A 72089-nucleotide genomic window follows, 5' to 3' on the forward strand; every position below is an offset into this window, starting at 1 on the left:
GCTCTTAAATAGTTGATGATTGATTGTTGGTTGATTAACGCTTTAATTATTACAGTAAAGGTTTCAAATAAAGTTAGAAGACTGTAGTCGGCCGGTTAATAGTAAAATCGACGAAAGTGAAACAGAAAAAAACAGTGGAGAAAATTACAACTGAAAATAATAAAAGTATATCTAGATATGGGGTGAGGATAATATTAAGCAGAAACTGACGGAGTAACATGTATTAAAAGTAGAAATGGTTTTTGATCAAGCAACTTAAATTCTAGCATTGTCAGAATATTAGTTAACACTCATCAAAAATATTATTAATGTTCAGGCTCAAAAAATTTTTTTTTTACGCCAGACGTCTAAAAGACGAACTAGTGCAGTTTGGAAGGCCCAATCAAATACGAAGTTGAAAAGTATTAGAACCAAAAATTTCGAAAAATTGACAAATTGTCACGGCCAAATACAGCTAAGCAATCTATGGTTGGGGTTAGAAAAACCTTAGTGTTTCAAATACAACTAGGCCAGATATAATCTACGGCTGTGCGCTATATTTTTTACATTAAAAGTATAAAAAATGTTCAACTGTCATCTAGTTGACCATGACTGTCAATCTTTTCTTTTATTTATTTACAAATATTTTTGAAATATGATTTTTTTTTTTTTAGGTTTTACAAAATTTATAAATGTGACAAGAATAATGCTGTAAACAAACTTTATGATTTATTATACGATCATTGCTCTTTTACTATCACATCTAACTGGAATATCTATTGATGAAGCTCTGTCTAAAAAGGAACAAAAATTATCATTGTGACCTAATTATGTGATTACAAAAGTGAGATTTTGCAACATTTTAGACAAAATATTTGCAAAAGCTGAAATACTTTTTATTTTACATTTTATTTATTTGTTTTAATTAAACTGTATAAATCAATTTGCAATACATACTTAATTTTGTGCAAAAGCTGTTAATTTGAAAATAAAGCGATAAGAAATAGATTTTTGTCATCTTAACAAAAAGATGATGGGGCTCTACAAGCATATTCATTTTGTTTATTATAGATGTGTAAAAACTTGTCATTTAATAATTGTCTAATTTTTGTGTAAACATGAAAATCTCAGGTATCAATGAAAAATCGAAAATGATGATTATGATAAAGTACCCACGTTTTTCTTAAACAATTAAAGTATGCCTAGGGGTACTTTGATCTTGCACCTCATTAAATCACGTGATAAGTTATTAACTAAATCAAGAAAATTATGGGATGTATCAACCAATCATTGACGTCATACTGCGCATGTTCGATTAAAGTTCCAAACCGCGACGCTGGGGGAAAGGACAGGGCATCCTAATTACCATACAAAAATCATATCAAAAACGCATGCCAGCGCAAAATATATGGTGAAATCAAAGAATCAGACTCTTAAGACTTTAATTTTTGTGTGACATGCCAGGTGGAAAGTTTGACGAAGAAGATAACATGGAAATGGAAGAGGAGGCCGGCGAAGGTAAAAACCAATCAGACATTGTTTAATTAGCCATCGATAACAATATAGGATTTCACCTACTGAAATGTGAAATAGTTTGTTATAGAATAGTTTAGACCATAGATTTATGATCCATTTAGCTATTGACATACTCTTCATTCAAAATTATTTTGTGTTTATACCATGTTTTAGCGTTTAAACACGACCAAACCACGAGTCTGGAATCCCCCTTTGTTCATTTGCATATTCGTGGTAAATACGGCCTATTTTGAGGGTATTCCCCAAGTTAAAAGCTTTTAGTACTTGGAATATGTTAAAACTGTTCATGAAAATACCAGTAAAATGTTCATTTTGTTATTTGGGAGAATTTTGTTATTCTTTTAATTTTCAAACGACGGGATAAATATCTGGATATATATCAATGGTGTCGGCTTATCACTGCGCATGACCAAAGTTATTTTAATTAATGAGGTCAAACTTGCAAAACTTGTTGTGATACACAACTAAAACACATGATTGATTATCAAAAATATGTTGACTTGTAAATATATTATTGTGATTAATTATTAAGATATGGAGGGAAGAGGACTTAAAAGAAGCTTTTTAGGAGAACATTCTGTCTATGAAAGATTTAAAAATAGAACAGCACATGGTCTATTTTCATTTTCACTTCTAGCTTGTGCAAGGCAACAACCAGTCTTTGTGGGATAAAGTGGGGGCTCTGGTGTTATGTTGTATGAAAATATGTTTTTGTAATGGAAACATCAAAATGATTATTTTTATGTCAACATTGATGAAAATTGGATAAACTATTTATACAGTGAGGTGGTGAAAATTTAAACAGGAATTTACTTTATGCTTATTTGGAATAATTGAAGTTAATCACCTGCTATTATGAAATTATGAAATTGTCTAATGACTTATTTCATATTTTTCCAGATTTGGGAACTTAATATTCTAAAGACTGCCAATTTTGTATTAATTTTTCAAAAAATCATAGATGGTAGTTAATTTTATGTAATTTCCATCTTTTAAAACTGACCAAAAATTAATTTCCATCTTTTAAAACCGACCATTCTCCATGGTTTATGAATCATTCTGTGAAACCTGGCCTTTTTCAACATCTATATCCTTTTTTTCTCAGCAAATTACGGAGTAGAATAGTTTTCCACAAAATCACAGTCCTTACCATTAAGATAACATTATTGGTGCTCAAACATTAAAAATAAGTACTTATATAACTCTAGAATTAGATTAATAGTAATTGAAGGTCTCTCGGATAGTTTAAAGTTTATAAAGGTCAAAGAAAAATCTTTCCATGAACAAATAGTCACTATTCAAATATACATGATTTTAATCAATTCTGGTGCTTATTTTAATGAAATTAGTAAGTGATGACAACAGCTGGTATCCACTATCCATATATTCGAAGGAATCCTCAGAAAATTCTTTTAACAACGTTAGTCTAACTGGAAAACATTTTTTTTTTTGTCATCCATGTAGGTCATTTATGAGGACAGTAATTTCTTTGAAACCTTTCTTTTTAACGATACATCCAATAGTTTTTTCCTTAGAGTAGTGATGGAATTTATTCTCTGTTTGTGGTTGGCAATGTCTCAGAACCTTTAACCCAAAATTGAATTTAAAAAAAAAAATAGAATTTCTCCAGTTTTCTGCCTTAACATTAAAGCTAAAATTAAAGTCTGCAGTTCAAATGTTTGTTTTATTATTTTGTACATGAATGAGTTAGCAGCTTTCTACATCTAACCCAAATAAATTATAAAAATTAAACATTGAATTTTATATGGTGCAATTCAAATTAATTCTCAGTCAAAATATATAAATCATAGCAGAAAAGATGAAAATGGGATTATATGTTGATTTCAGACTCCAAGAATTCAGCACTCTATCCACTGTCTAAATCACCAACTCCACCCCTCACCCCTGCGACAGAGTCAGTCCGTATGGGCATCACTTGTAAGTACTGGTTCCCTGCTTCAGCTTTATTTTGCATGTTTGGTTAGATGGAGCCCAGTACATGTTAGATGATCTTTTAGTTTTATTATGCCCCCGCCGTAGCGGAGGGGGCATTACAGTTTTTTGGGTAAGAAGCAACAAAAATGATGATGTGCATTGTTTTAATGTGTATGTACAGTGTTTGGTACAAATTAATGTATGATGTTCATGTACAAAAGTCTTACCACAATATATAAACCTGTAATTTCAGAAATGTGTCATGAAATTGATTATGGTGATTAACTAATTTTTGTTGCACTTATGCCTAAGAACTAAAGAGTGGATCAAAAAATTCGTTGTTTTTACCAAAAAAGTGCTGAAACCCAATATACAAGGTTCAGCATTTTATATAACTATTTTTCCAAAATAAAAAAAATTTGTCTTGGTGAAATTATAAAATTATCTGAATGTTGGACATGTCACACAACTTTTCATTTTGTCAGACAAAATATTGAAGATTTTTTACTTGCAAATTCAGTACCAGCTTTTCTATTAATGTTGGTGTGGGAGGGAAGCAAGGGAGTTTTAACAAATTATGTCCTACAATTTGCATATGTACACTCTTTCACTAAGTTTACAAACATCGAAAAGATACACAACCATAACTGACCCCAAACTGGTGTCTAAAAAATAAAACTGCCCTTTCTATCCTGTCATGTTCATTTAAATGGAATGACTCACACAGACTTGAGAATTAATTCATCAAGACAGGCAAAAACCTACATGTAAATATTACATGTTCATGTAGGTGGTTTTAAATTTGGATAAGGCCAAGATAAAATCTAATTTGGTGTTTAGAATTTCCCTACTAATTCTTTGATTTTTATGCCCTTAGGTTTATATTAAACTTTTGAAATTGAAAAGAGACTAAATTGCAGGTCTCCCATATACTCAAAGTGAACAAATTTAGAAGAGTTCCTGATGCACATACAGGCCCTACCTACCCTATTTTTCTCAAGGAGGAAACGCTTAGTACCCATACTTTTTGTTTTGCCTTGTAAAACGATATAACTGCTACCCAGCTAAATGCAGATGTTTGTCATGCATGTTCAATTTTGGCACAATTTCATGTATTGGTCCAAATGATAATAAATATTTCTAGCCTCTTGCAATAAAACATTGTGTCTGTAGATCTGATTTGTTTAAAAACTTTTTCAATTTTATGTTTTCAAAATCTTAAAACTGATGTTTTCTACAAATCTGATCCCACTACGCAATGGGGTAATTCATTCATGCATGACAGAACTTTGATATTCCCAATGCCATGTAAATCCCCCCACCCTCCCTAGTTTGTTCAATTAAAAAGAAAAAATACTCCAAATAAGCGACTTCGTCTGTCAAAGCAGGATATGTGGTGTAAATAAAAAATGGTAATTATTTGTAGTCTACTGTAAAGACTGAAACTGCTATTTCTATGATAATTTATTATCAAAGCTAAAACAATTCATGATGGGATATCAAACTAAGGGATTGTTTGGAGGCAGGAAACACACATATTAATTTTTTTGGCCTTATATCATGATCAATGATTGTGATTAAAAATGGAGTTTTGTATACATGTATATATACTCAGAAAACTTTTTGTAATGTTTACTCTATTTATTGTGATGGTGGTAGTCATTATTAAATGTATTTCTCTTGCTTGTGTCATGATGTGGTAGACAATTGCAATTTGTAACAGTTATGTGACCACTTAAGATGGTGAACTATCCATATTTCATTTTATGTTAGTACATGTATATACATGTTGTGGAAATGAGTGAATTTCCCAGACAAATGAAATTACCAGACTTGATTTTCAGGTTCTATGTATAATTTTGCTTCTAGACTTGAGTCCAACAAAGTTAAAAAAACTGCGACTCTTCACAAAAAATCTTACGATTAAAATTGATCGTAAGTTAAACTGAAATGTGTATGACTTACAAGTATTTTTAATCTTAAGATTTTTTGTGAAAACAGCCGCAGCTTATTTGACTTGCAAATTTATTGTACCCTCTTACAAATACATGTACAGCTATATTAGACATCTATGACAACACTTCTTGCACCCTAGACAATGCTAGACCACCTAGGCTTGCTAGACTATCTGTGTTTATTTTTATTTACAGTTTTTGATGTACAGGAAAGCTTCTGTTTACCTGTACTTTTTGTTAATTAATGTTTAGTATAATGTATGTGGTGTTGTGTGAATTTTTAATTTACAAAACTTCTTGTCTGAAATGATTGAAATCATAATTTGATTGAGAGGTTAATTCTGTACAAATTGTTTTAGGCTAGCTACATGTATATGAACATGTTTTACTGCATTTGTAACATTTTATTTGTAGACTTTTATCCATTGTTTGTTCATTTTTTTTTACTGTTTATTTATTTTTAGAATGTTTTACATTTTACTCATATATTTTCATCCTTATTTTGTATATGCATGTACAATATTTAAAATTTTGAAATTAATATATTTTACTCTGTGTATATAAAATAAGGTGATGTGGTATGATTGCCAATGAGAAACGGACAACTTTTTAAGTCCAAATATAGTGGATTTAACTATAGGTCACATACTGTCTTCAACAATGAGCAAATCCCATACCATATAGCAGTCTGCACCGTTAACCACTAGTCCGATGCCCCAGACTAGTAAAATTTTATTCTAACTAGTAAGTATTTGCAAAAGTTTGTTTAGACATATAAGAAATGTGTCGGAATATTGCTCTTCCGACTAGTGGCTGGAAAATATTTTGGTGCAGACTGTATAGTCAGCTATGAAAGTCAGAAAGGCCCCGAAATGACGAAATGTGAAACAATTCATGTAAAAGACTTAATGACAAAACAATATTAAATCTAACAAAGAACAAATATGCACTGAATTACAGTCCCCTGTGGCAGGGTTACTTTATTTGTCTGGTTTAAAACAACAGCAACATTTTTTTTTATTACAAATGTAGCTCACTTAACATGGTTAATGAATTTTGTACATTTATCAAAATTTCTGAAAAATTACAACTAAAGACATGAAAGAGGTTATCAAAATTTCTGAAAAACTACAACAAAAGAGGAGAACATATATAATGTAAATTCCAGAAAAATAGACCAACAATCCATTTAAAATTCTCAAAGAATGGAATGATGGATTCATGTAAAATTGGATAAATAATTAGGGAAGGAGCAGCAATGGATCATGAAAAATTTTCTTAGAATGGAATCAACAATGATATACATGTAGTCATATAAAATTTTGATTCATGCATTTTACATTAGTTTGTGCATAGCAATTCCTTAGTGGTTCATACATGTATGTTGAAAAGGGTCCAGGGATATTAGGTTTGTTCCATTAAAAAATGTTTTTGCGTGAACCAATTTTGCAGTGATATTAGAAGGACATAATAAAAACTTAACAGAAGAATAGCATGTACAAATCTGAATAGAAGACAGAATCACTGAGATTAAGAAGAATGCCACTCATTTAGAGTGTGTGGTATGTTTGACAATGAGACAACTTTCCACCAGAGACCAATTGGTGTAAAAGATGTCAACTATAGGTCACTTTACTGACTATGTTAGTTTGTTAATGGGGTTTTCAGGTATAAATAACTTGTGAAAGGAAAACCCCTGGGTATATCCATTGAAATCCTTGATAAAAGGGGCTAGCTTTGTCGGAATTGGTTTGATTTGTTACTGTTAGTTGATGTTTCTGAAAGATCATTACTCTACATAAAGAAAATTGAAAGAATTGCCTTTTTTTACAGATGAAAGTTTTGAAGATGAAGCCGCCTCAGAGAAGAAAATAAAAAAGAGGAAAAAGAAGGATGGAGAACGGCAGAAAAGAAAAAAGAAAAAGAAGAAACATGATGATGAAGTTGAAGTGGGTATTCTTTGTTTCTATGGTAACAAATTTTCAGAGTTACATTGTACAAGTTGATGTAATACATGTAGGCTATGACTCAAATTTATGGTCAAGTTTTTGTTTCGACAGTCTCTTCTAAATATATAATCTTATTTGAAATTTTCTAAATAGAATTTCATTAGAAATTTGGAACACAGGTGAAATTTTTTAAGACCAACAAAACTTAAACATTAAGATGACTGTACTGGTAATTAAAGAGAAGAACAATATTATAGCAATATCTCTCATTCATAACCGTTTTGGCATACACATGTTGTGAGAAATTACCATTTGAAACTTATTGAACTGTAAACAGTATGATAAAAAAAAGCATTGTCTGATTGCTGTATAAAAGAGTATATTTTGGATCACTTGCAGGATTATGGCAGATCTGATGATGAAGATTATGCATCTCCACCAAAGAAACAGAGAAAGCCAAAAACTCCATCAATCTGTGCTCCTGCTCAACAGGTAAACACCCCTCCCCCAAAAAAAATATTATGAGTTTGTTGTCGTAGAATTAAAGGATAGTAGTAGAGAATGTTTTGTAGTGTTTCTGTCACCTGCCAAAAAATATATCTTTTCCAAGTCAGGTTTCAAATTATACATATTGTTTTGCCACAAGTTTCCCATTTATGTAATCTTTCAGTGGAGATGATTGCAGTGGTTATGATCAAATCTTATCTGTAACTAAGCAGAAAAAACAACTTTTATAATACTGAAAAGGGTATGTCAAAGAAAATGTAAAAAAGAAATGGTTATAAATGTTAAATAAAAAAACTAAAAAAATACATTTGTTTGCTATTCATTATTTTGTTGTTGTTCTGTAACTATCTAATTGATGTACTGCTTTTATTTCCATTCACAGTTGAAATCTGTAATGAAAAAGATTGCTTTTAACAGCTTTATAGATTCCTGATTAAGAACAGTATATCATGTACATAGGCAAGGCAACCTTTTTGAAAAGTTCATACTTATTCATACGTTTCAGGCTAGCTTTTTAAAAATCTCATACTTCTTAATGCATTTCAAACAAGCTTTTGGAAAAGCTCATACTTTTTCATACTTTTCAGGCAAGCAAGACTCCATCAGAGAAGATAGCAGAAGAACTTGGCGTAAGCAACATAGAAATAGAATACTCAGATGATGATTTCACATCGCTCAACAATTACAAACTATTTAAAGAACACATCCAGCCTCTGATTCAAGAGGCTAACCCTAAAGTACCTATCGAACGTATGGTGTCCTTGATTGGAGCAAAGTGGAAGGAGTTTGCTAAACTGGTTACAGAACGTCACAAGAAAGGTGACTCGAGCACACTGAGCACACCTCCTTCTGCTAAGAAACCAGATGACACTGCAGCTAAGATTAAAAAAGAGGTTCAGGAAGATGCCAAAGACTCATCCTATGCTCAAGATCAAGGTTCGTAGAAAATCAGTATTTAGATGAATATGTATCTATCAATGCACCAGTTCTAGATGAGAGACTCCCTTGTTTTCTGTTCAAAATTTGAACTCTCCCTCTTTTGACCTGTGGCCTGTAATAGACGTCAAAATCAGCTCCTTTGATAAAAATCTTCACATTCCTTTTTAGTTGTTTTCATAGTATTCTTCCTTCCTCTATGTTATCATAGGGACTGAAATAATGAATTATATAGCAAAAACATTTCATCTTTTCACTGTTGGACTCGCTTAAAAAATCCTTAGTGAGAACCCTGAGTCAAAGATGTTTTAATTATTATTCACTAAAAAGTGTTGTGCAGACAAGGAAGAAAACTGTACATTGAAAGTCAGGACAAAAAAATTTAACTTGGCTTCCCATATGTCTATGCTTATGCCTACGTACAATAAGCACTATCCTCTAATTGAAGATAAACCTCTCTGAATGTTGATGTATCATAGTTTTATACATGTTTATCTAATTTGGTGGTTTTTTTTCAGATGAAGGGGAAGGCAGTGAGGAGGAAGAAGAAGAGAGAGATGAGGAGGAGGAGGAAGAAGTAGAAGAAAAACCAAGGAAAAAGGGCAGAAAGAAAACGGTGGCTCCAATTAAAATCAAAATTGAAAAGAAAAAAAAGAAGAAGAAGAAAACTAAATCTGTAAGCAACCTTTTAGTTATGTCATAAATGTTCAAAGGATAAAAAAGTATACTTGAATCAAAATTAGGAAAAAAAGAAGTTCTTTGGTTTGTCCTGTTGAAAAAAATGCCCCTGCCTGCCGTCAATTCCAAGGGTCTTGATTCTCTAACTAATATAAAAATAAAATAGTTATGGTCTGATCTAGCAGTAAGTCTTGACAAAAGTATGCAACACCCATTTTAATCCTCTATTTCTGCTATTTCATGTGGACTTGATAGTATTCCAATCATTGAATTTTAATGATTATCATATTGCATGTGAGTGAGACTTCATTGCTAAAGCAGCCAGGACAATTTAAAATTTTACCAAAACCACTGTATGTGTATGTCATTAGATTCAACAAAAACATACTACTGGCAAAATAAGTTATGATGTCTGCTTTTAATTGTGATTCTGTGTAAATGAGATGCTTTGATTTTACAATGCAACTAAAACATTCGGTTGATTTATCTTTTTGAAATATATTGTAATAGAAAAGAAAGGATAAGGGGGATCCATCCAGGACACAAAAAGCAAAGGAACAACACTTGTATTGCTGTTCTTCATCTCAAAGTCACTTATTGTACCCATTAAGCATGTTTTATAGATACTTGTATTAATTTTGTTTTCTTTAACAGGAAGATGAAGAAAACCAGTACAACACAAGTGATGAAGAATTTGATAGACAATTAGAGGAGGCAGCACGGTTAGAAGAGGAGGCCAAGGCAGAGGAGGCAGCATTACCGAAACGTAAATCTAAAACAAAGAAAGGCCGAGGTCGTAATGTCAGAAAGAAGACCAAGCTGACTAATAAATTCCCTAACAACGATCCCGATGCTGAGGGTTATGAGGTATGTTAATCTTAGACAAAGAAAGGTAGAGATTGTAATGCCAAAATATCTAAGTTGACTATAAAAAAACTTCCATTGATGATCTGTCCTGCTACTGGGCCTTAGTGCTATGTGTGTGTATATACATGTAATTAGATAAAATCGTATTGTTATTGTAATAAAAAGGAAGATGAAAGTCAGCATAAAACTTGGATGTTGAAAATTAGGACGGAAATACTGCACTTTTGAAAATAATCTCAATTAGTAAGTTGCTTTTTGGTCAGTTTAGAAGCCATTCAACTCTGGAATCAGTATATTTCAGATTTACCACTTAAAATTCTGGCTTGTTTGCCAGCATAGAGGCTAGATATTTAAGAAACTTTTACATTTCAGACTGACCATCAGGATTACTGTGAGGTGTGCCAGCAAGGAGGAGAGATAATTCTGTGTGATACCTGTCCCAGAGCCTATCACTTGGTTTGTCTAGAGCCTGAGTTAGAGGAGGCCCCGGAGGGAAAATGGAGCTGTCCAAGATGTGTAAGTAATGAATGTGACAATTGCACAAGTATTGCTATTAAGATTGACATTAACAATTAAAAGATAGGCGAGGGCTTCAGCTTGTATACATTATACTTAAAATGTTATTGGATGTTAAGAATAATGCAGAGTATTATGTATACAAGCTGAAACCCCGCCTATCTATGGATTGCAGATGTCAATCTTAATAACAATGCTTGAGCAAACTTTTATACAAACAAATCAGGCATGCCAACCAAAACCTTTAAACAACAAGCATTAGGAAAATAGCTCTAAATGGTTTCATATTTGTATCTTGTACCTAAAAGCATACAATATGATTATAATCATTAGATTGTGACAAATAGATTGTTATATAAAAATAAGGAGATGTTATCTGATTGGCAAAAGGACTACTATCCATCCAAGAACAAAGAACCTGGATCTAAGCAAATATATTCTACTTAACAGAGTGGTTTCGTAATGGATCCACAAAATCTGCAAAATATTTTACTTAATTTTCCTTTTTATGCCCCCGCCAAGACGGAGGGGGCATTAAGTTTTACCCTTGTCCGTCTGTCCATATGTGGGTATGTACTTCCATACGTCCCAAAATTAGTTTCCGTTCTCTAACTTAAGTTTGCCTCAACCAAATGTTATCAAACTTATACACAATGCTTATTACCACAAAACACAGATCAAGTTTGAATTTTGGTGGCATCACTTTCACCGTTCTAGAGTTATGCCCCTTTATAATAGGAAAAATTGCAAACTAATGGAAAAATTGCAAAATTTGTCATTTCCATTCTCTAACTTAAATTTGCCACAACCGAATGTAATGAAACATATACACAATGCTTAATACCACAATACCCAGATCAAGTATGAATTTTGGTGGCGTCACTTGTACTGTTCTAGAGTTATGCCCCTTTACAAATTTTTCATTTTTTTTTTTTTAGGAAGGAGAAGGAATCAAGGAACAGGAAGAAGATGAACACATGGAATTCTGTCGTGTGTGTAAAGATGGAGGAGAATTATTGTGTTGTGACCAGTGTCCATCAGCCTATCATCCACATTGTCTGAACCCACCACTTAAAACAATTCCAGATGGAGACTGGCATTGTCCAAGATGTTCAGTAAGTGAAGCTTTGAATACTACTGGTCATCAGGTTTGTACAAAATAATATAACACTGGCACTGCATTTCACTAACAAATGGTTTTTCGGAACGATGAATTATTGTCTCAACTAACTGCATGTGTAATTTATGTTTACAGCTATAACCACTGAAGGACACGTGTTTGAGTTCTTGAGATATTGACGTGTGTGAGATCTAGAGATGTTGACCGGTGTAATTTATTGTTTGAACCACTAAAATGTCATTGAAGTTCAAACCATACACTTTATAAATTTCATGTGTATATCAAACCGAAACATTTGAAATCCAGTGATGTAAAAATATATAGGAGCTATATGACCAGAAGGAACCTGAAAAAAATTCTCAAATTTATCTAAGGTCAGCTTTGTCTGATGGAGTTGAAACCTTGTTTTCTAAATAATTTCTTCATCTACTGGAAATTTATGTTTGCAGTTAGAACCACTGGTAGGTAGAGTTCAGAAGATATTGACGTGGAAATGGACAGATCCTCCAGCAGACGAAGGTAAAATGGATGAATTGGACCACACACACCCTCATCTACCAGCTGTTACAAAAAAGGTATGTAGGCTCATACTCACAGACTTGTCTACTTGTTCTGAAGAAGTTCATTTTGAGAATTTGACTGTTTCATAGCTCAATTCAAAATAACGATCTGTTAAATTTTTTAATTTCTGATGGAACACCCTTCTTAAAGTTGAATTGATAAATTAACATTTGATTAAGGATAAGCAAATTTATGTACTGAATAAATTGGCTACTTCGATTTTGTATTTTCTGAACTTTGAATTGCAGTAATTTGATTTTTTTTTTCTGGAGATTAAACGCCATATTGTGAATTTTGTGTATTTTTCAGAATCGTAAACCATTGAGAGAGTTCTTTGTCAAATGGCACAATATGTCTTACTGGCATAGTTGTTGGATAACAGAATTGGCTGTAAGTTAACACGTCATAGTATATAAAATATTATAGTCATAGTATACAAAATACTATGTCATAGTATACTAAAAAGTGTCATAATATACAAAAAAACTATGTCATAGTAAACAAAAAACTATGTCATAGTATACAAAAAATTATATCATAGTATACAAAAATGAAATATGTCATTGTAAACAAAAAATGAAATATGTCATGTATAAATATATATAGTATATAGTAATGGCTGTTTTGAAATATATTGGATGTTGAAATCAAATTTCTAAGGTAAAACTCATGTTAATCAACATGTAAAATAATCCCTGGGCAAAATGTTTCACCTGACCAATAGTTTCAGTACCTAAAAAACAGAAACAAGAATCCTAATTGAGGAGATCGCCGGTTTTCCTGCCAAAGATCAGTGTTTTTTTTTTTCTCCAGGTACTCTGCCTTCCTCCAACATAAAAACTAATGGTATAGCCTAGGTACCTAAAAGTGGCGCTTCACCCCAACATATAAATAAACCTAAATAACAACATAAAAACTAGTGGCCATGGTATAGCCTAGGTACCTGAAAGTGTCGCTTTACGCCAACAAATAGATAAACCTGAATAACAACATAAAAACTAGTGGCCATGGTATAGCCTAGGTACCTGAAAGTGTCGCTTCACACGAACAAATAGATAAAACCTGAATAACAACATAAAAATTAGTGGCAATGGTATAGCCTAGGTACTTGAAAGTGTCGCTTCACGCCAACAAATAGATAAACCTAAATAACAACATAAAAATTAGTGGCAATGGTATAGCCTAGGTACCTGAAAGCAGCGCTACACCCCAACAAATAGATAGACCTAAATAACAGGGTAAAATTCAAATTGAATCAACAAGCTTCAAGATAAATTTTTCCGCTTTTGTTGCAAGTTTAGGTGTAAACCTGTTACTCTTTCCTCGGTCTTCATCAATGTGTACTATGATGATAAAGCATAGACTTAAACTACTGTTAAATCAGAAATTATTTAGATGCTTTTATTAGTGTGAAAATTGTGACGTGATAGGTTTTGCAAAAAATTGAAATCACATTTTAAGCCCGGGGGGTTACTTCCTATATTTTTAGTGGTACGAGTGTGCCGCAAAACACGGTCACTTTTTCATGCCCTGCTGGTTAGAACAGGGTCCCTTTTTCATGTCCTGCTGGTTAGAACAGGGTCGCTTTTTCATGCCCTGCTGGTGAGAACAGGGTCTTTTTTTAAACAAAGTATTTGTCCAGAACAGGATCGCTTATTTAACTGTTTGAGATACCGTCTAGAACCCGGGTCTAGAACAGCATCTATTTTATACGGTCTAGAACAGGATCATTCCCGGTGCATATTTCTGAGCATGTCTCGAACAGGGTATACATTTTTTGAGCGTGTCTAGAACAGGGTATGTTTTCAATATTTCTGTTTAGAACAGGGTATGTTTTTCAATGTTTTCTGGTTAGAACAGGGTATGATTTGGCAAGTGCTGTCGGCACATTTATACCCGAAAGGATAGTCTCTAACCCCCTGGGATTTTAAGATATTAATAGCATCATTTGTATGCAGCATCGCTTGAAATCACATTAATTAATCTCAATTGTTCAACAAACTCAATAATAAATTCAGGAAAACATTTGTTTGATTTATTGTATTATGCTGCCAGGCTCAGTAAGATCTCTGTATTCCGTGATCTTATTAGTCGCCTACCGGCAAAGTCGAATGGGATTTTAGGTTTGCACTATGTCTGTCTGTCCATCCGTCAGTCCAGAAAAATCAATTTTCAACACTTTTATTCTTCGTGCTTGGAGATATTGATTTGATAATTGGTGTATTGTTTTAACATGACAAGTTACAGATCAAGTTCCAATTTTGTTCTAGTCTGACAATTTTTTGCAGAGTTATGGTTCTTAGACTTAGAAAATTCACTCAAATAATCAGTTTTCCACACTTTTTTCAGTCATGCTTGAAGATATTGACTTGATATTTGTTATAGAATTTATACCATGACAAGTTATAGATCAAGTTAGCATTTTGTTCCAGTACAATAAATTTTTAACCGGAAGGGGACTATGTATTGCCATGCAATCTCTCAGAATGCTTGATCTATTGTACATTGTCATTATATGCGAGATACTTCTTTTATTTTAGTTGGATGTATACCATCCTGCACTGTTCCGTTGTTACATCAGAAAGAACGATATGGACGAGCCTCCTCCTCTAGAAGATGGTAGCAGTTATGGACAGAAAGATTTTCACAAAGATAAACAGAAAAGAGGCACTGATGGAGAGAACTTGGAGGAAAAATATTACAAATATGGTGTTCGTCCTGAGTGGCTTCAAATAAACAGAGTTATCTCCCATAGGTAGGTACCACACTGATTGAGAGAACTCTTAGGAAAAAAATGTTAAACTAAAATGTAGAAGATCAGGGGGGTCAAATTAGGTTCAGAGGTGAAAGGTCCATGACTATTTTTATTAAAATATCAAAGGTCCTCCTTTGTATAAAATAAAGGTGAGGTGTTTAGAATTACTCTCGGGACCTCTTGAATTATTGCAAAGGAAGTAAAACCTTTCCTAGGAATCAGTTGGTGTTTCCCTGGCCATTTAAAAAAAGCGAACTGTCTCATTGAATAAATACACTAGCTATTGTTCTCATTGGAGTACATTTAATGGGAATTTCAAATTTCTTTTTTGTAAAACTAATCATTCTTTGAAGAATTTGGATTAAAAAAAATATACTATTGAGAAAATACATGTACCAATACTGAATAGTGACAAGAGTATGACATTTTTATGTTTCCTACCTTTGTCATATTTTACAGACATTCCAAAGATGTGAAATGGTATTTGATTAAATGGTGTGATCTCCCATATGACCAGTCAACGTGGGAAAAAGAGGATGCTGAAATTACTGATCTGAAAAAACATATTGATAATTATGAAGTGCTAAGGTAAGAAATGATTTTGTGGAATTTTACTTTATGATTTACTGGAAACATTTCAAGAAGTTTCTTTGGTGGTTGCATAGGTGACCTGGCTATACTGTTCTATTAGAAAAAGGAGGCATGTATTATCAAGTGATAAAGCCAGCCGTGGAAACCTCTGTTTTCAACATAAAACATCCCTATACTTCCCTCTTATATAATATTTTAACTCCACTGTGGTATGCATATATATATATAGAGGGTGTATAGTTTATGGAGTAGATTATTCTTCAATGTATTTTGATGGTGAGATTAGAAGAAAGACTCCTATATGAATATTAAAGCAGGTAGCAGATTGAAATAAGAAGGTCATTTTCAGGCAATAAAAACATTTCAATACATCTTTTCTAGAGAATGAAAAAAACAGAATTTGTTTTGAATTGGACATTTTTTATTTGAGTGAATTTTATATTTGCAGAGTCCTCACAAACTTTGGTGAAAAGAAAGGTCCAGGAAAAAAGAAGAGGAAAAACCTTCCTGCTGATGTTTTAGCCAAACTGCCACCTGCTGTACCGACTACAGATGTAAGTTGATTTGCAGAACCATATCTTTGGAGAACATTTATTTCACATATCACAATTACTGTAAATTTAGAAATCATTACCTGCATTTATTATTGTGATTTTAAGAATGAACAAAAATGTGAGTTTAATTATTGCGATTATCGGCAAAGCTAAGTACAGATATATGTAATAGGATACCAGGATGTGAATTATTATTATTGAGATACTCAAGTAGTAGAATTTTTCACATTAATAAAAACCTTGCAACAATTTCTGAATTTACAGAAGTCCTTTCTAGAGATCGTGGCAATTTATTTTCGTGATTTTTTATACAACTGCAAAATATTTTTGGGATCATATAATGGTAATATGTCAATGTTGTCTGCGTCGACGTCAGAAGACACATTGGTTTCTGGACAATAACTTTAGTTTAAGTGAATGGATCTCTATGAAATTTTTTAATAAGGTTCAATACCACAAAAGGAAGGTTGGGACTGATTTTGGGGATGATAGTCCCAACTGTTTAGGAATTGGGGGCCCAAAACAAGCAATTTTCTAATTTCAGGATAAAAACTTGTGTATAAGTATTTTGATTGCTCTGAAATTGTACCACAATGTTTAATACCACAAGTAGAAGGTTGGGATTCATTTTAGGGGTTATGGGGCCAACAGTTTAGGAATTTAAAAGGGCCAAAAAGGGGCCAAAAAACAAGCATTTTTGTAGTTTCCAGACAATAACTTGTGTGTAAGTGTATGGATCTCTCTGACATTGTACCACAAGGTTCCATGTAACAAAGGAAAGGCTGGGATTGAGTTTGGGGTTAATTGCCCCAAACATGTAGGAATTGGGGGCCAAAAAAGGCCCAAAAACAAGCATTTTTCTAGTTTCCAGACAATAACTTGTGTGTAAGTGTATGGATCTCATTGAAATTGTACTACAAGGTTCCATACTACAAAGGAAAGGCTGGGATTGAGTTTTGGGGTTATTGCTCTAAGGGGTGTTTCAAAAAGTTGGGGGGGGGGGGTGGGGGGGGATTTTTTTCCCTATTTTTTTAAGGGATTCATATTTTTTTTTCAAAATTTTTGAAAAGTTTCAAGAAGAAATCTTCAATTGCGCAGTATTGCACAATGGATTTATAAGATCTTTGACCACATTTATTTTGTGTCAGAAACCTATATTATGTCAAAAATTTGATCACAATCCAAATTCAGACAGTATCAAGCTTGAATACTGTGTCCAAATTTGCCCTAACTGTTCAGGGTTCGACCTCTGAGGTTGTATCAGGCTGCGCTCAGTGAAGCATTTTATTTTATTTTCCTCAAGTTTTTATATGAGGAAATTTGTGTACACTTTTTTCTACTTTCAAAAGTAAATTCTAAAATTAGTTGGTATACAGTTGAAGAGATAAAGGGACTGGCTTGGTGCGTGGGATATACACACAAAAAATTTCCCACACAGAAACTTCATGTTTAAATTTGAAATTCTTGTGAAATTTTTAATGGAAATTTCAGCCAAAATGAATTTATACCTGAACTTCATGTTCAAATTTTCAAAAACATTTAAATTGATATTGGTTGTATTTGATGTTTGAACTACATAAGGCAAGCTTTTGATCAAATATTCATGTAAATGCAATCTTATATGCACATAAATTTACATGTTATAGAATTTCATCGCCAAAAATTGTTTTTCAAATATTGTGTATAAGGTCATAACACAATTCTATCGAATAGAACTAAGCTGATTCAGACATGGGAGAAGAAATGTGAAAGAAAATGTTGAATTATTTATTAAATATTTCACTGATTTTATATCACTGAATACCTGATTCCTCCGAATTTTCTATTATTTTTGGGGATAACAATTTTCTTGTATTTTCGTTGGTGTAGATAAACTACAAGGTGGCAATACCACAAAATCAAATATGCTCTACAATACAATTTTTCATCAATCCATGAGTAGGGGTAATTGGAAATTTTTTTTTTTAACTTCTTTCACTAAATATTTGTTATTGCAGTTGAGAAAGAAATTTGATGTGCAGCCAGAATATATCACTTGTACAGGAGGAACCCTTCATCCATACCAGTTGGAAGGTCTTAACTGGTTGCGGTACTCCTGGTCTAATGGAACTGACACCATCCTAGCTGATGAAATGGGACTAGGCAAAACTATACAGACTATTGTCTTCCTGAGCTCTCTACATAAGGAGGTAAATATTCCTGTTTAACCCTCTCTCTTTTATACTTTTTGAAAACTATACAGCCTTTTCTTGTTTTGAGGTATATAAAGGGGATCACTCTGGTTTAGAAAGTCGTGTTTGGTTCAGAAATCATTAAAGCCTTGCAGTACCTATAGTTGATAAGTTGGGTTTTGTTAACACTAAGATTTTTATACCCCTGCCTCGGTGAAGAGGGCATTAAATTTTACCCTTGTACTTCTGTACATCTGTACGTCCCAAAATTAGTTTCTGTTCTCTTAACTTTTGTTTGCCTCAACCAAATGTTATGAAACTTGTATACAATGCTTATTACCACCAAACACAGATTAATTTAAATATTGGTGGTGTCACTTTCACTTTCACCATTATTGAGTTATATGTCCCTTTATAAATGGAAAAATTGGCAAATTTGCAGTTTCTACAATCTAACTTTATTTTGCCTCAACCTAATGTTATGAAACTTATACACAATGCTTATTACTACCACACTCAGATCAAGTTTGATTTTATGTGGCTTCACTTTCACCATTCAGAAGCTTCAGTGGGGGCATTCGTGTCCTCGAAAAACATTCTTCTATTTTTTTTTTGGCTTCATTGTAATGATCTCAATTTGAAGCGTCTCTTTATCCATTGATAATTTATCCAAAGTTATATCATTTTCTTGTATTTAAATTTTTCAGGGTCATTGTAAAGGACCATTCCTGATTGCGGCACCTTTATCCACCATTATAAACTGGGAGAGAGAGTTTGAATTCTGGGCTCCAGATATGTATGTAGTGACCTATATTGGTGACAAAGATTGCAGATCAGTCATAAGGTAAGTTTTGTTATAGTTTTCACATTAACTGTGGATTAATTATGATTCGTGGAATACTAATTTTGAATGATTTTATGTCTCAAGGTAAACCACAAATTTAAACACTCAAGGAATTACAAATTTTCTGTATGCTTGTATGCAGACTTTGGCAAAACCATGAAATCAAATATCCACAATAATGCAATGTTTTATTTTGATCTGTAAAAATTTGTATCCACCAAAATATCAATCCACATTATATTTATGCCAATTATTACATGGAACAGAATTATGATGACAAATATTGAGCATGTGGTAGTACTGCAAATTATTTATCCCAGTTTGAATGAATTTTTTAGATTGACTAAATTCAGAAATTATTGAGAGGTTTTTATCAATTAAATAATGTGTTTGTGTGAGTATTGCAAAAATAAGAACTCTTGTTCTGAAATCTGGTACATATATCTGTATGCAGATTTTCCTGAAATCGCAATAATTAATCTCACATTTTTGTCCATTCTTCAACAATTGCAATAACTTCTGAATTTACAGTATATGAAATCAGTGGGTTAATTTAGCATGAACATGTTACAAGATTTATAGATTTTCTGATTTGTCAAGTAAGAAGGCCACCCTTAATAAATTCTGTTTGATGTTGCATACCCATGCCTTGTCGAGTTTGGTAGGTAGGGATTTTTTTTTTTTTTGCCAAACAACATAAGTTACAATGTACATGTTTGAGACAAGAAAACAACATTAAAGCATGAAAAAAAAAATTACAAAAAAATTTTAAACGATTTGTGTAATAAAATTTTTCAGGTAGGCTGCTTTTTAAGTGGGTTGGAAGGCAACATCAAACAATTCTAATTTTATTTTAAGTCTTAAAGTTTTGGATTAAGGTGGTTAACAATGAAGTTGTGTTTGCATCAACCATAAACAAAGTGCACATTTTCATATGAGGGGGTATGGTTTTCACAATTGATATTCTTTTTGTCACATTATTTGTGCAAAAAGAATCTAGAACATTTATTTGAAAATGTATGGTCCCTTATTAAACATCAATGTCAATGCATTTTACTATACATATTATATATGATGATTGTATTTTTTCATAGAGATTATGAGTTTTCCTTTGACGAAGGTGCTATACGAGGTGGACCAAAAGCTTGTCGTATGAAGTCTGATGCTACTGTTAAATTCCATGTTTTGTTGACGTCTTATGAGCTGATCAGTATAGACTCCGCTACTCTTGGGTCAGTTGATTGGCAAGTACTAGTTGTCGACGAGGCTCACAGACTGAAAAATAATCAGTCAAAGGTAGGTCTAATTGTTGACAAAATACGTAATAAATAAGAGCTTTGGATTAGAAACACATTACAACCACTTGGTACACATGGAAGGCACTTACAAAATTTTGTAACCACCTATTCAATACAATTACTGACTCCTGACTTGGGACAGACACATACAGAATGTGCCTGGGTTAAACCAAATTCTTGGAGCCTTTGTAAATTGAAAAATTGCAGAATTGGCCATATATATACAAGGTGGGGGGATGTGTGTCCCATGGACACATTCTTCATTTTTTTATCTGCCAATTTTCCAATGTCAGCATCATGATAATTAAGCCTTTATCTGATTTTCTGTCAAAAAATTGTAGGCTGCTTATATTAAAGCTGGATTCTAGTAATAAGAGCAATTTGTAAAGAATATTTATAGATATTTTTGGTTGACTTCTTGTTATCTTTATTTTACAGTTCTTCAAAGTATTAAATAACTACAAGATTGCATATAAACTGTTGCTTACTGGTACCCCATTACAGAATAACCTGGAGGAATTGTTCCATTTACTGAACTTCCTTAGTCCTGGAAACTTCCAGTAAGTACACACACTGATTCCCATTATATTAAGTCAGTTTTATGACTGGTACCTTATTGTGTCGTCTGACAACAATTCTGTAAAAAGATACATAAATCACATCTCTCATCTTCAGATGGCGATGGCACAACAGAATACCTCCAAACTTGCAAAGATGGTTCAAAAGGACATGAAGTTGTGCAACTGCTATTTTCGTTTTTAATTTTAGTTTCCAATACCAAAAGTGGACTTTGCCATTTTTATTAGCAGACTATACACATCTTCCTTGAAAGACTCAAAATATTTTCGTTGCACATGTAAATTGAAAGAGTTCTACTTTACAATGTTTAACATATTGCTGATACAAATTTGACAGATAATTTAAAGGTTTTCATAAGTCATAAAACAGATTTGGACAGATTTTTTTCACTTAACCACTTTAAAATAGTAGTAAGTTTATTATGTTTATGCTCATTTGGCTTGAAGAAAAAAAAATGAAGAAGTTTTTTGTAATAAATAGTTCTTGTTATTCGTTATTTGTTCGTTATTGTTCCATAAGCTTGGTAAACATTATGTATATAAATGTTTCAGTGATCTTAAGCATATATTCATTTTAAGGATTTTTTTTTTTTGTAAATGTTATTTATATGAATCTTGCAGCGATCTTCAGGGATTTTTGGATGAGTTTGCTGAAATCTCAAAAGAAGATCAAGTCAAGAAATTACACAACATGTTGGGTCCACATTTACTGAGACGATTGAAAGCTGATGTACTCAAAGGCATGCCATCAAAGAGTGAATTTATTGTCAGAGTAGAACTTAGTCCCATGCAAAAGTAAGTGGAAAAGAGTCATTTTATTGTCAGAGTAAAACTTAGTCCCATGAAAAAGTAAGTGTAACAGAGTGAATTGTGGGGGATTTTTGACAATAATAAATTCTTCCATCTTTTTTTTTATGGAATAGGCACAAGAAAAAACTATAAGGCACCAACTTGTCAATTCCTTCATGATTATTCAACAACAGGTATTAGATATATATAGGATGCGCTTAAGTGTTTTATACTTGTATATCAAACAAAAGCTGTCAATATTTTGTTTTGTATTTGACAGGAAATACTACAAGTATATCTTGATGAGGAACTTCAGTTCTTTATACCTGTCTATCTTACAAAGGCTGTCAATAATTTCTTTTGTATTTGACAGGAAATACTACAAGTATATCTTGTTGAGGAACTTCAGTTCTTTATACCTGTATATCTTACAAAGGCTGCCAAAAATTTGTTTTGTATTTGACAAGAATTACTACAAGTATATCTTGATGAGGAACTTCAGTTCTTTATACCTGTCTATCTTACAAAGGCTGTCAATAATTTCTTTTGTATTTGACAGGAAATACTACAAGTATATCTTGACAAGGAATTTTAGTGCTTTGAATGTCAAGGGAGGTAACCAAGTGTCTCTGTTGAACATTATGATGGACCTGAAGAAATGTTGTAATCATCCATATCTCTTCCCTACAGCAGCTAATGTAAGTATTTTGTGTAAGTAACCAAATTGAATTGATAGTTTGTCCTTTCACATTTTTTCTATGGCGGGTATTTAAGATAACATTGCACCAAATCATTTGACAAATTTTATATGCCTGTCATCAATGAGACGTATTTAGGTAGACTTATTAGTCTTGACATTTGTCCGTCCGTCCACATGTTGTACAAAAACTAGAGAAGGCTTTAATCAAACATCATGAAACTTGTATGATATATTTGAATGGGTGGAAAAAAGCTCCATTTTCACATTGGATTCGTTGTACCAGAGTAACAGAACTTTAACTGTCAGATTTAAGGCAATTTTGCGCATATTGGGCACTTACTCCCGTATGCTTGTATTGAATTCCTCCAAATTTTACGCTACTTTTGGGATTGATTGAAGAAGTTCCCTTTCGATTTTGAAAGTTTATGTTGTTCCAGAGTAACAGAACTGTAACTATTTAAAGTAAATTTTTCACATGTTGTACTGTAACTTAAGTATGCCTGATCCATTAGAAGGAAACTTTACACAATTTGTGAAAGTAAGATCATTTGGATATTGAAAATATTTGATTTGCCAAACCAGATTTATGGGACTTTAACCATTAGATTCAAGGCAATTTATTACATGTCCACTTAAGACTTGTTGGGATTTGGATTTTGAAAATTTTCTTGTTGGTCGTTCCAGAGTTATATGAGACATTTAACAGTTTTAATTAATCAATTTAAAAAATGAAAATTATCATTTATTTATGAATATTGTGCAAGGGAATTTTGATTATCATTATTTGCTTCAAAGATTCTGGGGAGAATGCAGATTCTCAAGGATTTTTAAGATCATACATTTTTTTTTTTACAGAAAGCATGTTTTTTTTACAGAAAGCATGTTGATACATAATGAAATGGTTTAACCAAAGAGTATATTTTACACATCTTAATATTTTGATATTATATCAACTTGTAATTACAGGAAGCGCCAAAGTTACCAAATGGTATGTTTGAAGGGTCGGCTTTAACTAAAGCAAGTGGTAAACTTGTACTAATGTGTAAAATGTTGAGGAAGTTAAAAGAGACAGGACACAGAGTTCTTGTATTTTCACAGGTAAGCTTGTATACATTGTAGTAATGTTTACTTTTTCTGCCAAGATGCCAAAAACAGGTTAACTTGGAGATGTTTTGGTTTTTTTAATGTTGTTGGATTGATGTACCAAGGATAATTTAACAAATTAATCAGATGTGGTATGCTGCATCATGCTCATGCGACATCTATCCATAAAGACCCAGTTATGAAACTTATACACAATGCTTATTACCACCAAACTTACCTCACTTTAAGGAGCATTGGGGATATTTACCCAGTTGTATGTGTAGACATGACTTCAAATACAAGATTTATTTTCAAAATTTTAGATGACAAAAGTGTTAGATATCTTGGAAGACTTTTTAGAAAATGAAGGCTATAAATATGAGAGGATTGATGGAGGTATCACTGGGCAACTTCGACAGGAGTCTATTGACAGATTTAATGGTAAGATACAGAAGTTTCATAAATTAAAAATAATCTTGTCAAAAACTTGAAAGTGTGAATAAGGAAGGCATGAAAGAAATAAAGGAGCAAGGTTACTAAATCTCTGTTTTAGAAACTAAAGGATTATGTGTAATACCATTGTTAGTACCCAAAAATGAAAATAATGACAACAGCCTATCACAACTTTTTGGTGTACTCTTTTGAAATATTAAACAGAATGCCCTTAGATACTATAACGGGGAATTTCCAACTTTGCATGATTCACATGATGGGGGAAAATGATTTATAATCCTTCCAAAAAAAAAAATCGATATTAAAAAAACCAACCATTTAGAAAATATTAATTTTTAAAAGAAACATCTTTTGGGAAGAACACCTGTACATTTGGGCATGAAATAATTTCATAGAGAACATCATAAGAATTCATGATGAATATTTCATTTTGCCAATAAAGTAAGAATTTAGTCTTGTACTTAAATTATGAATCTTTGTTTTCAGCACCTGGTGCTCCACAATTTGTTTTCTTGTTGTCGACACGTGCTGGGGGTCTGGGTATCAACTTGGCTACTGCTGATACTGTTGTGATATATGACTCTGATTGGAATCCTCATAACGATATACAGGTAAGTTCTCCCTTGGGTGCCTCTTTGTTTGTGTTTTGATGTACGCTAGAATAGGGTTGATTGTTTGTTTTAGAATCAAATGAAATGTTTTATTTGTTTACGGAAACCTACTTATTGACTGAAATCACCTTTTGTTAAACCATTCATTTAATGTCTATAGGCAATAACGTAACATCCACCTAGGGAAATTTGTAGACATAGTAATGTGAGGATAATAGAAAAAAGAGAGGTGGAACCTACAGAAGGGACAGTAAAAACTCATCTTATTAGTCAAAGAGTGGCCGAGTGGTCTAAGTAGTCAAACTACTGTATCACTAGCCTGTCAACACTGAAGTTGTGAGTTCAAATCCCACACATGGCAGGTGCGCTCAACTCAAATCTGAATTGACTAGGATTGTCAGTTTTTCTACCAATGGTGGTTGGTTCTCTCCAGGAACCCCGGCTTCCTCCACTAATACAAATTGACCACCATGAAATAACACAATAGTGCTGAAAGTGGCGTTGAACACCAATCAATCAATCATATGTCAAAGTAAAAAACATCATGGCAAAACAGGATAAAAAAAAAAAATACAACTGTCCACAAAACACAAGACCGAGCAACACAAATCTCAATAACTGCAGACGATCTCTGCATTGATTTTCACAAATATTTTAATATGAATTTCAGGCCTTTAGTCGAGCTCACAGAATTGGACAGGCTAACAGAGTAATGATTTACCGGTTTGTCACTCGAGCATCTGTGGAAGAGAGAATTACACAGGTGGCGAAGAAGAAAATGATGTTAACACATTTAGTTGTAAGGCCTGGATTGGGAAATAAAACAACTAACATGTCTAAACAAGAGTTGGATGATATTCTCAAGTTTGGTACAGAGGAACTGTTCAAAGATATGGCTGAAAGCAAGGGAGGTATGTATCTAGAAAGCATCTTTTGTGGATTCTTTTATTTCCTTGGGTACAAATTTTCGTGGATTAAGGCTTAGGTAAAAGAAGATTGTTGTGGATGTTTGATTTCAAGGTATTGCCAAATTCTGTATGCAAGCCATTACAAAATATATTCTTCGTTGAACATTTGAAGTAGTGGTTCACCTATACCCACAAAAACCATGAAAATTAGTATCCCAAAAATAATAATGAATCCACAGTATATTTATAGGAAGGAATTCAACCAGTAAAATCTTGATATTTATTATTTGGGAATTGAGATGAGTGATACAAAAAAGACAGATTTTTAATGAAGCAACTAAAAGATATAAGGTTCTGACTACTAATCCGGGGAAGGCCTATAGGAATCAGTTTGTCCATTTGTTTGTAGGCCACAAATAGTTTCAGCATGTTAGTAGGCCACAGATTGATTCAGCTCTATAACTTAAATACATCTAGGAGCACTGTGATATAACTAGGAAGAAAGTCCAACATTGAAAGTCATGGTCAAAAGCTTATTTCAACTTAACCAACCCAGGTTGTTTCCTCTCTACATTTTTAAAATCCCTAGGAGTTTGGTCATGAAACTTGGCATCATTGTTCATCACTCGCCATTAATCACATCCACTAGGAGATTTGTTGTGCACAAGAAACAACTTACTTCAACTTGGCAACCCTTGCAGAGTTCTTAAAATCTTTTTTTCCCTTGTGGTCCTTGAAGAAAATATGCTGGTCTTCACTATAATTTCTATTGCAAAATACCAAAATTGTGTTAGTCCTTTTGGTGGTCAAAACCTTCGGACCACCAATTTTCGGGGAAGTTCAGTGATGAAACTTGGCATTATTATTCACCACTACTAGAATATGTCTTGCATGGAACAAACCATACGTTGAAAGTCATGGCTGAAAACTGTGTCCAACTTAACTACCTTTATGCATATGAACAATAATAACTCTAAGGAGACATATACTTACCATGTTATTTGGTTCAAATGAAAACATTGGTGTATTTTCTCTAGTAGATGATGATGACAGTGCTAACAGAATTGTATATGATGATGATGCCATTTCCAAGTTACTGGATAGATCTCAAGAAGGACAGGAAGAGAAAGAGGAAGCCATGAATGAATATCTAAGTTCGTTCAAAGTGGCTAGTTATGCTGTTAAAGATGTTGAAGAGGTAAGAATTTATTGGGGACAAAGTGTTTTATGAGAGGAAGGAGTTGTAATGAAAATGTGATTGTTATCTTAGTACAGGGATGTTAATAATGTTTTAAAGATGTCTTATTTGGGTTAATTGGTTGGAGAGAGGCCATAGATAAAATTTAACGTATGCAGTTGTTATAAAGTGAAAATATTTTTGACTTAGCTAAATTAAATAATTTTTTACCACAGGAAGAAGAGCCAGAGACAGAAGTTTTGAAACAGGAAGCTGAGCATGCTGACCCTGCATATTGGGAAAAACTTTTACGTCATCATTATGAACAGCAACAGGAAGATATGGCTCGTACTCTGGGTAAAGGAAAGCGAGTGCGTAAACAAGTGAACTATAATGATGCTATGACGGTGCAGGATGATGACACATGGAAGGAGCATGTCTCGGACTTCGATTCTGATTTCAGTGCCAATGGTGATAATGAAGAAGATGATGATGACTTTGATGAGAGAGATTCAGGTATAATGTTCATTGTTTAGGGTTTGGGATTTTTATGTAAACATGCTAAGCCTGGCATTGTGCTAATTTATCTTTATTTTATTTTGTATTGTTAAGTTCACATGTTGATATCTCCAAACAGATTTAATTTCATTAAAGAAATCTTTTAATTTAGTAATTACAGGAAAAGAAAAAAAAAAACATAAAGAGAACAGATTGCATCGTATTTACAAGATAGTTAATAGTAGGTTAGATGTTTATGAAAAAGGTAGAGGTCCATGATTAAAGTTGTTATTTTTAATTGCAGAGAGAAAACGTAGAAGAGACAGATCTGAGAAGGACCGTCCATTACCACCTCTTCTTGCCAGAGTAAATGGACAGATTGAGGTAGGTCATATTATATTGTTGAAGAAACTTTTAAGTTCAAATCCTCCAAAGAGTCCTAGAATTAGGGTTATTCCATTATAATGTTTGTCAGAGTAGGAAGGTACTTCCAAAATCCCACCACTACCAGAATACTTTTTAAGAAATTTTGCATACATCCAATGGAATAAACCATCAACAACAGATGTTTAAGAATAAAACTTTCCTTCCTGCCCTCCCACATCCACTTTAATGGAATAGCCCCTGAAGAGAACTGGATCTCTATACACAATAGTAGTTGTCACAAAGGTAATTAAAAATCGTCTTTATTGTCTGCACACCCTGGATGCACCTAATATAGGCTGTACCCTTCCCTAGTCAGACATACAATAATGTTCACTGTTTTTAGGAAGGCATGCTGTAGAAAAGTGTGACTTTTAAAGGCACAGTAATACATTAATTCAAAATACACTCCAATACATTGATCAAAAATTACATTAAAATTACACAGTAATTGATTGATACAAATTACATAGGTAGGTAATATTGCGTTTCTTTTACAAACTATGAGCAATGGAGAATTAGTGTATTCTCATGTGTGTTTAATTTTAGGTCCTGTGTTTAAATACCAGACAAAGTATATGAAGTTCATTAATGCTATTTGTAGTGCATTATGTTTTCAGGTTTTGCATATCAATGCAAGATGGAGGAAAATATCATAGCTGATTTGACATGTTGTTTGAGGTCTTGGGTTTCAATACTGTAAAATACAACAGCCTTAATGAGATATTATGGTTCAAGTTCCTGTGAGATTTCACGAAAATTTAAAAAAAAATAAATAAAAAAAAAGTTATGCTTATTTCAGTATACTGTGGATTCATAATTATTTGTGGTGTTAGTTTTTTTTGGATTTCATGGGTAAAGGTAAAACATGAATTTGAAAATTCAACAACTATATTCTTAGGTTTGTATGAAGGCTTTGGCAAATGCATGAAAATTAATATTCACGAATATACAATTTTTCTCAATCCAAGAAAATTGGTAACTGCTTGGTTTAAATGCCAAGACAAAAGGAAAAGTCTACAATCATTGCTATAGTAAGATATGTTCTTGTGTATTTTTGATTTTACAATTTCATTGCCCGAGACAGGAATTTTTCATTGGCGCGATAACGAAATATGTTTTTGTGTATTGTAGGTTTTGGATTTCAATGCCTGAGACGGGAATTCTTCATTGGCGCTATAATGAAATATGTTCTTGTGTATTTTAGGTTTTGGGTTTCAATGCCAGACAGAGGAAAGCTTTCCTTAATGCTGTTATGAGATATGGTATGCCACCACAAGATGCTTTCAATTCTCAATGGTGAGTAAGATTGTGAATTGTTTTCATGTCTATTTTCGTTTGAGATAGTCATTGATAAGCATGATAAGCAAGCATCTGTATGAATGGATTTTGTGTATAGCTGTGGACAGGTAAAATGTATATTCGTATTTGAGATAATTGCTTCTGGGATATTTTATATTTTATATTACGGATAGTTTGTTCATGAATTATATGAAGTCAGTAGGTAAAGAGTCGCAGAATCCCAATATAAGTAAGGTGTATTTAGGTAGTTTGTCCAAAGCTGTCATTACTTATTACTTTAGCATATCACCCCTCTGATGGGGGCACTTGCTATACACTGTGATAGGAATGAGATGCTGGAAAATGTAACTATTTCAAGCTCCATTATATATGAATAAGTTGAGAAATTTAGATTCAATCAGATGCAAGTGTTTTTTAAAGATTAAAACCACTGTCATAAATGGCATAATATATTTGCCAAATGGCAAATTTAACTCTCCATGAAATGGTGTTATATAGCTATAAACTATTTTTGTCAAAATATATGATAGGGGTGTTTATTTTTAAGCATGTAAAATGTATGAAAAGGGTACGGTATACCTCAGCTACTCACCACAACCACTAAAAGTTTAAAGTGGCCCCCTCCAAGATCAACACTATTACGAGGTTTGAAACCTGCTGTAGTCCTTTATGGAGATGATTTTTTCCGTATTTCTCATTTTATTCTGATATTTGAATCTTGTGTTGTTTCAGGCTAGTCAGAGATTTAAGGAACAAATCGGAAAAGGTGTTCAAAGCATATGTATCACTCTTTATGAGACATTTATGTGAGCCAGGGGCAGATAATTCAGAAGCATTTGCTGATGGTGTACCAAGAGAGGGGTTGTCCCGGCAACATGTATTAACCAGAATTGGTATAATGTCATTGGTTCGTAAGAAGGTTCAAGAATTTGAAGCTATAAATGGAGACTATAGTATGCCTTACTTGAAAGCTAATGATGCTGTAGAAAAACTGAAGAAGGAGAAAAATTCTTCAGCATCAGCATCTGCTGCAGCTTCTCCTGCTCCTGCTTCTGAAGTAAAAGAAGAGAAAACAGAAGTTAAAGAGGAAAAGACTGAGGAGGCTGATAATGAGGGAAAGAAAGAAGAAGGAAATGAAAAGGAAGGTGAGGAAAAGAATGTTGAAACTGATGAAAAGAAAGAGGAAAGTGAAGAAAAGAAAGATGACATCGAAGAAAAGAAAGATGAAAGTGATGAAAAGAAAGATTCCACAAAAGAAAATGAAGATTCCAATGAGGAAAAGAAAGAGTCTTCAGAGGAGAAGATGGAAGTGGATGAAAAGAAGGATGAGGAAAAGAAAGATGTTGAAGTGAAAGAAGAAGTTAAAGAAAAGGAAGCAGAGGTAATAAAGAAATAAAATATATTTCAGTAACATCAATATGCATTATTGCTTATAAAGAAAAAAGTAGCAAATTTTATAAAAAGGTAGTTTTAAAGTTTCAAAAGAAACAACTAACTTAACAAGTGATCTGTGGCAAAACAAATTACATTATATAAATTATATAAATACCCAAATTCTATATGTCTGAATATACATGACACAGTTTGAGCAACCTTGTAAATGCCATCTGGACCAAACGACATTTCGTTTCGAATAGGGATTTTTCCATAAAGCAACATAATAATGGTATAGGACTATTGAGAGATTGAATTTTATATATTAGGAAATCAATATGATTTTAACATTACATTTTAAACATTTCGTAGATAACAAGATCACATTAGATGAGAAGAAAATGCAACACATAAGAAAAATTCCTTGAATTTCATTTTTGCATGGGATGTATTAAAATACAGAGATAAAAATGGGAAATTATCTGTTTGTATTATTAAAATACAGAGATGAAAATGGGAAATTATCTGTTTGTATTATTAAAATACAGAGATGAAAATGGGAAATTATCTGTGAAGAATTAATTGGATACTAATAGTATTTGTGTGTAATTGTCTTAGGAAAAAGAAGAAACACCGAAAGAAGAAGAGAAAAAAGAAGAACAAATGGAGACAGAAAAGACAGAAGGAGAGGAGAAAAAATCTGAGGAAGGTGGGTATTGTGATGATGCTTATTAGAACATACTACAGTAAACCAACTTATACGTATGTACGTCCATCCGTACATCTGTTCATACATCAAAAAATCGGTTTCCATTCTCTAACTCTAGTTTAACTCAACCAAATGTTATGTAACTGATACACGATGCTTATTGCCACAAAATACAGATAAATTTCGAATTTGGGTGGCATCATTTTTACCGTTCTTGAGTTGTGCCCCTTTACAACATAATTTGCAAGCATCATCTGTGTCCCATGGACACATTATTTATTTTTTTGATGTTTTTATATAAAAGAAAGTTTGGCTATTAATGTTATTTATTGTACTGGCAAAAGTCACATAAATAAATTACTTTAAAAAATTAATTGGTTTCCAATATTTTCAGCTTTTCTAGTGTTCTGTTTGTGAAAGGAAATGATGGAAGCATTTTTCAAAGATAACTTTCAAAGGGATATATTATTACTTTGCCTTTAAATAACGAGGAGTGTAAATGATTTTTGTATTTAAAATTTTCAGAAGAATCAAATGAAGAAAAGAAAGAGACCACAGAGGAAAATCAAGAAAAAACAAAAGGTAAACACACAAACATTTATGCAAGAGAATTGTTTGTCAGTCTTGATGTATACAACCAATATAGAGGAATTGCAGTAATTTGAAGAGCTCAAACTGCTGCAAGGTTTAATTGTACCAATCGACTGTTTAAGAAATATCATACAGAAATGTAGAAAAAGTGATGCTGAAATCTTTGGATTCATTCGCCAGAATATATATTTATTTGAGTGAAGAACAGCAATAAAAGTGTTGTTAATTTGCTTTTGGTTTTATCAAGTGCTTGAAGGGAGAAAAATGTTCACAAAAATACCTAACTATAATGTACATTCAAAAAGGAGAAAGTCCAAAAAACCTGACAAAACCAAAGTCTCGACTATATCAACCAAAAGAAATACTGGACAACAACTATCATATTCCTTTCTTGGTACATGCAATATTGTTTCACGATTTATTATGCCACTTTCCCTTTTCAAAATTTGACAGAAATATTTTTATAGAGAAGAAGAATCATTGATTTGCAGTACATTTTCATATTTTAAATGTAGAAACTGAAGAAGAAAAGGAAACCAAAGAGGACAAAGAATCAAAAGAAGAAGGGAAAGAAAACGTTTCTGAAGACGTGAAGGAAGAAAAGAAGGAAGTGAAAGAAGAAGGTAAGATATGATAAAAAAGTCCCATACTCTTGTCTATACAATGTCCATAATTAATTGTTGGTCTCTTGATAGGTGTTTGTTAGGAGTGCATCCCCAACCTGGTCGAACCACTAACTAGAAAAAATGGTATTTACTGGTTCTCTACTAAGCACTTGCATTTATGAGTAAGAGCAAAGAATAGGTAGGGGACATGTCTTCCATCAGACTGTTACCTTATGAACTAGCATGTTTAAAATTCAAACTAATGCAAAGCAGGGTATATTCATGTCCCAAAACATGTTCTCATTGTAAATATGCATTTAATTTACTACTCGACTTTCAACAGCCATCCTTCCATTAATTCATGAAAATTATTACCAAAGAAAATTAAAAAAAGTAGATTTCTACTGGTGTTCATGTATACTTCAATAACTGAATAGAGAGTATTCTTATTCACCATGAATCGGAAGATTGATAAGTGTACATATTTAATTGATCGTTAGGTATTGGTGTACATATTTAATAGTTGTCAGGTATTGGTGTACATATATATTTAATGATTGTCAGGTATTGGTGTACATATTTAATGATTGTCAGGTATTGGTGTACATATATATTTAATGATTGTCAGGTATTGGTGTACATATTTAATGATTGTCAGGTATTGGTGTACATATTTAATGATTGTCAGGTATTGGTGTACATACTGAATGATCGTCAGGTATTTATATTTTAGATGAATCTGAAGAAAAAGAGAAGAAGCCTGAAGATATAAAGAAAGCTGAGGAGAATAATCAAAAATTTATGTTTAACATTGCTGACGGTGGATTTACAGAGTTACATACCTTGTGGACAAATGAACAGAGGGCGTTGCAGCCTGGCAGGGAACATGAAGTCTGGCATAGACGTCATGATTACTGGTTACTGGCTGGTATTGTCACGTATCCTTTTGATATAGAAAAAGATAATATTGTGTTGTCATGGAGAGAAAATTAATTGCAGGAAATATGAATATTATGGAATCAAAAGTTCTTTTAATTTTCATGTTTTTCAGTAGATGACAAAATAGCTAATTACATGGCATTCAGAATGTACATGACTCACAGTTCAACTGTAAAAAGCTTGCTTTGTGATGTTAATAAATTATTTCAGTAGAATTTTGTTCTTGTGGCATCGAGAAAGAATACAGGTTAGCAGAATTCCTAAGTAATAGAAATACAAAGGATGTAGGGAATCCATCTGTGACACAAAATCAGTACATGCACAGCAAAAAAAAAACACACTATAAGACAAGGAACAGCGCTTTTATTTCTGTTCTTCATCTCAAAGTCACAGTGAGGCCTTTAACATGCAGCCAAAAAACCTTTAACTTCATTACAAGTTTGAGACGGCCCCTAGCATCGGCTTAAGCGGAATTCTTTGCAAAAATAAATTTGGATAGACTTTGTAAGATGTAACACCACCTAATTGGGCCCCGTCAAAAAAGAACATACTGGAAAGTAGTACATATTTAAAACAAAATAGTTCCTAGTATAGGTGTAAATCTAAAACTATGTAGCATATATTTTAGTAATTGAGGTATCAGATGAAAGGTGAAGGACTGGTGATCCTTTTAGAACACATAATTTACTGATAATTTTGAATAATAGTCCAGATTTTACTCTATAAATAATTGATCCTTAACATGACGTAGACATGGCTATGGCCGTTGGCAAGATGTCCAAAATGACCCAAGATTTCAGATTATTAATGAACCATTCATCAGTGAACAAGGCAAAGGAAACTTCCTGGAAATCAAAAACAAGTTCCTGGCTAGAAGGTTTAAGGTAAGAACTATGGGAAACAGTATTGTAATGAACAGGGTAAAGGTGACTTCATAAAATTCCAAAACAAGTTCCTGGCTGGAAGGTTTAAGGTAAGAGCTTTGGAAAGCTGTATCATAATGAACAGGGAACACTATAAAGTTCGTAGGTGGAAGGTTTAAGTTCAGAATTTGGGAAAGCATGGCAAGAAGTTCAACATCTTTAATACTCATTTGATATATATTCACATCAAAAGAACATTTGCCTTTAGAACGACTGGTCAGATTATACCCAAATTAACAACATAGATGATGCCAAAAACACCAGGAACATTAAAAACAACATGCTAATAGATTCTATGATTTGTGTGAGCCGAAGTCTTTGACAACATTTTCTGGATCTTCTCATGTTAACATCAAATTCACTAAAAAGCAAAAAAGACAGTTATTTGATTTAAGATGTCCTGACTTGGGACAGACGTGTGTTGTGTTGAAGTTGAAGTACACTACCGCATATAAAAGCGAGTTTTATCTTAGCACTTTATTTGATACTTGATGCTCCTATGTAACATGTAAAAAATTATACATTGATTTCTGTTTACAGTTGTTAGAGCAGGCATTGGTAATAGAAGAACAATTAAGGAGAGCAGCTTATTTGAACCTTACACAGGACCCTAACCACCCAGCTATGGCATTAAATGCTAGGTAAATATCTATTCTTATCACTTACTTTTCCTGATTGTGATTGACCCTTACTCTCTTAAAATCTGACAAATGGTCCTAACTACCCAGCTATGGCATTAAATGCTAGGTAAATATCTATCCTTATATCTTACTCCATTTGAATGTGATAGACCTTTATACTCTCTTACAATCTGACACTGGGCCCTAGCCACCAAGGCATGGTATTAAATACTTGGTGGAAAAAAACCAAGAATAATGAAGTACACCTAAATCAAAGTAGATCTGATTTGTGATTGTTGAATTGAAACCTTTTGAAAGTAAATAAATTCCTTGTTTGGTTGGAAATTTTACAAAAAACAAATAATATGCAAAAACAGTCTCATAGTCTAGTTCACAGGTTTAGATATATTGTACTTGTCATTTGTATATACATTTATCCATCTACATTCTAATGTATTTACAGATTTGCTGAGTTGGAATGTTTGGCAGAGAGTCATCAACATCTGTCTAAAGAATCTCTGGCTGGTAACAAGCCTGCTAATGCTGTATTACATAAAGGTATGACCTTATATCTACACCCCCCTCCCAAAAAACAAAAAAACAAACAAAGCAGTGAAAAACACTTAAAGACAAAAACATCTGAAATGGAAATGCATGACTTGTAGCAGGCATGCTCATGCATTATTACATAAAGTTAGTCTATGTATCTTTAGAAAGAGAAAATTACATTTTTCCTATATATGTGATGATGTTGAAAAAAATTTACTATACACAGAGGCATAATGAACATTGGTAATAAAAAACAAAATGACATGTAAATTAGTTTGATACATTTATGACTTAAAGTGTTGATTATCTATTTCTATTTTGAACTGAAGTGTTGAGTTTCTGTTTCAGTGTTGACAATAAGTTTCTATTTTCTGTTTCAGTAATGACATGAAGTTTTGATTTTCTGTTTCAGTATTAAATCAATTGGAAGAACTCCTGAGTGACATGAAACAGGATGTCAGTCGTCTGCCAGCAACACTTGCCAGAATACCGTCAGTTAGCCAACGACTACAGATGTCCGAGAGAAGCATCCTGAGCCGATTGGTCAATCCAAATCAGGCCTCTTCATCAGGTCAAGCTGCCCCCATATCCTCTGCTTCACTAAATACTACCACCTCTGCCATGCTGGCTGGAATGTCTCAGGCCACCTATCTCACAGCAGCCGCTGCTCTCCCTGGCGCTTATTCCCAAAATCTTCCTGGTTTCAGACCTCAATTTGGCATTCCACAGTCGCCTTTTGGTCAAGGTAATGCACAATTATCAACACTACAAACCTAATGGATTTTGCTTATTACAAGATTTGCTTTCAGTATGGTGAACCTGCCTGCCCAGATATTAAAAAAAAAGCTGTTTAATATGTTAGAATGTTCTGTATGCTGGAAAATGTGAAATTTTCTTGAGGGGTTTATTTTCTCTTATTTTGTGAATAAAATAAAAGCATGGAAAGAAGGTCATAATTAAGGACAATAAACACAGAAAAATAAATCCTCAAGAACCAGTTTGTCATTTGAAGTTTAACAACTTTATAGTAATTTCCATACAATTATTTTTATTAAACATGAAGTAAATTTTGACCAATTGCATGATTATCCTCTAATTTTTATACGACCGCAAAAATTAAAAATTTTTTGGTCGTATATTGGTATGACGTTGGCGTCGTCGTCGTCCGGCGTCGTCCGAAGACACATTGGTTTTCGCACTCTAACTTTAGTTTAAGTGAATGGATCTCCATGAAGTTTCACCATAAGGTTCAATACCACGAAAGGAAGGTTGGGATTGATTTTGGGGGTTATGGTACTAACAGTTAAGGAATTAGGAGCCAAAAAGGGGCCAAAAATAAGCATTTTTGTAACTTTCAGACAATAACTTGTGTGTAAGTGTATGGATCTCTCTGACATTGTACCACAAGGTTCCATATCACAAAGGGAAGGCTGTAATTGATTTTGGGGGTAATTGCCTCAAAATTTTAGGAATTAGGGGCCAAAAAAGGGGCAAAAAACAAGCATTTTTCTAGTTTCATGACAATAACTTGTGTGTAAGTGTTTGGATATTTCTGAAATTGTACTACAAGGTTCCATATCACAAAGGGAAAGCTGGAATTGAGTTTGGGGGTAATTGCCCGAAACGTTTAGGAATTGGGGGCCAAAAAGGGGCCAAAAATAAGCATTTTTCTAGTTTCCAGACAATAACTTGTGTTCAAGTGTATGGATCTCTCTGAAATTGTACTGCAAGGTACCATACCACAAAGGGAAGGCTGGGATTGAGTTTGGGGGTGATGAATCATAAGGGGGTTTAAAAAATTTGGGGGGGGGGGGATTTTTTTTTCTTTCTTTTTTACCTTTTTTTTTTCTTTTTTTTTTCTTTTAAAATTTTCCATTTTAAGTTGGTTATTTCTGATTTATATTTAAAAGCAAATAATAATGATATGGTAGGAGATACACACCAAACAGGATGTGTAAATTATTATATAATAAGTATTGTGCAATAGCAAGAAATTTTCAATTGCACAGTATTGCACAATAGCAAGAAATCTTCAATTGCACAGTATTGCGCAATAGCAAGAAATCTTCAATTTAACAGTATTGCGCAATAGCAAGAAATATCCAATAGCACAATATTGCACAATAGCAAGAAATTGTCAATTGTACAGTATTGCGCAATAGCAAGAAATATTCAATTGCACAGTATTGTGCAAAAGAAGATACTTCGTATAAATTGCTTATTTCTTGATCAATTTCAATGGGGTTTTATTCTTGAATTCTTGGGGTTCTTTAATATGCTGAATCTAACCGTGTATTAAGTTTTTGGATTTTGGGCCCCGTTTTTAAGGTCCAAAGGGTCCATAATTAAACTTTGTTTGATTTCATCAAAAATTGAATTATTGGGGTTCTTTGATATGCCGAATCTAACCGTATATTTAGATTTTTAATTTTGGGTCCCGTTTTTTAAATTGGTCTACATTAAGGTCCAAAGGGTCCAAAATTAAACTTAGTTTGATTTCAACAAAAATTGAATTCTTCGGGTTCTTTGATATGCTGAATCTAAACATGTGTTTAGATTTTTGATTATGGGCCCAGTTTTCAAGTTGGTCCAAGTTGGGGTCCAAAATTAAACTTTGTTTGATTTCAACAAAAATTGAATATATGGGGTTCTTTGATATGCTGAATCTAAACATGTATTTAGATTTTAGATTTTTGGCCCAGTTTTCAAGTTGGTCCAAATTGGGGTCCAAAATTAAACTTTGTTTGATTTCAACAAAAATTGAATATATGGGGTTCTTTGATATGCTGAATCTTACCATGTATTTAGATTTTTTATTTGTGGGCCCGCTATCAAATTGGTTCATATTGAGGTCAAAAGGGTCCAAAATTAAACTTTGTTTGATTTCATCAAAAATTGAATTATTGGGGTTCTTTGATATGCCAAATCTAACCGTGTATTTAGATTTTTAATTTTGGGTCCTGTTTTTTAAATTGGTCTACATTAAGGTCCAAAGGGTCCAAAATTAAACTTAGTTTGATTTTAACAAAAATTGAATTTTTGGGGTTCTTTGATATGCTGAATCTAAACATGTGTTTAGATTTTTGATTATGGGACCAGTTTTCAAGTTGGTCCAAGTTGGGGTCCAAAATTAAACTTTGTTTGATTTCAACAAAAATTGAATATATGGGGTTCTTTGATATGCTGAATCTAAACATGTATTTAGATTTTAGATTTTTGGCCCAGTTTTCAAGTTGGTCCAAATTGGGGTCCAAAATTAAACTTTGTTTGATTTCAACAAAAATTGAATATATGGGGTTCTTTGATATGCTGAATCTTACCATGTATTTAGATTTTTTATTTGTGGGCCCGCTATCAAATTGGTTCATATTGAGGTCAAAAGGGTCCAAAATTAAACTTTGTTTGATTTCATCAAAAATTGAATTATTGGGGTTCTTTGAAATGCCAAATCTAACCGTGTTTTTAGATTTTTAATTTTGGGTCCCATTTTTTAAATTTGTCTACATTAAGGTCCAAAGGGTCCAAAATTAAACTTAGTTTGATTTTAACAAAAATTGAATTCTTCAGGTACTTTGATATGCTGAATCTAAACATGTGTTTAGATTTTTGATTATGGGACCAGTTTTCAAGTTTGTCCAAGTTGGGGTCCAAAATTAAACTTTGTTTGATTTCAACAAAAATTGAATATATGGGGTTCTTTGATATGCTGAATCTAACCATGTATTTTGATTTTGGACATTGGACCATAATAGGTAAATTAAAAAAATTGAAGTTCTTAGACCACATTCTTTCTGTGTCAGAAACCTATGCTGTGTCAAATATTTAATCACAATCCAAATTCAGAGCTGTATCAAGCTTGAATGTTGTGTCCATACTTGCCCCAACTGTTCAGGGTTCGACCTCTGCGGTCGTATCAAGCTGCGCCCAGCGAAGCATTTTATTAAAATCAAATATTGTGAAAATTGATCATTCGTGTACATTTGTATCTCATGGCTTAGTTGATGGAGGTTTGAAATGAGGAGGTTGAATATCTAGAGAAATGAAGAAATTATTGATGAAAATTAAGTTACATGAATTTTTAAGCACTTTATTCTCTTTGTTCAAGGGTGACGAAAAGTGGGTAGAGCTGGTGAAAGTTTATCACTTTTTTCTTTCTTCAAACAATTCTTAAAAGGGCGAAAGATAAAAGGTGCAAATGTAAAATTTTACATTTCTCTGCATGAGGTTTGGGTAACTTATTTTACTTGATGGAATATTTAAACTGCTCATATTTATTACATGTAAAACAAACTAAAAGTCTATTTTATATGGTCTTATATGGAAAGTCTGACAGGATCAACCAGAAAACCCTATGATTACAAATATTCACTTAGTATGGCCTAACTATGAAGATTATTACTTTCAGGACCATTAGGATTTCCCATGATTCCTGGGTTACCAGGACAACCTGACATAAGTACAACAATGTCAGCCATTTTGAGTGGTATGTCAGATGTAGTGTAGCTGCCTTCAGTCATTTTTATTTTACAGAAATTTTTGCTGCTTTGCTGAATTTTTCTTTTTTTCTTTTTTAGTAGAAGAGTTTGCAATTGACTGGTTGTACAAACTTCTGTCAATGTTGTCTATGTGCTTGTCTTTTTTTGTTTTTAGCTTAAAGTAGATGTTGTTTTGTGACTGTTTAGCTATTGTTTTTGTGTACTAGTAGAACATGGTAATCTTTACCTATGACATTATCTCTTATTTCATTTTTGCTCGTAGGAAAATGGTATCCTTTATTATTTAAAAAATTAGCTGTGTTTCTTAACTGCCGTAGAAAATGGTATCCTTTATTAGCGAAAAGTTAGCTCCCTTTTTCATAAAAGTAAAAAATAACACCCTTTTTCATGTAAAAGTTATCTAGCTGAATGTGCATGTTATTTCAAAGAGACAACTACTTTGAAATGGATAAAAACATAAGATGAAGGGAAAAATAAAGATGTCCCCGTTCTAGCTTTTGTAATAAACAATGTTTGAAAATAAAAATATTAATTGACAAACAATATTTCTGGCTTTCATGGAGAAGGTATGGATAGATTTCAATGTAAAACGCATATAATCTAGAAGAAATAAAATTAAAAAAATTCTTAGCACATTAATAATCAAAATGCCTATGAAGTTAGAAATATAAGGGAAAGGTTCAGTCTGGATAGGGTTTATAGAATAGAGAATAATGGACAAAAATAGGGTTTATAGAATAGAGAATAATGGACAAAAATAGGGTTTATAGAACAGAGAATAATGGACAAAAATAGGGTTTATAGAATAGAGAATAATGGACAAAAATAGGGTTTATAGAATAGAGAATAATGGACAAAAATAGGGTTTATAGAATAGAGAATAATGGACAAAAATAGGGTTTATAGAATAGAGAATAATGGACAAAAATTGTAGAATAAAGGGCTAACACAATAAACATGATAAAGAATAGAAACAAATTGTCAAAAAAATAAAGAATAGAGAATAATGGGGAACTAAAATATTAGGAATAGGGAATAATGGTTGAAATAAACAAAGAATAGAGAAAAGGGGTCTAAAAGTTGTAAAAAATTAACAGACCCCCATAGAGACCCTCATTTGAGTATGGAAAGTAAAAAGGCAGCTTCTTAAAATAATTATATGATGATGGATGGGTATATAACATCCAGTGGCAAATACTACATGCATGTCACGATGAGAGAAAAAAATAATTGTTAATTATAAATATCCTGTGCACCTCGTTCTGTATTGACAGTCCGGCAAAACAGCAATTGTGTGGACGCAATTTTTTTGCCACCAATCCTCAACAATTTTTTTTATTCACTGAAAAAAAATTGACAGCAAACATTCATGGAATTTTAGCTTCTGCAAAAACTGGTTGAGTTCTACAGTGCAAAACTGGATGAGACAATTACAACACTCTAAATTTTATGACAAGAATTTCAAGAACACATTTTTCGTTTACAAAACTATTTCTTTGTTTTTAAGAAAAAAAAGTCATTAAGATAATGCTTTCTTTGTATTTAAGAAAAAAAAAGTCATTAAGATAATGCTTTCTTTGTATTTAAGAAAAAAAAAGTCATACCCATTATTTATATCTGTCACCATGGTAACATGGAGTGTATGATTTATAGAATTCATGTGCTTTATAAAAATAAGGAGATGTGGTATGATTGCCAATGAGACAACTATCCACCAAAGTTCAAATGAAGTGGATGTTTACAAGCATTTTTAAATAAAATAGTCGTTATGATTCAATAAGGTAGCAATTTCAACAACTGATCTGTTGACGAAAAAAGTTTTTGAAGAAACCCTCAAAAAAATATTAAGAGCTAAAAAATTAGGATTGGTCGAAAGTTTTTCTTTGGGGAAGTTTGAGTGATTGATTGTCGAAGAGAACAGCTTGTTATATTTATATGCATCAAAATGTCTGTTTTTTTTAAAGGTGTGCTTCTTTGTATTGTGTACCATTTGTTAGTCAGTTGCAAACTTGTGTAAAAATAACAATTTTTAGTCAAGTTGTAAACCCTCTATTTATGTTGTCTATTAATCATAACAAAAATAAAAGGTCCAGTTTAGCCAATGAGACCATTGCTTGCTGGACAATATTCAATGATAAAATGATTGGTTATCAACTTTTAATTAGTATATCAGATTGATGGCTGCACTACTCTGATTGATTACAGAAACTTATATTGTTAAAAATCATTTTCAATCATAGCATCAAATTGTCTATTTTTGCAATTCTGTACTCAGAGATAATTGAAAATGCTTTTTCAATATTGTTGATTCCTTAGTTTCTACAAAAGCATATTCTACAAAAGCTGAATTAATTTGCTTGATAGATTTGTTTGGAAATTTGCTCAAAGATTACAATTAAAATTAACACTTGCTGACAATGACCTAGGAGGAGTTTCAGTTTGTTTTGAAAAATCAATATTGCAGATTTAATTGCAATGCATCAGCAAACTTGGCAAGCACGCAAACCAAACTTTTGTTGAATATTCTATTGTAGAAAAATTCTTTGTTTTATAGTTTTGTTTTGTAATTTAAAAACAAGAGATGTAAATCAAAGTCAGTGTAGGGAGATTGTGAATGAGGCTGCATTTCAACAGCACGAATTTTCCAAAAAACGTTCATGATTTTATGCATAAAATGAAGTTATTTTACACATGATAAAGCAAATTAAACCATGTAATATGATATGAATATCCTAAACATTTTAATGGGAAATATATAAGTTAACAAAGTCAAACAAATTCTTTCATATCTTTTGGGTGCTAGTTGAAGAAATTATTTTTAAAAAGATTTTTACATGTTCATGATGTTGGTGTGTACACAGTCATTATCAATAGTTTAAAAAAACATCCCTGATGTTTGCCCTGTTTTTGTGCCACTTTGAAATCTTGTAGAATAGTTAATTTTACTCCCTTAAGCTTTTACCCATCTTGCTTTGTTTAAGTGCTTGAAATGCACAAGGACCAGCATTAAATTTTATAGAATATTAAAATGTTTCAAATTATAGTATATTTAGAGATTATTGCATGCATGTATTAATGCAATTGTTGATCAATTGGTCAAAATGCAAGGTTTAATTAATATAAATATTCATGAAGATCAGACATGCTATCAGAATGCAATATTTGATTGTCATATTTTTCACAATAATGTTTTTATATTTAGAGATCTAAACAAAGAAAAAATCCCTTTACATACATGTTTAGGAAAACCTTTTAATTTCTCAAATTTTGGAAAATTGGTTCTCATTGTTACATCACCAGCCTGAAGCATGGGTCAGGCAGATTATCATGTCAGTTGGTGTCAGAGCTTTAAAAAATGCTGATGGGCATAATTAAAAGCTTACACTTTCTCAATGCTGTTTGTTAGTCTCTGCAACTTCCAAGTGGTAGGCTCTTGAAATATGCAGGGGTTAAAAATAACTCCTGTTTTAATTCTACTTATCATTTTACAGGTATTATGTTTAATATACTTAATACTTAGATATCATCCATATTTGTTTAATTTTGTCCTTTTGTTTGGAAATTTGAAATATTAATGAAATAATTTTTTTTGGCTTTTTAATAGATGGAATTTTGCAATTCGAGTGAAAAGTTAACTCATCGAAATATTCCAAGAATATTGATATGTACTGATTATATATAGAAAAATCGGTTCAATTACAAGTTTTATTGGCTAGTTCTTTTTATAAAGTGCATGTTATAACTTAATTCTTTAGCCTTTGTCTAGTTGATTATGAGTTTACTAGAAGATATAAGATCCATGTAATCAGCTGTTCTTTTTAGAGACTTTCAACAACTTTCTATTGCCAACTGGAATATTAATTAAATTATGAGTTTATTTTTTGCAGGAGGACTTCCAGGTCAGATGTCAGCATTAAAACAGAGTCCAGCACAACCTAGTCCCTCTCACAGATCTCCGGCTCCCACTCCTGGTATGTATTTAATAAATTGTTTACTTAACAGATATACACTTGTGTAACATATTGTCTTTAAAAACAAACAAACATGATGTTTAGGCCAAATAAAAATATATGTGTTTTAAGAATTTGTTGCATTTTAGCAGAAGTGGATACTTCTAATGGAAATTCAGATGACAGAAAGTCTGTGAATTTAATTATTGAAATTCACATTCCACAAAATGGGATTGTTTGAAAATTATTTTTCTGAAATGAAAAAAAAGATCTAGGTTCGTGGTTTAAACTAGGGTTGGTCAGGTAACTGGAACCACACATATACTTTTATTTGGCCTTAGATGAAAAAATAATTGTAATCTTCACAGATCATGCCATGTGATTCTGATGGCAGAATGATGCAGATGTTAATGCCTTCTGCATCAACTTTTAACTTTTATAAAAAAAAATAATTCAATCTGGATATCTCGCCATTCCAGGTATCAATTTCATCAAATTTTTCAAAAGCGGAAGAATAATCTAGCTTTTAAAGTGAAAGGCCGAGTCTGTTATGTGGACTATTTTCTGTTTGACAGTCTGTATTTTCATAACCATACAGGATATAGGTCCAGAAATTATTGTAATGTTTACAACTCCTTTTTCCTACATAAAGTATGTGATTTTTACAACAAATTTGGCAAAAAGCACCTAATTTTTGTTTTATCTTTATTGATTATAAAGAATAGCAAAAAGATGAAAATATTTTATGTTTGTGTGTTGAGGCTAAAATTGTTACTTCTTCAACACTGAACAGTAATGAAATGCAAAACAAAATTATTTATGATAGACCTAAAAAATTGAGGAAGACTAATTTCCTAATGGGTTCACAATACTGTAAACAAACTAAATTTTTGCTAGCAGTTTATTCATTTTATTAAAACAGACTTTTGCAAGTTGACAAGTGAAGTGAAGATAAATCATCTTCAATAAGTCAAACTTCGTTCTTTTTCTTATCTCTTAATTCACCAACACTTTTAAAAGTCATGCAAATGAATTGCACAAAGTTAGCTTGAAGTGGTTTGAAAATAAGTTGGTTTACAGTATTTCACACTGCAATCACAAAACCTTGAGCAAGTCCACATTCACAAGTAAAAAAATCACCAAATTAGCATGGTTATCAAGATGAAATAATCTTACTTTTTAAAATCAACAATGATAATAGCATGGTGCACATATATATTTTACCAACACAGGACCATCAGGCTTTGATCAGTCTCCATTTTTATCGAGTGAATCGTTCCCATGGGTTGTCACGTCTGAATCGCTAAGCAAGACGATAGAGAAGACAATGCTTAGTCAAAGTATGTCCAAATAAAGAGGCATGTTGATTTTTATGATCTAAGCATGTGCCTTTCGCAAAATGAGCATGTGCCCTTCGTGCTTTTGCTGATGGTGTGTTCATTTTTTGGTGTTTTATCTGTAGTAAATTGATATCAATAATTATTATGATTATTACTTCATTTTATTATCATAGCTTTATCATTTAATATGTAAAGGTTTCATGGCCATTTGAAATGCAATGAAAAAATATTTAAAGAAACATCAAGAATCCAGGCAGTGCTTTTAGATGATTTTTTGGCATGCGATTTCAATTTCGCCCTTAAAGAAGTACATTAAATTTAATGTCATGCTTATAAAGAGGTTCCACAAAAACTATCAGACTGGTTCTAATTATAGAATCCCAGACTAAAATGGACATTCTTATAAAGGGGTTCCAAAAGACATTCAGACATGCTCCACAAATGCTTGAATAAAATTGACTGCAAAAATGACCTTAGAATTTGTAGAATGATAGTATTGAAACAATAGCCATAAATAGTAAGACCCTGTCAAGACCATGATTAAAGTAATACCGAACATGTTAAAACAATACCAAACAATCTATGGAACACACCACTTCATATATCAGTAAATTCTGACCCTGTAGACATGGTAGAAGGAAAGATAGTTTTTTTCTGCTTTGTATAATGCACTTATCTGGAAACTTGTGGTATAAATGTAGTGAACAATGATGATTGAGGAAATAATGTAATACTTGAGACTACAACCATGACAACCAGAGGAATTTATTTATACTGTGTGAAATATATCAAATTGCACACTGGCAACTGAGACCTCTGCCATTCTCATGATTCTGTATCTTTAAAAGTTGCACCACAGTAAATCTGCCCATATGAATTTGTTCTGCATGACTGATTTTATTTGAATGGAAACCAACTGTAATACTTGTTATAGCATGGCTTAGATATTCATGATACTAAAATTATAAACTATAAAGTTCAAGATTAAATTAATGATAAATTTCAAGATTAAGTTCAAGATTAGATTACAGATGGTGGTCAAACTCATCATCATTGCATGGCATCAGTTGCTGGACATATCTTTATAACTGCTTTGGATAGCCATTTTGATAGGCAATAAAATGGAGACCTAATGCATTGAAATTTTTCTGTATTATTTTTTAACTTGCTTTGTTGATAAGAGTTCATTATCAGACCTGCATGTTTGTTACATCAATTTATGTTGTTTGTAAAAATATACGGCAGTTAAAAACGTCGTATGACGAACATGTTCATCAACAAATAACAAATGTGATTACAACAAATATACAAATACACTGAATAGTCTGCTTGGGTTAAAGGGATTAAAAGAAAAAGTTTTTCATGGTTTTAAAATGTAATACTAAATTTCACATTCTGAAGGATGTTAGGATAATAAAAAGTGTTGAGGATGAGCAGGTCATAAAAAATTTGATGTTTTAGGGTTATAAGGTAATGCAATATCCTGAGGGTTAAAATGGAGGTCAAGGGTTAGAGGGTAATACAAGATCTGATTTTCTTAGGGTTATATGGTAATGCAATATCCTCAGTGTCAAAATGTAGGTCAAAGGTTAGAGGGAAATGCAAATTTGATGTTTCTAGGGTCATATAGTAATACCATATTCCAAGGGTTAATTCGAGGTTAAGGGTTATAGGTTATACAAGATTTGATGTTTTAATGGTAACAGGGCAATACAATATACTTAGGGCTAAAAAAGAAGTATACCAAATTTCACATTCTAGGTGACCAAATAATTTAAGCTTTGGTTAGCAAAAACATTTAATTTCAAATTCACCCATGACTGAAAAAATGATAAACAGCATAGTATCTTTGCCTACTGTACAGTTGTTTAAAGGAAAATAAATAGATATAAGAAGATGTGGTATGAGTGCCAATGAGACAACTCTCCATCCAAGTCAAAATATATAAAAGTAAACCATTATAGGTCACAGTACGGTCTTCAACACGGAGCCTTGGCTCACACTGAACAGATATCATTGTATACAAAATGTAACAATCAAATTATGTAAAAAAAGAAGTTTATTTTCATCGGATGTGCCCAAAGCCAAAAGTTTGGTAAGCCAGTTACATAAAATATTTAGAAATAACCTTTGACAAAAAAAATCTGCTTACAGTTATAAAAAGACGGGGTTAGACATTCTCAATTCAATATGTTTTTTGCAAGTCAATGAAATGTATAGGGTTGGTCAGGAAACAGACGTATAAATTAGTCGGCTTATGGGCTTATTAATGAAATGATGCGATGAAATATTAACAGTAATTGAATATTTGTAGGACCAGATTCCGGGAAAGGTGAGCCAAAAGTGAATGGTGGAAAAAGTGTTATATGTCTGGATGAATAGCTGTTGTACATATCATACAAGTCATTCCACGTGGAATATCGTATTTATTGTTTCTATGAACTTACAATATCATTTATCGTTGGACTAAAGCATTTGTACACTCTCATCATAAATCATTGGACTATTGCAGACATTACATTGGCTTGTTAGCAGACAGGCAGATGTTGCTATAACTCATTCGACATTGGCATTCAGCATTATCATAATTCATAAGTTTCACAATCTAAAGGATTGTGGGTAATTTTATTGTTTGTACACCAACATAAAAATAATGTTACACAATTGGTCAAATATTAATGATTTAGGACGTTTTTAACCAATAGCAGTGCTTGGTGTTCACTTGAAGTTATTTCCCAGAATGCATTAGATTCTGAAATGGTTAATTCATTCATAATTCATTTAATATTGAACTGCAGCAAAATAAGCAGAAAATTAAGCTGTGTACAAATATATTGCTTTACTTGAGATACACACAATTTCTTGTTCTGATGTTTTTGTTAAAATGTTGTGCGACTTAATTTATATTGTAATGCATTCGTCGATTTCTTTTTCTGTATTTTTTTCTGTTTGTTTAATAAACATGGTGCGTAAAGGTTGCTTACCCTGTTAAATGACGCTGATTCTATTGGAATTTTGAATGTTTGTTAATGGATGTTTTTATTTTCATATAAATCTGTATGTTTCAGTAATAGGAAGACAGATCTTTTAAATTGTTACTGGACAGAATTTTTCAATTGTTTTCACTGTTGGCTTAACTCATTTAGGAAATGGGCTTCTGTTATTCTAAACATAGCATACCATAACGCTAAACATAGCTTTAGGATGTCATTTGTAAATGCATCAAAAACATTTTTTATTTCTAAACCACAGCTTTTACTTCATACAGTAAATACATGACACTTCTAAAATTGTTAAATTCAATGGTATATTGAACTAAGATTCAAAGATATGTCTATAAAAGGGTCTGTTAACATTATGCACCATGATAATGTAGTGAGAAATACTTGTCGCTGGACAACAAAAGTGGGATTTTTTTGTTGACTTGAACTATTGTTCTTATTTAAAAATAATGTTTTTGTCACAAAATTTATAAAATGAAATCCAATATGTTTAATGGGTAGACTAGGATTTAGGGAATTCTTTGAATCAGTAATGTGTTTGTTATAGTCATTTTCATTAATGATTTTCAAGCATTCTTGTGTAACAGAACTAAAATAATCTGTTACATAAAAGCTTAGAATGTATAAATGAAATTTGATGACTGAAACGTACCAGTGGTTTTTAAGAGAGTGACCTTAATCTAGGTCTTAACTCCTTAAGTTAAATCAATTTAAATAAAGTGTTGTTGAAAAAATTTATAAACTTGCTGTTTCAATTTTATAGAAATAGGTGCTTTTTTTCTTGCTTTACAAAATCTTGTTACAGAAATTTATTTTTGTACATAACATTTTTCTGTTTTTTTATATAAGATTTTGAACAGTTAGATTTTAGACATGTGATCATGAAAGTGTTTTATAATGAAATAAGGATGAATTTTTAAACACCACGTTAATGAAACTAAAAAATTACATCAACATTGTACTAGTTCATTATGGCAAGTTAATGTTAAGGTTGGAAATAAAAGGCCAGCTGTAATCTGTGTAGTTGTTATATGTTTATTAAAGAAGACGAATGTAAAATATTCAAATAAGAAGAATAAGACGATTATCCACCATACTCCAAATGACGTGGATGTATGAAACTAAAGGTGACAGTATGGTCTCAACAATGAGCAAAATTCGTATAGTAGACAGTTTTCAAAAGCTGGTCATGACAAAATGTGAAACAATATAAATGGGAAAAAAACAGAACAGCCTCATTTATGACAAAACAATAAAGGAAAATTCAAGTTTAACTGGTGGGCATTGACCTAATTAACACTGAATAATCAGTTAAACTGGAGTTCATTGACCTACATTACACGAATCTAAATGGTTAAACCAGTGGTCATTCACTTGCATCACAATATAAATCTTCATGGTTAAATTGAGGTCATTGACCTACATCACACTGAATCTAAATGGCTAACCTTGGGAGTCCGACATTATGCTGCATCCTCATGGTTAAACTGCGAGTCATTAACCTACATTACGCTGAATCTTCATGGTTTAATTGAGTCATTTACCTACAACACGCTGAATCTTCATGATTAAACTGGGAGTCATTAACTTACATCACTGAATCTTTAGTTCAGAGTTCGGTTCGTCAGTCTGAGTTAAAATCATTGAACAAACAGGAATTTTAAAGGGACTGATAAAATGCCATGCCTTGTAAACAGTTTTCATTACAACTGAGTTCACCATAACTAGGTTTGACCATGCATTCAAACCTGTATATAAAGCTCACCATTACGACCAGAGAAAACTTGACTTAATGAGAGATGAGGCCCCTCATTGGGGGTGTCCAAGTAATCACATAATCATTATTTTTTTAGACAAGATAATTAAATAATCATGAAATATTTGGTCTGGTAATCAAATAATCACTATAAAAATGGCCAAGTAATCACATAATCAATAAAATGCTTCGCTGGGCGCAGCTTGATACGACCGCAGAGGTCGAACCCTGAACAGTTGGGGCAAGTATGGACACAACATTCAAGCTTGATACAGCTCCGAATTTGGATTGTGATTAAATATTTGACACGGCATAGGTTTCTGACACAGAAAGAATGTGGTCTAAGAACTTCAATTTTTTTAATTTACCTATTATGGTCCAATGTCCAAAATCAAAATACATGGTTAGATTCAGCATATCAAAGAACCCCATATATTCAATTTTTGTTGAAATCAAACAAAGTTTAATTTTGGACCCCAACTTGGACAAACTTGAAAACTGGTCCCATAATCAAAAATCTAAACACATGTTTAGATTCAGCATATCAAAGTACCCAAAGAATTCAATTTTTGTTAAAATCAAACTAAGTTTAATTTTGGACCCTTTGGATTTTAATGTAGACCAATTTAAAAAACGGGACCCAAAATTAAAAATCTAAAAAACACGGTTAGATTTGGCATATCAAAGAACCCCAATAATTCAATTTTTGATGAAATCAAACAAAGTTTAATTTTGGACCCTTTTGACCTCAATATGAACCAATTTGATAGCAGGCCCACAAAATAAAAAATCTAAGTACATGGTAAGATTCAGCATATCAAAGAACCCCATATATTCAATTTTTGTTGAAATCAAACAAAGTTTAATTTTGGACCCCAATTTGGACCAACTTGAAAACTGGGCCAAAAATCTAAAATCTAAATACATGTTTAGATTCAGCATATCAAAGAACCCCATATATTCAATTTTTGTTGAAATCAAACAAAGTTTAATTTTGGACCCCAACTTGGACCAACTTGAAAACTGGTCCCATAATCAAAAATCTAAACACATGTTTAGATTCAGCATATCAAAGAACCCCAAAAATTCAATTTTTGTTAAAATCAAACTAAGTTTAATTTTGGACCCTTTGGACCTTAATGTAGACCAATTTAAAAAACGGGACCCAAAATTAAAAATCTAAATACACGGTTAGATTTGGCATATCAAAGAACCCCAATAATTAAATTTTTGATGAAATCAAACAAAGTTTAATTTTGGACCCTTTTGACCTCAATATGAACCAATTTGATAGCGGGTCCACAAATAAAAAATCTAAATACATGGTTAGATTCAGCATATCAAAGAACCCCAAGAATTCAATTTTTGATGAAATCAAACAAAGTTTAATTTTGGACCCTTTTGACCTCAATGTGGACAAAGTTGATAACGGGGCCCAAAAATCAAAAATCTAAATACATGGTTAGATTCAGCATATCAAAGAACCCCATATATTCAATTTTTGTTGAAATCAAACAAAGTTTAATTTTGGACCCCAATTTGGACCAACTTGAAAACTGGGCCCATAATCAAAAATCTAAATACATGTTTAGATTCAGCATATCAAAGTACCCTAAAAATTCAATTTTTGTTAAAATCAAACTAAGTTTAATTTTGGACCCTTTTGACCTTAATGTAGACCAATTTGAAAACGGAACCAAAAATTAAGAATCTAAATACACGGTTAGATTCGGCATATCAAAGAACCCCAATAATTCAATTTTTGATGAAATCAAACAAAGTTAAATTTTGGACCCTTTGGACCTCAATGTGGACCAATTTAAAAACGGGGCCCAAAATCCAAAAACTTAATACACGGTTAGATTCAGCATATTAAAGAACCCCAAGAATTCAAGAATAAAACCCCATTGAAATTGATCAAGAAATAAGCAATTTATACGAAGTATCTTCTTTTGCACAATACTGTGCAATTGAATATTTCTTGCTATTGTGCAATACTGTACAATTGACAATTTCTTGCTATTGCGCAATATTGTGCTTTTGGATATTTCTTGCTATTGCGCAATACTGTGCAATTGAAGATTTCTTGCTATTGCGCAATACTGTGCAATTGAAGATTTCTTGCAATTGTGCAATACTGTGCAATTGAAAATTTCTTGCTATTGCACAATACTTATTATATAATAATTTACACATCCTGTTTGGTGTGTATCTCCTACCATATCATTATTATTTGCTTTTAAATATTAATCAGAAATAACCAACTTAAAATGGAAAATTTTAAAAGAAAAAAAAAAGGAAAAAAAGAAAAAAAAAAATCCCCCCCCCAAATTTTTTGAACCCCCTTATGATTCATCACCCCCAAACTCAATCCCAGCCTTCCCTTTGTGGTATGGTACCTTGCAGTACAATTTCAGAGAGATCCATACACTTGAACACAAGTTATTGTCTGGAAACTAGAAAAATGCTTATTTTTGGCCCCCAATTCCTAAACGTTTCGGGCAATTACCCCCAAACTCAATTCCAGCTTTCCCTTTGTGATATAGAACCTTGTAGTACAATTTCAGAAATATCCAAACACTTACACACAAGTTATTGTCATGAAACTAGAAAAATGCTTGTTTTTTGCCCCTTTTTTGGCCCCTAATTCCTAAAATTTTGAGGCAATTACCACCAAAATCAATTACAGCCTTCCCTTTGTGATATGGAACCATGTGGTACAATGTCAGAGAGATCCATACACTTACACACAAGTTATTGTCTGGAAACTACAAAAATGCTTATTTTTGGCCCCTTTTTGGCCCCTAATTCCTTAACTGTTGGTACCATAACCCCCAAAATCAATCCCCACCTTCCTTTCGTGGTATTGAACCTTATGGTAAAATTTCATGGAGATCCATTCACTTAAACTAAAGTTAGAGTGCGAAAACCAATGTGTCTTCGGACGACGCCGGACGACGCCAGACGACGACGACGACGCCAACGTCATACCAATATACGACCAAAAAATTTTCAATTTTTGCGGTCGTATAAAAACCCCATGAGGAGGCTCAGAGATGTGACCTTTGAATTGTGGTTACTGAACAGGTATGACTACATGGGGACAAGAAGCCAGTGACCGGAAAACAGCTTAAAAGAGGTGACATTTATAGCAGGTTTTTCTGTACATAAATAACTTTTACATAATTTAAAACGAAGAAGTCGACATGGAAGGTTTGAAAGTTTTTTAAAAAAAAATAACAATTCAACAATATTCAATTCTTAACAGTTTAATATTAAAGTACAGATGTACTTCTTAGAAGAACACATCTAAGAGAACATAATTGATTTGTATTTTATGAAAACATGTCTATATTGAACTATTGAAAGAACAAAAATTTGCTTTACACGTTAAATTACTGGAATCTATTCACAGTAAGATGCTGTTTCAGTCAGTCGATATAGATTTATGTTTTACATACAGACTAGTTTTAATGTAAATAAGTATAAAACTAAAGAAAGTCCAGAAACATTAGACATATCTATGACATTTAAAAAATGACCTGAAAAAGCTGCCTTCAATGTGCCCTTTCGAATTTAAGTTCATAAGAAACACACTTAAGAAAAAAAAGGAAAAAACAAACTTGCTAGTTACAGCTTTGGCTGATTTTACTTTTTCCACCTGTCAGTAGAGGTTTCAGGGTTGACTTATGTATATCATACACTTGGCTTTTGTATAAGGTCAATACAAGGTTATATCCACCCAACAGACAATACCCAGCAAGGATGAAGGTCAAGCTTGATATATGCCTGTTGGTTGATATACCCTGGTATTGACCTCCAATGAAAGCTAGACTTATTATACTGTTAACTCAAGATATCAACAAGTTCAAATTGTTTTTACAAACAAAAAAAAGATTGCACACAGAGTTATGAAGATAAACTATAAATAGGCTTACCCACTCCTTAGTATATAAGCTAGCTAATGCTTCTGATCACTCCACTAGGCTGCTTAGGACGAGTGTTCACTGTGGATTAGGATAAAGTCTAAGACTGACATATGATTTGTTGCTTTTAAATAATCCTAAGATAGAAAATGCAAGAAAATAGAAATGCAGATGCACTTTAAGAAGATGTGGTATGATTGTATGAGAAAACTCTCCACCTGAGACCAAATGATGTAGAAGTTAACAACTATAGATTACCATATGCCCTTTAACAATGGGCAAAACTCATATCACAAAATAAGCTATAAAAGGCCCAATTATGAAAAATGTAAAACAATTCAATGGAAAACTAACGGCTTGATATTTGATAAACAAAAATTTTGTTAAACAGACTGTCTTCAAAAAGGAATGCAACGGTCACTTCATTATAAAAATAAAGTATTATTGATCAATCAGATAGCCTTCTTCAAAAGTTGACAAAATGTCTGTCAGATATTAATAAAATGCTCCGCTGGGGCGCAGCTTGATACGACCGCAGAGGTCGAACCCTGAACAGTTGGGGCAAGTATGGACACAACATTCAAGCTTGATACAGCACTGAATTTGGATTGTAATTAAATATTTGACACAGCATAGGTTTCTGACACAGAATGAATGTGGTCTAAGAACTTAAAAAATTTTAATTTACCTATTCAAACCTAATCATTATTATTTGCTTTTATATATAAATCAGAAATAACCAATTTAAAATGGAAAATTTTAACGAAAAAAAAGGGAAAAAAAAATCCCCCCCCCCAAATTTTTTGAACCCCCTTATGATTCATCACCCCCAAACTCAATCCCAGCCTTCCCTTTGTGGTATGGTACCTTGCAGTACAATTTCAGAGAGATCCATACACTTGAACACAAGTTATTGTCTGGAAACTAGAAAAATGCTTGTTTTTTGGCCCCAAATTCCTAAACATTTAGGGCAATTACCCCCAAACTCAAACCCAGCTTTTCATTTGTGATATGGAACCTTGTAGTACAATTTCATAAAGATCCATACACTTACACACAAGTTATTGTCCTGAAACTAGAAAAATGCTTGTCTTTTTGCCCTTTTATGGCCCCCAATTCCTAAAATTTTGAGGAAATTACCCCCAAAATCAATCTCAGACTTCCCTTTGTGGTATGGTACCTTGCAGTACAATTTCAGAGAGATCCATACACTTGAACACAAGTTATTGTCTGGAAACTAGAAAAATGCTTATTTTTGGCCCCTTTTGGGCCCCTTATTCCTAAACATTTTGGGCAATTACCCCCAAACTCAATTCCAGCTTTCCCTTTGTGATATCGAACCTTGTAGTACAATTTCATAAAGATCCATACACTTACACACAAGTTATTGACATGAAACTAGAAAAATGCTTATTTTTGGCCCCTTTTTGGCCTAATTCCTAAAATTTGGAGGCAATTACCCCCAAAATCAATCCCCATGTTCATTTTGTGGTATTGAACCTTATGGTAAAATTTCATAGAGATCCATTCACTTAAACTAAAGTTAGAGTGCGAAAACCAATGTGTCTTCGGACGACGACGACGCCAACGTCATACCAATATACGACCGCAAAATTTGCGGTCGTATAAAAATAATATAAATTTTATTTAACAAACTTGCTTTTATAAGGCATTCAAACTGATTGCATCAACCAATAATAATCTCCTTTTACTATGTAGGTGTAAACAAGTCTTAGACAAAGATGATGATGTGAGTTGTGAGTTCAAAAGGAAAATTACTAAGGACTGTTCCGGCAATAATGTAAGGAGGGGGGGGGGGGGGGGGGGGGGCACTTTTATTAAAATTTGATGGTGATGTGGTTTTTCAAGAAAAATAGCCTAAACATTGTAGGAAACAGTCAATAAAAATTGTATGCTTGGCATGGCTAGGAAAAAAAAAACACCTACCTTCAGACATTTCTAAAACTTGACATTTCACTTAATTGGTCCTTTGTTTCTATTTATTAGTCTATATTCCTTACATTGATTGTCACACACATATTTGATTATTTATCAAAAACTACCAATATTTTATCCAGAGAAAATTGGGGAATATTTATTAAAAAATTGCTATTTCATAAACTTATTTATCCCTCAAAATAAGCACATCTAGTGATCCTGACCAAATCTCTCTGATCTATGTGGACAAGTCTAGGTGGGGTATTCACATAAACAACTTTCACTACTTATAGAACTGAAGTTTCAATACATACACAAACTCCTCCCCAATGAAAACAAAAAAAATACTACTTTAAACAGTGAAGAATCAGATTTAAGTTTAACTGTTAGAGTAAGAATGTCCTGACCCAAAATAATTCCCCTCAAAGACATCACCCTATGCAAATTGTTTTAACAATAAAAAATAAATCTATCAAATTCATAGATAACTTACACAAGTTTTACAATACACAACAATAAGGTTAAGTTATGTGAAGATTTTTAAATTCTTATATTATGGTACTGTGGATGCCCTGCTTTTTGGGGGTAATTATTTCTGAAGCAAAAATGATATTTCCCTGCATATTTAATTTCCTGGTTTTAAAAAATTATGCATACAAGCCTATTACAAATTAGTATTTACCGAATATTTATAAATAATATGTGAGATGCTTTTCTTACTGCAAAAATTGCAACTGGATAGGTTTTGCAAAAATAAAAGCTCCGCCGAGAGCAGCTGGATACGACGGCAGAGGTCCAACCCTGAACAGTTGGCGCAAAAATGGACACAATATTCAAGCTTGATACAGGTCTGAATTTGGATTGTAATTAAATATTTGACACATTATAGGTTTCTGACACAGAATAAATGTAGTCAAAGAACTTAAAATTGGTTATGTGATTTGAATTTATATTCAATTGAAGATTTCTTGCTTTTGTGCAATACACTGTGCATTGTGCTGTTGCGCATTACTTAGTAAATCTGTTTTCAGACAATATACAAAGAATTAGCAATTGTGACCCCCAATTTTTCTTTGGAAAATTTACAATTTCTTAAATCTTGCAGAAAAAAAATTGCCCCCCCCCCCCCCAAAAAAAAAACAATTTTTTTTAACCTCCCCCCCCCCCCCTTTTCCAACAAAAATAACCTTTTAAGAAAATTTTCTTTTTGTAAAATGTGGTACTGTATGAGAGACATCAATACACTTAAACTCGAGTTATTGTCCGGAAACTAGAAAAATTCGTAAGGGTTCCGCGGAACCCAGTGTCTCGCCTACTTTTGTTGTTAATCGCAGGCTCAACAAAAATGAGGAAAAAAATTAATTATAATATTCCTCTCTATACTATCTTTTGATTGTAAGTAGCTTCTGTCCAAGTTTGGTAAAAATCCAGGATAGTTTATGAATCTAATAAATGTTTTAAAAACTTAAAGTGCAGACTGTATGTAATGTTAACTGGAAGAAAAACTAAGTCCATTTATAAGTAAAATACGGAAAAAATGGATTTTTTTTTTTTACTTTTTTACAAAATTTACTTCTGGATACTATCTTTTGATCATAAACAAGCTTCTTTCCAAGTTTGGTAGAAATCCAGGATAGTTTAAGAAAGTTATTAAAATTTCAAAAACTTTAACCACAGAGTGAATGTAATGTTTCATGGCAGAAAAACTAAGTCCATTTATAAGTAAAATACGGAAAAAATGAAAATTGTTTTTTACAAAATTTACTTCTGGATACTATCTTTTGATCATAAATAAGCTTCTTTCCAAGTTTGGTAGAAATCTAGGATAGTTTAAGAAAGTTATTAAAATTTCAAAAACTTTAACCACAGAGTGAATGTAATGTTTCTTGGCAGAAAAACTAAGTCCATTTAAAAGTAAAATACGGAAAAAATGGAATTTTTTTTTTACAAAATTTACTTTTGAATATTATCTTATGATCATAAACAAGCTTCTGTCCAAGTTTGGTAGAAATCCAGGATAGTTTAAGAAAGTTATTAAAATTTGAAAAACTTTAACCACAGAGTGAATATTTGTGGACGCCGCCGACGACGCCGACGGAATGTAGGATCGCTATGTCTCGCTTTTTCGACAAAAGTCGAAGGCTCGACAAAAATGCTTGTTTTAAACCCTTTTTGGCCCCTAATTCCTGAACGGTTTGGGCAATTACCCCCAAAATGAATCCCAACCTTCGACTTGTGGTATTGAACCTTGTGGTACAATTTCAGAGCAATCAAAATACTAATACACAAGTTATTGTCCTGAAAATAGAAAAAATGCTTGATTTGGGCCCATTTTTTGGCCCCTTATTCCTAAACGGGTAGGACCATCACCCCCAAAAACAATCCCAACCTTCCTTTTGTGGTATTGAACCTTTTGCTTAAATTTCAAAGAGATTCATACACCTAAACTTAAGTTATTGTCTGGAAACCAAATGTCTTCGGAAGGAGACGCAGACGACAACTTGATAGCATTATACGATCCCAAATTTTTTTTGCAGTGTATAAAAATTAAGCTAAATATTGATGACCTTCTGTAAGATTTGATACCATCCAAAAATTCAATTTTCTTCCGTCAAGCCAACCTAGTTATGATGTTCTGTTGAGCAGTGAGCAAGGATCCTAAGCTAAGTTAAAAACGAATACGATTCAATTGATTTATGTGTGATAATTTATATAAACAAGAATACAAAAACAATAGATAAATAATAAAAACAATATAAATGTATGGAAAAAAATGTATTGCCCCAACGATCCCTGTCTAGAAATTATTCTAGTTCTTAGTACAGTTCATATTGTGTTTGGTCCATTTACTTCTATAATATAAAGCGGAAAAATATTTGCTAATTTCACAATTATGAAAATCGCAAAATTACATTCCCACAGGAAAAAAAACATGGGAAAATATAACCTCATGAAATACTTTAGCCCCAGAAATTACGAAAATTTGAACTCTGTGAAAAATAAAACTTTACAGTAATATGCAAGGAATGTAGTTTTAAATAATCATGAAAATATACAACAGATGAATTAATCAACTTTAAAAAGATTTTTAATCATATTATTAAACTTACTCAAGCTTTATAGAGATTTTTGCTTTCTAATGCAAAAAGGGATATGGTGTATAACTTCATGACACAAATCCCAACACACACTTGGCAAAACTATGTACAAGTACCCGGCCACGTCCACTTGTATTTGTAGTATTTGTATTTTTATCCATCTGATGAGTTAAGCCTCTTTCAACTGATTTTTATAGTTCGTTCTTATGTTGTACTGTTACACCACTGTCCTAGGTTAGGGGGAGGGTTGGGATCCCGCTAACATGTTTAACCCCACCACATTCTGTATGTATGCGCCTGTCCCAAGTCAGGAGCCTGTAATTCAGTGGTTGTCGTTTGTTTATGTGTTACATATTTGTTATTTGTTAATTTTTTGTACATAAATTAGGCCGTTAGTTTTCTCGTTTGAATTGTTTTACATTGTCATTTCGGGGCCTTTTATAGCTGACTGTGCGGTATGGGCTTTGCTCATTGTTGAAGGCCTTACGGTGACCTGTAGTTGTTAATTTCTGTGTCATTTGGTCTCTTGTGGAGAGTTGTCTCATTGGCAATCATACCACATCTTCTTTTTTATATAAGGCAGAAAAAACAGCACTTTAATTGCTGTTCTTCATCCTTGGGTGATTGTGATCTTAATACGGATACCAAATATACCAAAATTATCCTAAAATTCATTTAAGAAATGAATGCTTCTTTTTTTAATTTTATTGGGGTGTGAAAGTGTTGAATGAAGCACATTTTGTATGCACGGAAGTGCTTCATTCTAAAAATGTGTGCACGATCAACACTTTTACAACCCTATCAAATTACTAAAAGAAGCATTCATTTCTTATAATTACATTTTTATCCTAAGACCATGCAAAAAAAATTGTATCAAGTTTTTCTTTTATTTACCTGTGCCCTTTTTCTGTGGAAGCATGTGTCATCACGAATGTAACATTTCATTTTGATATGAAGGTTAATTTTTGAATGATGCACTATTGTTGTTAACCAATCAAACTAACTGATTCTCGTGAAACATACATGCAATGTAATTATTAATTAATGGAGGATACCAAAATAATCCAAAAAAAATCCCAAACTTCATTAGTAAATGGAACAACTTCACAACAAATTTAACAAATAAGTTTCTAAAAATCTGTGAAACTCATTACTAAATAGAACAATTTCACCATAGACTAAAAAAACAAACAAATTGTAACAAAACAATGATATTAATTATAAAATATTGATAACATCTATTACTACTACTGGGAGAAAGAAATATAGGATGTCCATTAACTGACTAAAAAAATTTATAGGACGTACAATCATGTACGCTTTTCTAAGAAATTTCATAAAATTTAATAGTATTCCTGATTATGTTTATAGAGTTTTTAATAAATAATATCATGAAATATGATTTCTTCGAACTGAAAAGCAAAATGTAATTTAAACTGTTCTCTATTAGAACTATCTAGACTCTTAAGCATCATCTATACAGACATTTGTTCTATGAAAATTCTGACACATCTTACTTGTGAATTCAATGCTTTCTGGTTTTCACACTGTAAAAGTACTACTTATATTGTTGTATTAAATAACTAACATATGAATATTTTTTGCTAGTTCCCCCCTCCTCCTATTTGCATTCAATGATGTTATCCAAATTTTAATTGAGTTTATAGATTGAAATTAAATTTTAGAGGTAATATTGAAAATTAGATAATTTTGTACAGCGGAAATTTTCATTAAATTTTCAAATCTCAATCATAAATGCTTTTAATTTTCAGGATTTCACAATTTAACAGTAGTAAGAAGAAAGCTTTTTATATATTTGGTTATTTGTACTTTTTTTACCCATAAAACATTCACATTTGATATTTAATTAAAATAAAATTTTGCATTGGAATTTCTTAGTTGATCTTCCCTAAGGTCTGTACAACTTAGGGCTACTACAAAAATAAAATGTTTGGGCAAGTTGGAAGGCACTTTTTTCACCCCAAGACCCCCACCTATACAATTTTAATTAGGGCTATTCCATTAAAATGTATGTGGGAGGTTAGGAAGGGAAGTTTAATTATTGAATGTGGGTCATGGGTCTTTTTTCAGTATGCAACTATTACCATTACGCAAAATTATCTAAAAAATGGTTCTTGCTTGTAGGGATATTTGGAAAGTCCCTTCCTACCCTCCCACATACATTTTAATGGAATAGCCCTTAGAAATTTGATGCATTAATGTGTGAAAAATTATTTAATTAATATGAGGTGCCTTCCAATCCCCACCCCCCTCAAATAATTCTTAAATTGCCCGAATATACATGATATATTTAGTTTTAATTTATGTTAACTTTTCTAAATGCTTCATACATAACTGACTTATTCCATACAATCAAGTCAAAGTTTCATTCAATCCTAATAATGTCTCTATACTAGGAACATTTCCATGCATCTAATGGTAGTCTGTCTAACTGCCGTACTCTTTTTTGTCGCCATAAATACCAGAAAATACCAATCACTACACACAAGAATGATTCTATATAATATCCATCTATCTCTGTTTGACAAGTGCCTCCTGCTGATGTACAAGCCTAAAAATAGAAATTCATACAACCTTTATTTCATAGCTTCATCGGGCAAATATACGATCCTACATATAGAAATCAAAGAACCTATATCTCTCTCACAATTTCAATGCTTTCTCTGACTGCAGTTTAAAACTAACAAGACCAATATTGGGTCTGGACCTACGTCACTGCCTGCAATTGATTGAGGTAACATGAACTGGAGCATAACTGATCATTCCCTTTTACTGAAGCCAAGAAAACTTTACTGAAAATTTTCCTTGTACAATTGAGCTTGTAAAATTTTAAATTATAAACAAACAGGAAGTGGCTGCACATTGAATCTAAAATTGGTTACTCACTACCACTCAAGCTCAGTATTATCAAGCTGCATGCCAAAAATAAAATTATTCCCTTCAATAGGAGCCAAGAAAACTTTCATTTCATCGAAAGTTTTCTACCCAAGGTCTTTAGGACAGACTGACAATGTGGTTACTAGAGCTGTTTTCATCTTTAATAACACAGGTAAAACTAGAAATTAATGTATATATCGGGGTCAAACAGATTCTTCCAGCTTAGAATAGTGTTCAAATAACAGGCCGAGGAATGGAACGAGGAATAAACATTTCACAAAACATATTACATGCTACTTACCTCAGACTCAGCCGTAGAAGAACACTGACCAGGACCTCCATTACAGGACTTCCATGTTAGTCCTTCTACTAACCACAATGCTACTGTAGCTGGCCAATTCCCACCTATAATGAATTAGATAAATGTCATGTGAATGACTGCTGTTTAATCCTGTAACATGTATGTTATTGTAAATTCAGAAATTATTGTGTGCATTTATTATTGCGATATTTGATGAATGAACAAAAATGTGAGTTTAATTATTGCGATTTTAGGAAAAGCTACATAAAGATATATACTTCAGATATCATGATGCGAGTTCTTATTATTGCGATTCACATCCAGTCACATTATTAGCAATAATTTCTGAAATTACTGTAAAAAACATCTTCTTTTAGAGGATTTTTGGTTAAAACAAAATACTGTAAGGCAAAGTATAAATTTACGGATTTTCAGTGCCATTACAAACATTTGTGAATCACATTTCTGTTCTGAAATCTAAAATAGTGGTGTCTCATTTAAAAGGACCTGTGACCTTTAAAAATTTTCAAATTCTTTCATTTGCTTCAAAGTGAGTTTGTGACCTGAGGCAAATTTTAAATGTGACCTAAGGGGTACCACACAGAACTGTTTATAATCAGTGATTTTGCTAGCGCTCGTCATTTTCGTCATTTACGAAACGGTTTTCAAAATGACGAAAGTATTCCAAATCAATTTCGTCACTTAAATTTGGAAAGAGTAAAAATATTTTCGCATGAAAATACTATAATTCTACCTGTCTTATTGTTTCTGACAAGTTTATGACCCTCAGCTAATTAACATTTTCAACAGGTGTTAAAAGTTGTGATTACAGATAATCCGCTTATCGCCATCGGATGGGTCACTAATTATAATCCGTTAATCATTTATCAACCTCAAAATTGATCATCAATATAATTATTTTCCCCAGTAAAATCAGTCAGTCGGCATTTCAATTTCAATATTTATCAAACGAGCACAATTTGCAGTTCGTTTGTCGTAGTTTCGTCATTTCAACATTTGAGTATTCCCTCGGACAGTTCGCATTTTAATTTCAATATTTCTCAAACGATCACAATTTGCAGTTCGCTTGTCGTAGTTTCGTCAAATGAACGTATTTTCGTCATATTTGATATAACTTTTAATCAAAAACTTTCGATAAATTCGATTAAAAAGATAGAACTTTATTCATAACATTCAGAAATGTTTTCACAAGTCAAACAGGTACTTCTTTTACTAGGAACTGCGCTTGCGCGAAAGTATTCATATGAATTTAAAGATACTAAAACGTAAAATACGAAATAATTAAGTATCAAACTAAACGAGAGAGACAAATATAGTTCTTATGTAGCAAATTTAATTTAAAAAATGATAATTTCCTGCCTTTTTTAAACACGAACCAATCCGTAGATGAATCCGGATTCATTCTGAATTTATTATCAACTTGTCACTTCCCGTTTTCATTTCATTTGGAAATCGAAAGTAAACATGACTATTCATGATAAATTTACAATTTAAAGTCATTAGAATTGTTCCAATAAGGATTTGTACAAATTCTTGGTTCCAACTTCATAAAAATTCATTCTAAATATCGCTTTAAAACGTTTTTAAGGATAATGAGTATGAATAATGCAGTGAAATAGTCCTTACAAGTTCATTTCTGCTGTGAATCCTGGTTTAAAAAAAAATGGATCCCAACTTTTGCTGATTAGGAATGTACCCTGAAACTAACTGATGTGAAATTGTGAACTAGATTTCTAGATCTTATATCCTAATCTTTCGTATTAAAGTGCCACATCAGTCAAATCATGCAGTAACTGCCTAGTATGCCTATTAAAGTCCTTCAAAGACAAAGTCTGACAAAGTAATATACATCCTAGGTCCCTTGCTGCTACCCAAAAAAAGGTTGATTTTCATCCCACGCAAAAGTGACTAAAGCCCTCAAAATCCTAGCTTAAACCCTGTTTATAATGCTTTGGTTTTATTGACGTAGTGGTTTTATGTGACAATGATCACCAGAAAACAAAGAGAACTTTCTATGTTAACTAGAAACAGCTTAGTACACATAGTTTGCCATTGTACAAAACAGTTACTTAGAACTTACCAAGGTTTGCCAATGTGTTTAACAGAGTCATGTAAGTTCCTCCTATAGCAGGGTCACTTATTTTGGCATGGAAAGCCATCTGGGACACAAACATACTGTATAATGCTACCTAAATATAATAATACTTGTATGATAAATAAAAATTTCATAATATAAATATGCTTTATGGTTATTTGAGACAAAAATGTACTGTATGGTACAACCTTGAAAATAGTTCAAATGAAGCTATGGAAACCCACCTAGGACATTAACATACCTCATAATCTTACTTAAAAAAATCTTTAATTCAGAGTGATTCAACTGAAATCACATACAAGAGTGATTTTGTTGTTTTCTTGTTTTACTATTATTATTAAATAATTTTATTTTAGATGTAACACATCTTCTGATTGGATGAAAATTTTCTGTCTAATAATGACATAATTTTGTCATGTGACTGTAATGTCATCAACTTTTTTTCATGATTTACGCCATAAAAATGGAATTTAGAATTAAATTATAAGGAATGACTGTAATATTTTTTCTGTCAATTCCTCAACAAAATTAATCTTATAAGACTTAGATACTTACTTGATGAATTGCATAACTGCACAATATGAGGGCATACAAATAAGTTGGGAAATTCCCTTTTGTCTCTTGCACTTGTGATGACAGCCATACAATGAAAGCATACAGTAACCCTAGCATTAACCTGCAAAACAAAAATATCAAATTACAGTAACAACTGCACTAGAAGCATCCCATTAAGGTAACCTCAGCATCTATCATAAAAGACCATGTGCAATTACCATAGAAACTATACAATAAAGGTATAGTACAGAAGCAACCATACAACAATGTGAAAATCTAAAATTTTCATTTACCAAAGTATCTCTTTGCTTCAGATGGATCTTACATAAATAATAGAAAAAGAAGTATAAAATTATAAGTTTCTTTACACCATAAATGTCTTCCTATGAAGGCTATGATATATGGGTTTTGCTCATTGTTGAAGGCCGTCAAGTTACTTTAGTTGTCTCTTTCACTCATACCCACAAGAAAAACCTTATATGCACTCCAAGTACTCCTGAAGGTTAAATCATTCCTGCTCCGTCAATTGCACTGTCATTGTTTTCATGTCATGTTAGAATCTGGTTATGGGTAGCATTGTGTAATACTAATAAAAATACCCATGGCCCTGAGAAAAAAATTTATTGATTTAGACCAGATGTAATATTACATACCTTAACAGCATGGCCCTAAGAAATACATGCATATCAATTGGCTTCAGGGACTAGAATGAATTAATACTTTAATATTTAAATTTCATGATATTGAGTAATATGTCTATTGGTATGGGACACGCTATTATATACTACATACCTAAATGGCATAGCCCTGAGGAATACGTCCATTGGTTTAGGACCAGCTGTAAACTTGCTAATTATTAGTGGTAATACTATCTGTATTGGAATCATAGGTATAGCAAACAGGGCTAGAGTCTGTTTCTGCATACCAGATTCTATCAGCTTCAGCCCAGTTAATGAATCTGCAGCAGAAAATCCAACCTGGAAACAGAAAATTTACCATCAGAAAATATAGCTATAAATAGAAAATTAACATTCACAAAATCCAACACAGAGAAGAATATTAATGATAAGAAAATCACACACAGAAAGGGAAAATCAACAATCTGAAATTCTCATCACGATATAAAAGATAATAAACAGCTGCGCCATGAGCGCATGATACACCCCTTCGTCTTGTGTGTGAATTTTTATGCAATAAGCATAAATAGTTTCTGACATACGGCGTGACATGCAAAAACCCCCCCCTTTTTTTTTTCTCAAAAAACTCAATATCTCTAAAATAAAATTTTGAATCAAAACCAAAAAGTAAACAGATCTTTAGATTAATATAACTAAGAAGTGTGTAAAATTTTAAGCAATAATCATAAATCGTTTTTGAGATATGGCGCGACATGTGAAAAACACCTCCCCCTTTTTTTACAAAATACTCAAGAACTCAAAAATAAAATTTTGAATCATCACCAAAAAGTATACAGATCTTAAGGTTAATATAACTAAGAAGTGTGTAAAGTTTTAAGCAATAGTCATAAACTGTTTTTGAGATACGGCGCGACATGTGAAAAACCCCTCCCCCTTTTTTAACAAAATACTCAATATCTCTAAAATAAAATTTTGAATCATCACCAAAAAGTTTTAAGCAATAATCATAAATTGTTTTTGAGATACGGCGCGACATGTGAAAAAAACACACACCTGTTTTAGTTACTAAGTCCCGTAACTCAAAAAGTTTTAATCTTATTATCACTAAAAAGTATACAGATCGTTTGACCATCATAAGAAACAACTATGTCATTCTCAAGTTACGGTGCGACATGTTTACGCCGGACAGACAGACAGACGGACGGACGCTGGACATTTGTATACCATAATACGTCCCGTCAAAAATTTGACGGGCGTATAAAAATCATTAAAAAAAATAACAAAAGTTCAACCTTTTTATCTTTTGCAAATAACATTATGAAAGTAAAAAATACATTTATTCTAAATAAATGCCATATTATAGATCTAAACTTTGTTTGAAAATCACTCTATAGCATTATAAAACATCTTATTAATTTGTTTTCACTAATTTCTCTTCTTTGCCAACTTACATTTATTACATCTTTTACTAGTAAATATGAAATAAACTGGTTTTCTTCATTTCAATTTTATTAAGGAACAAATAAATTATGCACCCTCATCTTGTAGTAAACAAGAACGTTTTGCTTAAAAAAAAAGTTTAAAATACATAAATTATCACATTTCTTCTAAAAAAAAAAAGACTGCCTCAGTGGTCTCATGGTAGCATGTTTGCCTCGAGTGCAGGAGGTTGTGGGTTTGAACCCTAGCTAGGTCAAACCAAAGACTTTAAAACTGGTATTTGCTGCTTCTCCGCTAAGCACGCTGCATTAAGGAGCAAGACTAAAGAGTGGTCGGTTTGGAGTCGGAATAAAGTGTCCGGGTTAGGTAGTATGTCTTCCTACGGACTGTTAACTTGTGAACTAGCACGTAAAAAATCAGGCTCAGCTTGTCGGTTAAGTACAAAACAGGGTTTATATTCATATGACACAAATATGATCTCGTCCTGAATATGCATATTAATTTGCCGCTGTACGTCAAGCAGCCATCCATCATCATCATCATCATCTAAAATAAATTGCTTCGCTGAGCGCAGCTGGATACGACCGCAGATGTCCAACCCTGAAAAGTTGGGCCAAAATGGACACAATATTCACCCATGATACAGGTCTGAATTTGGATTGTAACTAAATTTTTGACACATAATAGGTTTCTGACACAGAATAACTGTAGTCAAAGAACTTCAAATTGGTTATATGATTTGAATTTATATTCAATTTATTGCTTTTGTGCAATACACTATGCTGTTGCGAATTGACTGCCCCCCCCCCCCCCCCCCTTACCAATTTTCTGAAATCTGAAATGAGAAAAATTGTCCCTCCTCCAATTTTTTTCACCTCCCCCCTTTCCCTTATTCCCCAAAAAAATTCTTTCCCTCAAGATATGGTCAGTTTCTCAAGGTGTAATACCACCATTGATTTTCCCCTATTAGTCTTTGTTAAATTTGCACTTTTCAAAAAATTGTGAAGAATTTATCTTTGTTTCAAATAAAGAAATACTTGGCATGAGTAAAGTTTTATCCTGTCCAGTACTATAGAAAAAATTTCACATAACATTTCATTGCATATAAGAAAATAACCATCACTGGAAGTTAACCAATCAAATTTTCCCCCTTTTTTAACCTGTGTACAAGCTTTAGTAACCATGTAACCTCAAGTTTCCAAAATATTCTATTGAAACCCCAAATAAAGAAATAATGGTGCTTTGAAATACCCAAGATATATGTTTATGACTCAGAAATGTTTTACTGCAATGAAATGAAGGATCAATTACCTACAACTGTCAAATTCAAGGGAATATTTTTTTTCTACCTATTTTCGTATGCAACCGGATGTGACGTACTATGATTTGGTGGTATTACACCTAAAGAAGACTTTTTTGTTGAATAAACTGAATGTGACTTTTTTCCTTTGTAATACTGGTTATTTCAAGCATTCCTGTCAAGTTTTGTCATAATCAGTTCAATAGTTTGAGAAAAATCTAGTATAATGTAAGACGACATCTACAGCGATTCGAGCAAAATTTCTTCGAAAAATTCAAACCAAGCCGCATCATGATAGAATATAGTGTGGACCAATAAATGATCAAATATTTATCTCATCTGCCTACAAACAGTTGAATATGATACAAAAGATGACTTTAGGATGATAAATACTACTAATGGACCTCTTATTCTTCCTTATAAAGTCTCTTTTGGTCCATTTATACCTCTCATTTCCTCAAAATTTCTACTTTTTAAGCCAATAAATAAAAATTTTGGGGTAACTTTCACTCATTTATGATAGGAATGTTATTATAAATGATTAATTGAAGTATTCAAGCTGCTTGAACTATCCGTATAAAAGTTTACTGTCTCCAAGGAGGTTTCAATAAGTCCTTGCGTAAAACTTAAATTTACGCCGCGTTCCAGAGAGGGACATAAAAAACTTCTCTTTTGGTGAATAATTTGTTGTTATTGCTTTAAAAATAATTTCATTTACTTAAAACTATATATCTATTAAAGTATTTCTTAGGAAAAATTTTCTAGTATAGCAGAATATAAGAAATAAGGAGAAAAAGCTCCCCAAGACTCTAAGTATGGCTTGTTCTGTCAACTAATATTCATGGTAAAGTCCTATTTCAAGGAAATTTTCTCATAAAATGTATTTTGGAGACTCAATCCACTCAGAATATTTCATTATTTGTAATATTTCACTTAAATAGCAAGAAATTTTAACACATGAGAGTACTCACAAGGTCAAAGGTGCATGTACAGCTTCCCATATTAGGTGTAATACCACCATTGATTTTCCCCTATTAGTCTTTGTTAAATTTGCACTTTTCAAAAAATTGTGCAGAATTTATCTTTGTTTCAAATAAAGAAATACTTGGCATGAGTAAAGTTTTATCCTGTCCAGTACTATAGAAAAAATTTCACATAACATTTCATTGCATATAAGAAAATAACCATCACTGGAAGTTAACCAATCAAATTTTCCCCCTTTTTTAACCTGTGTACAAGCTTTAGTAACCATGTAACCTCAAGTTTCCAAAATATTCTATTGAAACCCCAAATAAAGAAATAATGGTGCTTTGAAATACCCAAGATATATGTTTATGACTCAGAAATGTTTTACTGCAATGAAATGAAGGATCAATTACCTACAACTGTCAAATTCAAGGGAATATTTTTTTTCGACCTATTTTCGTATGCAACCGGATGTGACGTACTATGATTTGGTGGTATTACACCTCAATGCAACCAAAATTATCCATTTAAATACATCATAAAAGTTTTAAAATATAAAACGACATACATAGTCATGGCTAAAATTAATATTAATTAATAGTAACTGCTAAAAATAAATTGACAGCAAATCACCTCAAGACAATCATCATTTCTTAATATAATTTACAAGCAGTGTAAGGGAGGTACTCAAACAGTGTTCTTTAATTTGAATTGGATTACCTCCCTTACACTGCTTTTAAATTGTCTCAATTGTCCTTTAACCAGAAAAACCCTTGTTTTTCCCCTTTTTTTGCCCCTAATTACTAAATGGTTTGAGCCATAACCACCCAAAGTCAATCCTAACCATCCCTTTGTAGTATGGAAGTTTGTGGTATAATTTCAGAGAGATTCATACACTTTAACACAAGTTATTGTCTGGAAACTACAAAAATGCTTATTTGGGCCCCTGTTTTGGCCCCTAATTCCTAAACAGTTGGGACCATAACCCCCAAAATCAATCCCAACCTTTCTTTAGTGGTTATAAACCTTGTGTTAAAATTTTATTGTTTTCTATTTACCTTTACTAAAGTTATTATCCGGAAACCATCTGTCTTTGGATGACGCTGATGACGACAACAATGCGATACCAATATACGACCAAAAAATTTTTAATTTTTGCGGTCGTATAAAAATTTTTTATTTTTGCGGTCGTATAAAAAGACCCAAAACCTACTGCAGAATAATAATATACAGTTACTACATGAACATTGGTGAGTGGGTTTTTAAATTGCATGAGCTTGTGAGTGCAGTATATATTCTACAAAGGATGATTTTACGCACTCCATACAAAAATGTGCTTTACACCCCAATAAAATAACAAAAGGAAGCATTAAATTCTTAAATAGCGACATCTCACCTTAGCCGTGAGTATGATGGCAGCGTATGATATGACTGCAGGAAGTTGTATCACACGAATGAGTTGTTTATATGTATCAATGATACCCTGCTCTCCATCTGCATCAGGATCATCAGACTCATGCTTGAAGATCCACACTAATGTTGTTGTGGTAAAAAATACAATGCCCCAGAAATATAAAAAACCTGAAATTTTAAATATAATCATTATATTCATCATGATACATTCTTGTTTCTTGCAATGTAAAATTAACATATGTGACATAATATAAAATTGATTGTAAATTAACATACTGTAACTGAAGAGAATGATTTTTTTCCAAAATTACCACTGTACCATGTGGAAATAATGCAGATTTTTTAATTGTGTGATTTAGTTTTACAGCAAGGTCTAGGTGGGCAAAGTGGAATTTTCATGTCCATGTAAAACTTATTTAATCCCACTACATTTTGTTCCTATACACAACTGAGTCAGGCTATCTGGACCATATGTTGTTTGCTGTTTTCTTTTTGTTAAGACAATATTTTTTTGCAGATGAAATGTGTTGGTGGTTGATGTTATCAATAGAACTGTCCAGTATTTTGGGTGATTCTTGGCATCTTCTAGTGTTATTGTATTGTGTAATAATTATTTATTGGTATTGTACAATTTGGCAACATATGTATGTAGAATCTTATTTCGCAGTACACTTCTATATTTTTGTATCTAGTTTTTCACAGGTTTTTTAATCAAAACCTGTTTACAGGATTTCTCTCCCTTTACAAAGAGAGCTTTAAATCAGGAGTTACCTGACCATCTAATAAACATTTTGTGACTTTTTTAAAAAAAATCATTGTCAGCACATTATGTGACTTATAAAATAACTCAGCTGACTGATATTCATTTGACTTACTTGCTAATGTGACTAAACCAGTTTCTTTAGGTTCAGATCTGAGATATTTATTGCAGAAATCAGCTGACTCTAGAGCTAAAAATAGAACATTTCCTAAAAAATATCCAGCTGTTTGTCCTACTGAATTACAGGTACTGGCCCATCCCACATTTCGCCTGAAATAGAAAAAGAAAAGGTATCTTCATATATAAATGCAGAATGCTTTATTCAGTCTATACCTTCTGTGTACAATACTTTATTAAACATACATGTACATGCATGTAATTTAAATCAGACCTGATTTTATTTCTCCCGAAATAATAAGATTATATTTTATTACTTTCTACAAATATGCAACTTTACTAAATTCATTTTGACATAACACAAAAATGCAATTTGTTAAATCAGTCTTATACTTATTAATGAATGGACTGATGACCAATAAGATTAACAATAAAGGTTCTAATTTTACTGCACCAGTTGTGCATTTGGACAATTGATGTCCCTTCTGTTACATT

General features: G+C 32.4%; 2 protein-coding genes across 7 annotated transcripts in view; one reads left to right on the forward strand and one right to left on the reverse strand.

Annotated features, from left to right (window-relative positions):
- The first annotated feature begins 1270 nt into the window (after positions 1–1270).
- LOC127736399 (chromodomain-helicase-DNA-binding protein Mi-2 homolog) lies at positions 1271–49387 on the forward strand. 6 transcript variants are annotated; one of them, XM_052246925.1, is made up of 40 exons: positions 1271–1497; positions 7239–7354; positions 7754–7846; positions 8449–8797; positions 9316–9473; positions 10130–10342; positions 10715–10858; positions 11797–11973; positions 12428–12553; positions 12849–12929; positions 15080–15294; positions 15754–15882; positions 16334–16439; positions 18437–18628; positions 19318–19454; positions 20549–20750; positions 21191–21312; positions 21952–22125; positions 22679–22817; positions 23786–23917; positions 24226–24343; positions 24842–24966; positions 25637–25877; positions 26912–27072; positions 27288–27567; positions 27854–27933; positions 29180–29271; positions 30007–30655; positions 31267–31357; positions 31883–31939; positions 32464–32571; positions 33287–33491; positions 34244–34376; positions 34956–35056; positions 35499–35593; positions 35997–36329; positions 39990–40067; positions 43968–44051; positions 45263–45388; positions 47685–49387. In XM_052246925.1, exons 1-39 carry the CDS (start codon positions 1437–1439, stop codon positions 45382–45384), a joined length of 6219 nt encoding a protein of 2072 aa, XP_052102885.1. In that variant the 5' UTR covers positions 1271–1436; the 3' UTR covers positions 45385–45388; positions 47685–49387. The 6 variants fall into 6 exon arrangements, with proteins under 6 accessions (XP_052102885.1, XP_052102883.1, XP_052102884.1 ...); XM_052246923.1 differs by having other exon boundaries at positions 45263–45370; XM_052246924.1 differs by having other exon boundaries at positions 26915–27072; positions 45263–45370.
- Positions 49388–58209: 8822 nt separating this feature from the next.
- LOC127736403 (acetyl-coenzyme A transporter 1-like) overlaps positions 58210–72089 on the reverse strand; it is a 17619-nt gene continuing 3739 nt past the window's right edge. The window contains exons 3-9 of the mRNA XM_052246936.1: positions 71593–71747; positions 70701–70885; positions 65753–65937; positions 64961–65081; positions 64391–64499; positions 62290–62393; positions 58210–61662 (exon numbers count right to left, since the gene is read on the reverse strand). Of these exons, the coding sequence (XP_052102896.1) occupies positions 61504–61662; positions 62290–62393; positions 64391–64499; positions 64961–65081; positions 65753–65937; positions 70701–70885; positions 71593–71747 (1018 nt within the window). The 3' untranslated portion in view covers positions 58210–61503. The remainder of the gene's footprint in view (positions 61663–62289; positions 62394–64390; positions 64500–64960; positions 65082–65752; positions 65938–70700; positions 70886–71592; positions 71748–72089) is intronic.

This window comes from Mytilus californianus, unplaced genomic scaffold (genome assembly GCF_021869535.1).
Source record: "Mytilus californianus isolate M0D057914Y unplaced genomic scaffold, xbMytCali1.0.p SCAF_30, whole genome shotgun sequence".
NCBI classification, from domain to species: domain Eukaryota; kingdom Metazoa; phylum Mollusca; class Bivalvia; order Mytilida; family Mytilidae; genus Mytilus; species Mytilus californianus.

What these genes read in the sequence shown, in the direction of transcription:
- LOC127736399 (XM_052246923.1), top strand. Translation starts at nt 1,437, where the DNA reads ATGCCAGGTGGAAAGTTTGACGAAGAAGATAACATGGAAATGGAAGAG. An exon ending in GATTGCAGATCAGTCATAAG is followed by an intron (nt 19,455 to 20,548) that starts GTAAGTTTTGTT and finishes ATTTTTTCATAG; the next exon opens with AGATTATGAGTTTTCCTTTG. An exon ending in ACAGTCGCCTTTTGGTCAAG is followed by an intron (nt 36,330 to 39,989) that starts GTAATGCACAAT and finishes TATTACTTTCAG; the next exon opens with GACCATTAGGATTTCCCATG.